A 64,925-nucleotide genomic window follows, 5' to 3' on the forward strand; every position below is an offset into this window, starting at 1 on the left:
TGGTTGCCTAATTATGTATTTTGAACCCGATTAAAGATAGAAATTTGCTACAATTTCCAAACATGGGCTGAGTTCAGGATTTTTTTATTGTAAATGGATAAACCCAAAAACTAACTAAATTTCACAACCTCATTGAATTTTTTTTTAATTATTGGCGATTTATTTCTACCAGATAGGTCATTCGTGAAAATTGTGTTGAATCTAAATAGGAAACTTTTACCGCCCTTTCCACACCTTCTCGAACAGTTACTTCGTTCGCCGCACTCAATGGAGATTTCTCATTCAGCCTCTGGCTGGACAACATCTCCAAGCTTCCGCTTTGGTTCCGCTGCACCGCATCCATTCCCGGAGGCTATTTATACAAACAAGTGTTAAAATTCATTCAATTCCTCCTAATCATACATTTTATCACATCAAATTCAAATTAATCTCTTCTCGACGGTTCTTCCGCCTGGTCTTGAGACATCGCTCAGACGTGGCGCGTTCTCCGCAAGGACACTCTGGACCTGGAGGAAAAAATGTGAACGAAATAAGTAGGTAAGCCGGAGCCGGCTGAAAGTTTTTCGGCTTGAGAAGAACTCCGATCTGACGATGGGTAGCGAAGGAAAGTTCTGATTTGAATTTCAACTTTTGCGCTACTTTGGAACAAATTTCGGCACATGGCCATCAGCTTCAGCAGGAGCAGAAGGACAGCACTCCGACGCTGGGGGGTGCGTTTCATTTTTCGCTTATTATTTTTGTTTTGACGAACCACAATCATCGTGGGGCAACGAGCAACAGTTTAATGGAGAGTGTGCAACAGTGTTTCAGGGTCTTACTTAGAGGGACCCAGTCTGTGCTTGTGAGCTGATGTGAGCTCCATCTTTCTTCCATAAACGCAGTGAAACAGCATGAAAACTAGCCAAAGGGTTGCAACCAATTAAGAATTAAGAGATAAAAGTGTGTCTATTTTGTTAGCTCGTGTAGTTTGTACCCTCGAGAGATGAAACAATTTACGCTGTTGAGGAAACAAACTGTCATGGATGTGGTAGAGAGACAGAATAAAAAACTACCCACCAGCTACAAAAGTTAGGTTGTCCAGTAAGGGTATGCAACATTTGGTATGAACCTGGAGTATCTGATCACTCTTGTGTCAAATTGATTTCAACAACAAATTGATTAAAAACAATCACATTTCCAATAGCAGTTTTTTTTTGCGACACCAACCGAAAAACATGAATAACTAGTATTGATATCAACTTAAAGCAGATATTGTTTCCTAATAAAAAAAATCCTATAACGCGTACCTTTCTTGTAGCAACGTAAAGCGATTGGAACATTTTAACACGTACCCTCTGGGAGGTACAGTAGAATGTTGGCAAATTTGCATTTGAAAAATGATATTTGATGGATTTTGGCATGTGTTGCTCAAGGACTTGAAGGCTCTGGATGAATCGCATTCTCACGACTCTCAATTAAACACTTGAACATCGCAATGTTCCGCACCCGTTGCTGCCAATTTCAAGAGCCCTCGCATCTTCATCCGTCAAGTATGCAGAACCTTATTTGCTATCAACCGGCCGACGGCGCGTCGTCCCGTTCTGTGTGCCATGTTTTGTTTACATACAAACAGCGTCGTCTGGTTTCATAACATCGAAATTATTAACATGACCGTTGATCCTATATCAACAGAAAGAGCCACTTAATTACAGAGTTCACCAGGGCCAGTGCATAGTGATCGGAGGTCGGGGTGGCGATGATCCGATGATGGGTTTCAACGAGCCGCACGTGGCCAAGTGTACGAATATCCGATCACGTGGAAAAGGCGGCCGTTATTTCATTAGAGGCGAAAAAAGTGCACCGACCCAGACACAAATATCGAAAAAGTGAAACATACACCTTCTCCGAGCATGCAGCTTCTTGACTGGTTATGTTATTATGTTTCAGCTCGGTGATGTGCCACGTGCCGCTCTCGATCCCATCACCACAAGGCCGAACAAGGCAACAAGGCAGGAAACATGCTCGCAGTGCTGCTTTTTTCGATTCCTATGCAGGATGTTTCTACCCCACAGACGGCCGCCGACGTTCAACGAGATTCGCCAACATGGTGGGGTGGCTGGAGAAAATAATAATCACTAAACATCAAAATTCAATAAGAGAAGCGCTCGTGTTGTATCATCATCAGATTGGTCCGAAGTGGTTTGCCCAAAAAATCGAGCAACGAACAAAAACAAGCGAAAATAGTGGGCTGGGAACTAAAAAAGTAATTTGGTTTTTGCCGCTCAAATTGTGATGTGAAACCTTTCCGTACTTTAATGTTTAGAATGGGTCAAATTCTATTTGTTTTGTATGCAAAATTCAACGATTGTTTAGAGTTTAATTTATTTGTTTTTTGCCTTTCTCGTATACTAAGTATACGTAATTGCCTTTCTCGTATATTAAGTATACGTAAAAGCTATACGATCACTCCAAAACCAAACTTTTGATAGAAGACACATATACCAATCGACTCAGCTCGACGAATTGAGGTGATGTCTATTTGTATGTATGTGTGTATGTGTGTGTATGAGTTATGGCCAAAATACTTATTTTTTTTATGCCAGAACACGCTAAAAAACACTTACTCGTAATTTTTATACTTTTTTTGCCCGAGAAAGTCACCAGCCCCGCTAGGTGGATTAATCAGGGTTTTTTCTTCAATAATTAATCAAATGCATGTCAATATTTAAATAGTACTGAAGTTTATTCGCACGAGAATAACGGTCGAGTAGCTAACCTACTACCATCGGAAATTTCTCCAGTAATTCTTCCGGAATATCCAGCAAATAGGGTAACGGTACCAATAGTGGAGGTATTAGTAGATCCACAAAAGATTTTTTTTTTCAAATTGATATTTATGGGAAATTTACAGCTTTAATATCTTAGTCAACAGATAAACTAATAAATTTGCTGACAAAAATGAGACAGATGTCATTTAACATCAACAATTATCAAATACTGCTTTCACCACTATAGGTACACTGTTCCTTTAGTGGCGGTAAAAATTAATTTTGGTTCCCATAGTAGTGCTATCCATTGTTTTGTTATAAGACTCGCCACTATTGGTACAGTTGCACCACTATAGGTGCAAAAGAGTCAATTTTGTTAAGGAAAGTCATTGTTTTCAATAGTTTTTCAAGCGAAATATTAAGATAAGTTGCATTTAACAGAATTTTTAAAACACGACGCATCAACTGAAACCATCGTAAAGTGTATAAATATTATGAATCTCATTAAATCCCCACTACCTGCACTATTGGTGCTACCTCCACTAAGGGTACGGTTACCCTATCCCTTCCACAAATTTCAAGAATTTCCTTGGGAGTTTACAAACGAATTGTTAACAGAAGTGACAACGACATTTTTTTCCGCTCGCCCTAGAGAAGTAGAAGCATCGCGGTCTTGGAGCTCTGAGCAAAAAGAGTTTTTTTTTTTCAAAAGTGAAACGTCTTCCTTCAAAGTTTGCTGAAAATAGCTGCTTATTTCGGTCAGTGCGTCTGACACATTCGCGATTCTCTCCATTTGTCGGAGTAGATATAGAGAAAATAAGCGCATAGGAGCTTTTTTTGTAAGGGCCGATTTACGTTAAGACCAGCGGAGTCGAATTGGGGTTCCGTCCATTTTGTTGCGGGTTGCTCTCCGGGCGTAGCCAGAGGGAGGCAGGTGGCTAAATGGTGGAAAGATTGAACGGGTACTGAAATGAATTTCCTTAAACACATGCTTTTTACGATCCAATCATATTCAGAAATAGGTGATTGAAATTCAGAAGATTCTCAAAAACTTATCAGGGTATCCAGGATTCATTATATATGAAAGTTCAAAACAACTCGAAACATGTCTGGCTCAAGAAGTCTCCTTGAAATGTTTGTATTCTGATTGAAATTACTTTATTCAGTTGTGAAACTCAATAATAACATTTATACATTTATATATTTATACTATTCAATATTGTGGATTTTTTTAATTACATTACCAGATTCTTTTGGGGGTCTTTATATTTTTTCACCATTCCGAAAATGTATAGTTTTTAAAATCATAAACCACTCTTCGGAATATTTTTTTTGTGATCCTCGTCTTTATGGCATTATAAATTCACTCTAGGATGCCAAAATCTGGAATTTTCTTTGGAAATGAAAGATTAGTTTTAGATTTTAATAATGTTTCTTTAAAACTCAGTGTTCTCTACCAAACACAATATTTCAATGCTTTTATAAAACCACACTCAGCCACGCTTAGCCAAAACGACTAAGCCAGGGTGTAACAGATATTCCAAAAAGAAAAGACGTTGGTACCAATGAAAATAATTTCTATCTATGCTCATTGCATTGGTACCGTACGGCCCAGAACCACCCAAGACGACAGTCCGTGAAGTGATTGTGAGTTTTTTTATGTTGCGGAAAACCCAATAGCTAGCCGACCATAAGATTACCGATAGTCTCTTCTGTCCTCAGCTGGTCAAGTGCGTCGCACGTTACTCGTTGTTGTACTAAATGTTCTAAATCAACCGCGTCACAGCGTCGGGCGCGTCGGGTTTGAACTTTTTAAAATGAATCAAAACGTGGTATTTATCTGTTCATCAGATCCGAAGGTCCGTACATAATTTATAATCCAACCTAATTTTAAATCTTATCTAGTGATTTTCTCAAGACTTTCTAGGTGTTCACTAAGAAGTCCATAAACCGCCTTTTTTATTTTATCTACTTTGTCGTTTCCTCCTTTTCTCCTTAAGGATTTCATATACTTGATGTGATATGTTTCTACCAGAAATCCTTTTAGAAGCTGCCACGGGAACCGTATAAATTCCTCCGGAAAGTTATCCACAAATGCCTCTGAAAATCGTTCGAAAATCCTTTTCATGTAGGGTATTCAATCATGGAACATATATTTATCGAAGATCACCATTTAGCTAAAGACAACATATCAATTCTCAGACACATCCAAAATCCTTGGAAACTTGACGTAGCAGAAAGCTTAGAAATTTACAAACAAAAACAATTAAACTTACTAAACAAAGATCAAGGAAACGGATTCACCTGGCTCTTTAAATTACTACCCACAAGACGACGACGAACCGATCCAAGTGACATGCCTTAATTGTACCCACATAATTCATACGTTTTGTACCTGTACTCCATATTTAAAGTTAGAAATCAATGTTTTTCTTCAGTCGATAACAAAACACTGAAGAAGTTTTCAAGTAGAAAACGAAATACGTATCTGTGATACATTAGTGATTATAGTGGAAGTAAATGGAAGTTTAAAATGTCTCAAATTCTCTTACAAAAAGCTCGGACCTTCCGTGTTTACGGAAGGCCTTGAAGGCATCAGATTGCTCAGAATACAACTTAGTACATTCATCATCCCATCCAGGAGTGGCTGGTCTTCTGATGACAGATGCACTTGGAATGCGTCGATTCTGAGCTTCTAGTGCGCTTTTTTTGAATCAACTCAATAAGGAATCGATATTCATCCAAAGGTGAAAGAGTATCAGTTGAGTCAATACCAATTTTTACCGCCGATGCAAATTTTTGCCAGTCAATGTTCTTCGTGAGATCGAAAGGAACATTAACTGGCTCAGATTGTTGATAGCCACTCTTAATTGTGGTGACTATCGGCATATGGTCACTACCATGGGGATCTTGAATTACCTTCCACGTGCAATCTAATGGTAGTGAATTTGAACATAAAGACAGATCGATACGGCTTTGTTGACCATTTGGTCCTATTCGAGTTACTTCACCAGTGTTCAAAATATTCAAATTGAAATCGTCACACAAATCATAGAAAATAGGCGCTCTATAATCGTCATACGTTTCGCCCCATCCAATCAGACAATCTGCACAGTAATGGACTACCCGTATTTTCAAATAATTTCTTGTACAATTTGTTGTCAGAAAAACAAATGAACTTCACACTCGGCACTCTGACAACTTCCAGAAATAGCTACATGGGCCTTCCCCAAGGTTCGTGTTTAAGTCCCTTGCTTTATAATTTCTATGTTAAAGATATTGACAATTGTTTGGAAGGACAATGCACGCTCAGACAACTTGCAGATGATGCCGTGGTCTCTCTAAGAGGTCCATGTGCAGCTGTCTTGCAAGGACCATTGCAAAGTACCCTGGATAATCTGACTGTTTGGGCCAGACATTTAGGGATCGAGTTTTCACCGCAAAAAACTCAGTTGGTTGTGTTTACTAAGAAGCGGTATCCTGCTCAACTGAAACTCAAGCTGTTGAATGATGACATCAACCAATCTTTATCTTCTAAATACCTTGGGGTCGTGTTTGATTCCAAATGTACCTGGAAACTCTACATTGAGTATTTGATACAAAAATGCCGAAAAAGGATCCATTTTCTACGTTCTATCTCCGGAACATGGTGGGGTGCTCACCCGGAAGACCTCATCAAACTCTATAGAACGACTATTCTCTCTGTTTTAGAGTATGGCTCCTTCTGCTTCCTCTCAGCAGCTGATTGCCACCTGATCAAATTGGAACGAATTCAGTATCGTTGTTTGCGTATTGCCCTTGGCTGTATGCATTCAACGCATAACATGAGCCTGGAGGTGCTTGCTGGAGTCATTCCTTTAAAGCACCGTTACTGGGAGCTCTCACTAAGAATATTCATCTAATGTGGAACAAGTAACACACTTGTTCTAGATAATTTTGATAATATGCTTGAACTAACTTGTCGTTCAAGATTCCTGAGAGTTTATCTCAACTACATATCATCAGATCTTTGTCTTCCGTGTTATAATCCCCCTCGAGTTCACTTCACCAAAGACAGTTCCTCAATTGTATACGATCTGTCCATGAAGCACGCTATTCAAGAAATACCAGATCATCATCGACAAATGTCTATTCCCTCCCTTTTTTCTCTCAAAAATATGAACATGTCAATTGCAACAAAAGGTATTTCACTGATGGTTCTCGCATAACGGATCCACTGGCTTCGGTGTTTTCAATGTAACTTCAACCACCTTCCGAAAACTTCAGGAACCGTGTTCGGTTTATGTTGCTGAGCTGGCAGCAATTAACTTCGCTTTGGGGATAATGTCCAATCAGCCCGTAGACCATTGTTTCATCTTCTCGGATAGTATTAGTTCTATCGAGGCACTCCGATCGATGAAACCTACTAAGCACGCATCTTACTTTCTTACAAACATAAGAGAGCAGATGCGTGTTTTGGTCGAAAGATCAATCAAGATTATCTTTGTTTGGGTCCCATCTCACTGCCCAATCTACGGCAATGAGAAGGCAGACTCGGCGCATAGGGCGGTGGGCGCACAGGAAGGTGAGGTTTTTGATAGACAATTTTCGAGCAACGAGTTTTTCCCATTAGTCCGTGAGAGTACTCTTCAGAGTTGACAAAGAAATTGGACGGACAACGAACTTGGACGGTGGCTATTTTCCATAGTTCCAAAAGTTTTTGGGCGAGCGTGGTTCAAAGGTGAGGACTTAAGGCTTCATTCACGTGATGTCGAGACAATGTCCAATCACTATTCACTAAACGCACATCTGTACTGAATAAACCTTGTCGATACTTACTTACTTACGGATCCTGTACACTTCCGGTGGTGCAAAGGGCCGACTTGAAAGATCTCCATCCTGAGCGTTGCCCGGTTATCGCTTTATCGCCCGGTTATCGCCTGTTGCCAGGTTAGATTTCGGTCGACTTCTTTTATTTCTTTATTGAGGCTTCGCCGCCATGAGCCTCTGGGTCTGCCTCTGCTGCGATGTCCCGCTGGGTTCCAGTCTAATGCTTGTTTACAGATTTCGTTTCCGCCCCTACGTAGAGTGTGGCCGACCCAGCCCCACTTCCGATCCCGAATTTCTGTTGCTATCGGCCTCTGGTGACAACGACGATGGAGCTCATTGTTTGAGATCCAGTTGTGAGGCCACCAGGCCCGAATTATATACCGCAGGCATCTGTTAATGAACACCTGCAGCCGTTGAGTGTTCTCCACTGATACACACCATGTTTCGCTAGCGTATAACAGCACAGATTTCACGTTAGAGTTGAAAATTCGTATTTTGGTGCGTTCACTTATCTGCCTGTTTTTCCAGATATTTCTTAAACTCGCAAAGGCAGCCCTTGCTTTCTTGATCCGTGCGCCTATGTCGATCTTGGTACCGCCGTCCGACGCCATTTGGCTACCAAGATATTGGAAGCTTTCAACATTCTCCACTGGTTGCCCGGCTACTGTGAAACTGGAAGGAGTCGCCGTGTTTACATCCAACGATTTGGTTTTGTTGACGTTGATGACTAAACCTGCCGAAGAGGAGCGCTCGGCAAGGTCGTTGAGCTTACTCTGCATATCAGAGCGCCGTTGCGCGAGGAGTGCAACGTCATCAGCCAATTCGAAGTCGTTTAGATGCTCCATGGTTATAGGCTGCCATAACAGCCCGCGGTTTGGTTCACGGTCAATCGCACCTACCAGAATCTCATCGATTACGATGAGGAACAGTAACGGTGATAGGATACATCCTTGCCTCACACCAGCTACGACCCGGATAGGGTCGGACAGGACCCCATTGTGCAGCACTCTACACGAAAAGGCCTCGTACTGTGCTTCGATGAGGCCGATGATTTTCTCAGGAACTCCCTTGCGTCTCAGGGCGCCCCACATATTCTCGTGATTGAGACGGTCGAAAGCTTTTTCGTAGTCAATGAATACCAAGTAAAGGGACTCTTGGAATTCGTTGACCTGCTCCAGAATGATGCGGAGCGTGACAATATGGTCCACACAGGATCTTCCGGCACGGAATCCGGCTTGCTGCCGCCGGAGAGTCGCATCGATCTTCTCCTGAATCCGGGCTAGGATAATTTTGCACAGAACTTTGAGAACGGTACACAGCAACATAATGCCTCGCCAGTTATCGCATACAGTCAGGTCACCCTTTTGGGCACCTTTACTAAGATACCTTGCATCCAGTCGACCGGGAAAGTTGCGGTGTCCCAGATATTATGAAATAAACGATGCAGTAGTTGAGCGGATGTCATGGGGTCAGCTTTGAGCATCTCGGCTGATATGCGGTCGACCCCTGGGGCTTTATTCGATTTCATGCTTTGGATGGCTGTTTGAATCTCTAGCAGTGATGGAGCTTCGGTATTGACGCGTGTTATACGTCGGATCCTAGGCAGACCATGCCGAGGTGGTGATGGCCTGGCTGGCACTTGAAATTCGAAGTGCTCGAACCAGCGTTTCAGCTGGTCAGTTGGGTCGGTCAATAACTGATCATTCGCGTCTTTCACAGGCATCGTTGCATTCATCTTCGCCCCGCTTAAGCGTCGTGAGATATCGTAGAGGAGGCGAATGTCCCCGGTTGCGGCGGCTCTCTCCTTCGTCGGCCAGAGAGTCTGCCCACGCTCGCTTGTCCCGTCGACATGAGCGTTTTACTTCCTTCTCAAGAGCCGCGTATCGTTGGCGGGCTAGAACTTTGGCTCCTCTGGTTTTTGATCGCTCTATCGCGGCTTTGGCTTCTCTTCGCTCCTCTATCTTCCTCCAGGTCTCATCGGTGATCCATTGTTTTCTCTGGGTGCGTAGCTCGCCCAGATTGTTCTCGCTGGTGGCGATGAAGGCATTCTTGATGGCGGTCCATTGGTCTTCCACGCTGCCACCTTCCGGAATATCTGCAGCACGCGTCTCCAGTTCTTCAACGAAGGACCGTTTCACCGTGGCATCTTCCAGTCGGCGTGTGTTGAATCGTCGTCCAACTCTGTCCTCCTGCCGACGAATCCGCGCAATGCGCAGGCGTATTTCGCCGATGAGGAGGTGATGATCAGACGCGATATCGGCACTACGTTTATTCCGTACATCAAGAAGGCTCCGTTTCCATTTTCGGCTGATGCAGATGTGGTCGATTTGATTTTCTGTAAAGCCGTCACGGGAGACCCACGTGACCTTGTGAACCGGTCGATGAGGGAAGAGCGATCCCCGATCACCATGTCGTTATTACCACAAAATTCTGCGAACAGCTCTCCGTTTTCGCTCATTTCTCCGAGACCATGGCGTCCCATAATGCGCTCATGGTTCGAGTTGTCGGATCCGATCTTCGCATTGAAGTCGCCCAAACAGATCTTGATATCACCTTCGGAATTCTATCTACGACGGCATTGAGTTGACTGTAAAGTTCTCTTTGTCTTGCAGATCGGCAGCATCGGTTGGCGCATAACATTGGATTATAGTAAGGTTTCGGACCCGTGTTCTAAATCTGGCAACGATTATCCTTTCACTTATAGGTTCCCACTTCATAAGCGCAGAGTGTGCCTGAGCGCTTAGTAGGAAGCCAACTCCGCGTTGCCGGGGAGCGTGTTCACCTCGTAAACCAGAGTATAGCAGAACTTGTCCCGACGGCGTTCTGTGTTCTCCAAAGTTTGGCCAACGGACTTCACTCAGTCCCAGGATCTCAAGCTTCATGCGGCGTGCCTCATTGGCAAGTTGTGCCAATTTACCCTGCTGGGCTAGTGTTAAAACGTTCCATGTTCCTATTCGTGTCCGTTGTTTCACGCTAAGAGTCGTCGCTGTAAAATCAGTCCGTATTCTTTCATTATCGGATTCTCGAACAAATTGATGTTTCGGGAACAGTAGGTTGTTGGCCCAAGGTTCCCTATCCACCGGGATGGGGCTGCCATCTTAGGTATAGCTTCCGGGGAATAGCATTTCATACTCAGCCGCTGGATGCCAGAACAGACGCTGTTGGAGCCGCACCTCCTTGGTGGACAGACGCTCGATCAGTCGGGTCAAATTTGTTTAAAGTCCTACCCAACACCAGGACTAGGCTAGTGCGCTTTGAGCGGCACACGGTCGCTTTGATAGGGCCTGCTTGGGGACACATGCAGCTTTTTATAGAAGTTCAACAGAGCCCACTGTCGAACCCCACCACATCCTAGGCAGACCCCACAGGACGCACCCTCTCACTCTAGCTGATGTCAGAAGGACAACAGTGCCCAGGCTGCACTACCAGCTAAGTACGCAACCCTTAGCTGGCGGTCAATTGTCATCGGAAGACCCGTGGAAGCGTGAGTATTGGAACTTGTGAGGACCAGAGCTATGTTAGGCGCCCCTTCCCGGATGTCAACTCACCATTTCGCAGCCCAAACCTTGTCGATAGCAATGTATGTATATGCGGAGCCGGTTATGATGACATTGATCACGTAGTTTGGTTCTGCTCGGAAAATGACGCCTCCAGAGAGTAATCATGGGATACCCTTGCGACCCGAGGTAAAAAACCCTTCAAAGATGTACGAGGTGTTTTGGGAGATCGTGATGTTGTCTATATGCCGTTTATAGTTTTCTTTGTACTTCTGATATCAAATTATGATATTCTGTATAACAAGACAAAATTTTCAAAACGACTTATCTGCTTTTGTAAACAAAGATTCAAACGACGATTTGACGAATCTGATAGCTCTCCCACGCAAACCAACACCATCAACAGGTAACGGAATCCTTCACCTACCTATTGATGGTGTTGGTTTGCGTGGGAGAGCTATCAGATTCGTCAAATCGTCGTTTGAATCTTTGTTTACAAAAGCAGATAAGTCGTTTTGAAAATTTTGTCTTGATATCTCTGTCTTTCTGTTCCGTAGAGCTCCATAGCTCTTGCCATCTGGAAGGTGCTCTCAGTCGAACCATTCCTCAAGCACGACGACCCGCCACGTAGTCCCTAACGCCAAATGCCCGGATGAGAAGCTGAAATTGTTTGATCCCAAATCCTAAGCCCCGTCCATCATTAAAAATTGCAAATTAACCTCGAGTCACCTTGAGTACGTTAGCTTCTGCCCCTCTCTTACTAACTGAAAAATGAAATGATATTGTTTGTATATATCACAAAGAATGAAAATCATCCATTTAAACTTCTTTATCAATTAATGGCAAACACAGCTCTATACTGGATCTATAATGAATCCCTTAGGAAGTAATAATTGCAACAAACCTCATTTTCTCTAGGCTGGAAATCACTATTATTTTCACCTACCGTCAACATCGACACTTTTAATTCATTTGCTGCTATCCAGGAAAATTACTGGAAACACGCGTTCCTCGTTGACACGCCTTTTGCGGTACCGAAGGGATGAAGCAGAACAACAACCACTTATCAATGTCATTGGTGATACGTTGAAGCTCTCAAGAGCGACTTCATCAAGTGGAGGGAAACTACCAGCAACGAGGCATCAGTGGCACACGCCACGAGTCATCCACAAACATGACACGAATCCGTTCACATACAGAATGCCCTTCAAAGACGCACTAAATCTAATAATTGTTCCGTGATTCAGGAGCAAATTAATCTTTTTGAGTAATTATGAGACACTGGACTTTACGATTGTGGTCTGCACTTTGAAACGTGTTTGTTGGATGAAATTCACGATAAAGAAATCATTTTGCGAATACATCGTTCATCTCTATCTATCTGCGAAAACTAATTAATAATCTTGTTTGGTCGTTTATTTTCCTTATGTTTTCAATCAAAGGTGATCGTAAAAATGTAAATATAGAGAAATAATTAAATCATCTAACAAGTAGGGCATTGGTGGTCCAGCTGCATGAACCCGGGTCCTACAGAACCAACATTTTTTGCATACATTTAGAGATCTAGTTCCGGCTAAATCCGGCCCTGAGTTTACTAATTCGATTAGAATTATACACAAAATTTTGCTTCAACTGCAAAAGATTAGCAATTATTTTTATATAGAAATATTGAGGCTTTTTGAATGTTGTTCCAATGTTTCAAAAGAAATTCAAATTACAATGTTTCAAGATAAGTTATCTTGTAATAATGATTTGTTACTATGTAGTTATCACCCAAATTTTTGCACGCTTCATGAAAAGTTTATTCCGATCTGTGTAAACAATTCCGCGAAAATTCGGTCGTCAATGCGACCCAGCCTGTGCGGAAAACGCTAGATAAGAGCTTTGCAAATGAAAGTCCATCACATTTCGCAAATGATGTTTTTCGCATCCCCATCGCCTTCAGCCATCGGAATTCGACGCTCGTCTACCATGTGGCGTTCGAACCTGACGGCTACTGGAATTATACGATTCCCGAAAACGCAAAATGCAACATCCCCGCCAACGTAAGCTGCTGTTGGCAGCATCTTCTGTCGTTTGCCGTCGCCATCGCGAACAAACGTCCAATCATTCAATTAAACTTATTAATTTATCGCCCAGAGTGCAAACGATTCCCCGTGGTCATCTGTCTCCTATGCACGTCCTTTCGGAATGATGCACCTAGTCAATTCGAGATGGGTCTGACTGCGTTGAGAACTTTTTGCCAATTTTGAGAGAATAGCCCCGCGCACTTTTGGATGTGGTCATTATTTGACAGATGTCGGTTACCAACGAAATTTGAAACTACATAAATCATTCGTAAACGGTGGCCTTTTGTTGGGACGTATGGTTTGAGAAGAAGATAATGATTTTTTTTCTTAGCTTTGGTGGATTTGACGATTGCCAGCGGTGCACAAGTGGGAATAATCAAAGCCATAATGATGATATTTTAGAGTGCATTCCACACCACTGATTTGAGTTCTTATTAAGGACGGCGTTAATATCTTTCTGAGTTCAGTTTTACATGAATAAGGCAACTCTGATGGTATAATGAGCAATCAGAGTGGCCTGTTTAGTGAATACTGATTTTACCTGATGAACATAAATTCGTACCACACTCATTCATTACTTCTTGTGGTTTACAATCTACCAGCAAAATCGATTAATCCTACTCACCTTCTAACATAGCGTGCACCACCCAAAAAATAGAGAAAATTGATTACTACTAAATCAAGTAAAATGAGCTCTTTCATATGATATGTTAACTACCGTTGGTAGCCGCTTGTTGGGTATTGAGGAAACTTGAAATACAACTTTTTAATAGGGATTCTAACGCATTGAAAAGTTCCCAAATTTTTTTTAGCAAAATTTATTTGAATAGTAAAAATAAATTTTGTTTAAAACATTTGGGAACTTTTCAATGTGTTAGAAAATGTAAAACTAAAACATGTAATATGCTGTGACTATCACTTTAGGGGTTTCCCTGTTGATCCCCATCGATCATGAGAGTGCAGTCCGAGAAGCTTCGGACCAGCGGAAAACAGCAAGTGTGATGCGGAGAACGTGAAACAGTGCTCTTAGTTTAAGAATGGAAACCAAATAGAGTATGGTCTAGAGCATGGTATGAAAAGTATTTTCATTCAAATGCGTTGATATTTGAGACATTTGTTTTTATTTAGTTAGTGCCCTCACCTTGGTAGCTTTTCACCTTGCTCAGGGAACTTCGTAACACAATAAGAAAATAACATTTCAATCTTTTCGCTCACAATCACCAGGAAGTTACATAACACCGCCCGAACTGCTCCGATGACGACAAAGATAAGGAAATGGGGCAGTGTCGACGGTGAGGACGAATGGTAAACGTCCACAGAAGTGATTATTGGTTATTATTGCCATTTTACCATTTTGGGACCCCTGAAGGCTCTCTACTACGGCTGCTGTTGCTTCTATCCAGTGCTGGTTCGGTCACCACCGGTCGAACACTGGTAGCTGAAGATAGCGGAGTATAAAAAAGAAACAGCCCCATATAACGGGCCAATTCATTAGCAGCGTGGTTTAATAAGACGAAATTGAGCCATGCAACCCACCCCCAGGGTAGGCAGAGGGATTGAGAATGATTTGTGAGGTGGGTTATATGTTTTGCGCCTGATGCCAACGAAATGATTTTTTTTTCTTTTTTACCAAATACCGTATTTGCGCGTTTGACCCATCGTCATATGCTCATACGGTTTCACACTTTTTCATGATGGAAAGGTAGTGATTTTTTAAATGAAGAATTTGCCGTTCTCCTTGCAACAGTTCTGGATATTGCTTCAGATTTTAAATACAATTAACGTCGCTTAGAATCTAAATATTTGATTTAAATCATCCACCGTTGGATTCAAATCAAGAAGTGGTGCGCTGCACATCGCAAAGCAAAAGCACAACTGCGCAATAAAGTTCGTTTTTGAGGCAAATCGAACTGCACTACACTCTACTTTTCATCTTTCAGCGACTGGCCTCTGAGTATGTTGAAAGAGGACTTCCAAGCCCCTTGAAAGAAGAATTTCGAGACTCTTGAAACAAAAGTTTTGCGTCTCTTCCGCTTCCGGGCCTCTTGGAAGGAGGCTTCCGAATCATTTGAAAGGGGTCTTTCGAGCCTCTGGAAAGGAGGCTTCCGGGCCTCTTGAAAGAAGGCTTCCAGGCTCCCGGGCCTCTTGGAAGGAGGCTTCCGGGCGTCTTGGAAGGAGGCTTCCGGGCCTCTTGGAAGGAGGCTTCCGGGCCTCTTGAAAGGAGGCTTCCGAGCCTCTTGAAAGGAGGCTTTCGAGCCTCTTGAAAGGAGGCTTCCGGGCCTCTTGAAAGGAGGCTTCCGGGCCTCTTGAAAGGAGGCTTCCGGGCCTCTTAAAAGGAGGCTTCCGGGCCTCTTGAAAGGAGGCTTCCAAGCCTCTTAAAAAAAAGGGTTTCGGGCCTCTTGAAAGGAGGCTTTCGGGCCTCTTGAAAGGAGGCTTCCGAGTCTCTTGAAAGGACGTTTCTGGGCCTCTTGAAAGGAGGCCTGGGCCTCTTGAAAGGAGGCTTCTGGGCCTCTTGAAAGGAGGCTTCCTGAGCCTCTTGAAAGGAGGCTTCGGGCCTCTTGAAAGGAGGCTTCCGGGCCTCTTGAAGGGAGGCTTCCGGGCCTCTTGAAAGGAGCCTTCCTGGCTCCTTGAAAGGAGGCTTACGTGCCTTTGAAAGGAGGCTTACGGGCCTTTTGATAGGCGGCTTCCAGGCCTTTTGAAAGGAGGCTTACGGGCCTCTTGAAAGGAGGCCTGGGCCTCTTGAAAGGAGGCTTCTGGCCTCTTGAAAGGAGGCTTCTGGGCCTCTTGAAAGGAGGCTTTCTGGCCTCTTGAAAGGAGGCTTCCTGGCCTCTTGAAAGGAGGCTTCCTGGCCTCTTGAAAGGAGGCTTCCTGGCCTCTTGAAAGGAGGCTTCCTGGCCTCTTGAAAGGAGGCTTCCTGGCCTCTTGAAAGGAGGCTTCCTGGCCTCTTGAAAGGAGGCTTCTGGGCCTCTTGAAAGGAGGCTTCCGGGCCTCTTGAAAGGAGGCTTCCGGGCCTCTTGAAAGGAGGCTTCCGGGCCTCTTGAAAGGAGGCTTCCGGGCCTCTTGAAAGGAGGCTTCCGGGTCTCTTGAAAGGAGGCTTCCGGGCCTCTTGAAAGGATGGCTTTTGGCTTCTTGAAAGGAGGCTTCCGGGCCTCTTGAAAGGAGGCTTCCGGGCCTCTTGAAAGGAGGCTTCCGGGCCTCTTGAAAGGAGGCTTCCGGGCCTCTTGAAAGGAGGCTTCCGGGCCTCTTGAAAGGAGGCTTCCGGGCCTCTTGAAAGGAGGCTTCCGGGCCTCGTGAAAGCAGGCTTCCGGGTCTCTTGAAAGGAGGCTTCCGGGTCTTGCGTATATTTTAAGCACCGTTCCGAAATTTATACTTTCCGAAATTCTTCCAGGTATTCCTTCGCAAATTCTATACCATCGGCTTCCATAATTCTGCTGGAAATTACTTTAGAAATTTGGTCGGAATTCCTACGAAAATCTCTTCGGTTATATCTACGGAAATTGCTTTAGGAACATCTTCCCGAGTTCCCCTAACAGAATTCCTCAGGAAATTTGTTTATGATTACTTCAGCTCTGTGGAAATTGGGTTAGGATTTTTTTCAGAAATTACTTCAGCTATTATTTAAGGAATTTTAAATAAATTCTTCCAGTATTCTTATCAATATTACTAGCAGACCCGACGAGCTTCGTTTCGCCTAAAATTGATTTATTTTTTGATAAGTTATCGAGTTATACAGAAAATTCTGTTTCATTTGTATGGCAGCCTTCCTTTCCAAAGCGGGGAGGGGTCTCGAACAATCTTAAGAACCTTCCCCGGTCCCAAAAACCTCTGCATACAAATTTTTTTTCGTTTTTTTTATTTCCTTCGGGCATTCCTCCGGAAATTTAATTAGAGGTTCCTTGAGACCATAAAATATTCTTTTACGATTTTTTGCGGGAGTCAATTCTGAAATTCTTTTAGGATCATTCGGAAATGACTTGAAGAGTACTTTCGTAAATTTCATTTACATTTCTTTGAAATTTCATTAAGAAACTTTTCCGATTTTTTTTTAATTTTTCCTATCTCATACTTTAATAAATTATCGGAAAAATTAAAAATTAAATTCGGGAATAGTTCCTGCAGCAATTTTTGAAGAAATTTCATATGGTTTTACTAAAAATTTCCGAAGGATTTCTTGGTGAAAAGTTCTAAACAGATATAAAGGAATTTTTGAAAAAAAATTGAAATTTTCTTAGAATTGCTTCTATGAATTTTCAAAAGAATGACTTGAGGAATCTCCAAAGGAATTACTGGATTCATCTCCGAATGTATTTTCAGAGAATTCACTGGAAAAATCCCTAGACTTAATTCCGGAAAAAATACTTGGGGGTATGTCAATGTAACCGATTGCTAAATAGTCTGAGGGTAGTTTGATCTCACCGATCAAATCCAATGAAAATCAATCAATTAGTCTGAGGGAGCTACTAAACTTTGGTGGTTTTAGCGCCACTCTTTTTTTCCAAAAGCTGCTGCAATGCATTCAAATGACCGCAAATAGGCATAAATTGATGAAAATAGTAAAATGTATCCCCCCAAAGTGATACTTTGACCTCTCTTATGTGTTTTTCTCATTTTTCTAATGCGCGAGAAAGGCACCACCAACGCTAGGTGGATTAACCTGGGTTTATTCAAATACATTTTCCTGGCTGTAGTTAAAATCATCTTTTTTCATTCCCAATCTGTTGTTACCACTGTTTACAAATAATCTTATTCATATTTTGCTGATGCTCTATTAGCATAATACATTCTTCAAGTGTTAGTTGAAACACAAAAGTGTAAGCGCTGAACGAGTTCTACATATAGGTAAGCGGACGACCATATGGAACGGAGGGTGCGCTTCGCTCGGCTAACAAAACAATCACTTTTCGCTCTTGGTATTCCATCCACCCTCTGGGCCAAAACCGTGAATCAACAGTCGACAGTCTGATGGCATTATTTTCTGCTTTTGATATCGAGGGCGATTTGTTTAATTTGTCAGCTTAGGCAGTTGCTGTCATGTCATGTTGTCCCCCGCCTCCGTTCCATCCCCTTGCAAAGCCGGTCCTTTTGAAAAGGAGTTCATTGTCACCGACACCCAGGTTCTGTGCCCAGATCCACTGATCTGGTTTTGATCTTTTTGCGGCTTCGATGCTATTCGCCCGCTTCATTTCATGAAATCGTAATTGAGGCAGAAGCGCTCAGCACCAGCAAATGGAAGGAGCTTTTCCAATCGAAGTTGGAAGTTTCGAATTTGCATGAAATTAAATTCATGATACGAATTTATTAAAACCACACTCCGCGGCGCCTCCCGTGTCTGTGCCGACCGCGTTCCGCCAGCTCTGTTCAGTTCAGTTGGCTGCGCGCCGGTGTACATTACAGGACTTGATTGGTTCGTCGTTTCCGTTTTCTTATTATCTGTGCGCACCCAATCTGATGCTGGAGAGCTACTACCAGCCAACATCGAGAACCGTTTGCTCTGGCTCCAACTCTGCTCGGCGGATAATTCATTGCATTATTTACTGGAACAGGAGAAAATGTAATAAAAATTGCGTTCCCCGTCGGACCCTACCCCCGATGGAGATCGGCTTCGTCATTACCCTCGGATTTGCGTACAACTCTCTAACCGTTCAGAACCTCTGCAAATCCACAATCCAGCTGCCGCTGCTTTAAAAATTCCTTTATTCCTTTCTACATAGAAGGGCCAAGCAAATCCGAGTAGATGGGAATATTCAATGACAATATGTTTTGTCATTTTGTAGATTATTTGAATCAATTACAATAAGTATTAACATTTGGAATTGATTTTTTTTTTCAATTGGACGGAAGCGTAGAACACGTACCTATTTTATTTCTGCTGAATCTTGTCTGTTGATTATAAAAATCACAATAATATGACCAGAGTCAATATGCAGCTTTAAATTGCCATGCAGAAAATAAAGATGACTTTTAGACATCGATGTTGTTCCTATCTCGGGTTCTGCTCGCGAGTCAGGCAAGCGAAAAGCGATGAAAAAATGTGCATTCTGCAGTTGTTACCGCACTAAATCCACGTCCGCGTAATGTTTTCGAAGGTTGGGGCAATTTTCCTCTCCACTCGCCTTCCTTTTCTTCTCCCACGCGCCTAACACAACCCCAAGGGGAGGCAGAACCGCACTGGTCGGCAGATCAGGGCAGCAAAACAACTGAGCCCGGCAGCGGATGTTACACAGGAGGCAAGCTTAAAAAGCAGTGCATTTCATAAATTATTTAAAAATGGTGGTGGAGATGGAAGTTTAAATTTATTTTTCCACCGCTTCGAGCGAAAATCGTTGGTGTGTTCTCTTTCCCTCCTGGACAGGGCTGAGCCGGGTTGGGCTTCAGCAGTTGCTGCTGTTGTGGATGCTGCCACTCGACTATCTCCCCATATTGCATGAGGTCTCACTGTTCTGAACGAGAAGATGTTTTGATTTCGTTTGCTGGGAAGAGCGAAGATAAACGGGGACATAAAGAGTAATTCGATGTTCGGTAAAGTTGTTGGAGACTGATGTTTAGCGCACCTGACTGACTTCGGACATTTGTTACAGGAATTTAACTGTCCTTCAACATGTGATTCGTAGAGCAATGAAATGTTAGACGATCTCTGTCCGCCGTTGCATGAATTTGCCCTTCTTTGTGGTTGTGACTTTGACGCTGTAAAGTCGGAGTTTCTGGAGTAAGTTTTTTTCGCTGTAAAATCGGAGTCGATTGGCATCAAATCGTTGGTGGAACCGATGTAAATATGGCTATCTCAGCGTTCCACAATACTGTGTGTGATACGGTCAGAAGGCATACTTCTTCTTCTTCTTATTGGCATTACATCCCCACACTGGGGGACAGAGCCGCCTCGCAGCTTAGTGTTCATTAAGCACTTCCACAGTTATTAACTGCGAGGTTTCTAAGCCAGGTTACCATTTTTGCATTCGTATATCATGAGGCTAGCACGATGATACTTTTATGCCCAGGGAAGTCGAGACAATTTCCAATCCGAAAATTTCCTAGACCGGCACCGGGAATCGAACCCAGCCGAACCCGCAGTTATTCAGGCAATAGCAGTGATCGCTTTGGCATGTTTGTCCTACTATTGTCAAAGGTTTTTTAAGACCTTCAATCCTTTTTGATTCCATTCCCGAACAGACTCATATTCCGAAGACTCGTTTGTATTTTGAGATATTTCTGAAACATTTCATTTCATTTTTAGGTGCTGTTCGGCATTTCAAGCAAAGTTTGACTGAAAAAAAATGTTATAGTCAGGATCATTAAAGTACGACAATCAAGCACTCGCCTGAAGGCTATCTTTTTATTTCAAATGAATTCTCATTTCAAATATTTCATTCATCTGCTTTAAATGCAAAATGTGTTCAAGTGGACGAAAATGTGTTCAAGTGGACGTACACGAATAAAAATGGTTTATCCTTCAAAGTTGACCTGAAGATTCTTTGCACTAAAAAAAAGTCGTCGAGTATAAGAATAGATCATATTAGGAATATTTTGGCGATAATAGAAGAGAATCTCTCGAAGCTGTCGTTGTCCATAAACTGAAAAAAATGCGGATACAACCTGAAAATGATAAAAATGAAAAATGAAAAACAGGCAGATAAGTGAACGCACCAAAATACGAATTTTCAACTCTAACGTGAAATCTGTGCTGTTATACGCCAGCGAAACATGGTGTGTATCAGTGGAGAACACTCAACGGCTGCAGGTGTTCATTAACAGATGCCTGCGGTATATAATTCGGGCCTGGTGGCCTCACAACTGGATCTCAAACAACGAGCTCCATCGTCGTTGTCACCAGAGGCCGATAGCAACAGAAATTCGGGATCGGAAGTGGGGCTGGGTCGGCCACACTCTACGTAGGGGCGGAAACGAAATCTGTAAGCAAGCATTAGACTGGAACCCAGCGGGACATCGCAGCAGAGGCAGACCCAGAGGCTCATGGCGGCGAAGCCTCAATAAAGAAATAAAAGAAGTCGACCGAAATCTAACCTGGCAACAGGTTAAAGCGATAGCCGGGCATCGCTCAGGATGGAGATCTTTCAAGTCGGCCCTTTGCACCACCGGAGGTGTACAGGATCCATAAGTAAGTAAGTAACCTGAAAAAGTTTTTTAAAAAATTATGGAAAAGTAGCACATAGCGGAGCTCATCAGGACACTGCAGATCTTTCTCTTGAGCCAGAGCAGATGCTGATACTTATGACATGGCGAACGTTTTGTAGAAGGGGTTAACGCTTTTCGAACTGAACAAAAACTTTATCAGGTTTTCAACAATTCTTTTGTCATTTGAGGACAAAATAGCAAGCATCCCTGATGTCGAATGTATATTTTCAAAATCATATTTTACGACAAAATTTAAACTACGATTTTGAATTAGTTTCGAGTGTTTTTATTCTCTACTGCAGAAATAGTAAGCGTTCTATTGAGCTCTATTGATCCATCAAAGGGCCCTGGTCCGGATAAACTGCCGCCAAGCTTTATTCATAAGTGCTCCGATGTGCTGGGACTTCCAGTTTGTCTTCTGTTCAACTTGTCTCTAACGCAGGGCATCTTCCCAGATGCGTGGAAGCTATCCGCAGTTACTCCAATACACAAAACGGGTAGCATTCATAATGTTGAAAATTACCGTCCCATATCAATATTATGCTGTCTGGCGAAGACGTTGGAGCTTCTCATCCATGAAAGGCTGTATTCGGCTGCCGTCCCTATCATTTCTGAATATCAGCATGGATTCGTAAAAAAAAGTTCAACAGTGACGAATCTCATGACATACACCAGCCTACACCTATAAAACAAGTTCAGATCGATAAAGCATATTCATATGATGCGATAATACCTTTGATCTCCTCCAAAACAAGAAAAGCATAATTGTAAAAATTGATTTTGCTCACAACTAGTGCTTCTTTCCTATTATGGATTGATCCATTTTGAGGATTATAACAAATTTTATTGTGGTTTTCACAGCTGTTCTAAGGAGCAGGAAGTAAAACCTTCTGCTTGATATATATAGTCAACCCGCAAGCCTTTTACTTATTTAAAAAAAAACAGTTTTTCTTATGTATGGCGAACCTATGAAGCGGAACCATCCCGTTGTCTTTTGTCGTTTTGTTGAAGCTGTAAAAAAGTTGAAATTTTCCATTTTACTGCAGTTATTGAAACCTATTCTTGATACTTGATGGGCTACAGCTCTTCTATGAACCTACGCCGAATGGAGTATCCTTCTGAACTGGACTCGATCCTGGGCCAATCGCTTCCAGTCGCCTTACACATTGAGCGCCCTTAGGTCCTATTCAACTGCAAAAAGCCATCGTGTACGCGGCCTTCCACGAAGCCTGCGGCCTCTTCCGGATTCTATACTTAATATTAGTTTCGCTTGATGTTCTTCCGGCATACGAACAACGTGTCCAGCCCACCATAGTCTGCTGTGTTGTATAAGATTAATAATATCCAGCCCTTTATACACCTGGTACAAATCACGATTCATTCGATGCCGCCAGATACCGTTCTCCTGTTTTTCGCCGAATATTGTCCGCTGCACCTTACGCTCAAACAGTCCGAAAGCTCTCCGATCAGCCTCCCTTAACGTCCATGTTTCATGGCCGTATAAAGCCACCGGAAGAATCAGAGTAGTATACAGCGCGAGTTTTGTTTTCGTTTGCAGACTACGGGACTTAAGCTGGTTACGAAGTCCGTAATAAGCCCTATTTGCAGCTGCAATACGCCTTTTCACCTCGCGGGTAACATCATTATCGCACGTCACTAATGTTCCAAGATACACAAATTCTTCCACCACTTCAAATTTTTCACCATCCAGCACCATTTCACTACCACCAACCACTAATGAACCCACGTTGATTGCCAGCGACCATGTACTTCGTTTTGCTGGTATTGATCGTGAGTCCAATCCTCGCTGTCTCCCTCTTAAAAGGCGCAAAAGCCTCTTCCACGGCACGGCGATCAATCCCGATAATATCGATATCGTCCGCAAATCCCAGGAGCATATGCGATTTTGTGATAATGGTACCGCTTCTTTGCACGCCAGCTCTCCTAATCGCTCCCTCGAGCGCTATATTGAACAGTAGATTCGAGAGTGCATCACCCTGCTTTAATCCATCTAAGGTGACAAATGACGTCGATATTTCATCTGCAGCCCTTACACTTGATTTCGATCCGTCCAACGTTATATGAATCAGCCTCAGGCAGTTCAAGCATAATTTGCCATAATTCATTCCGTTTCACTGAATCGTACGCCGCCTTGAAATCAATAAATAGATGATGTGTCTGCAAGTTGTACTCCCGGAATTTATCAAGGATGTGTCTCAGGGTAAACATCTGATCCGTCGTTGATCGGCCCTCACGAGAACCTGCTTGGTATTCGCCGACGAAAGACTCTTCAAGCGGTCTCAATCTGTTGAACAGAATACGGGACATAGTTTTGTACGCCGAATTAAGGAGGGTTATTCCTCGGTAATTGGCGCACTCCAGTATGTGGCCAAGTATAAGTCCAACCAGCTAGCAGGGAAATTCTCGTCTTCCCATATTTTCGACATAAAGCTGCTCACTGCCATGTTTGAGAAGTTCTGGTTCTTCCCCACAGCCTTATTGTTTTCAGCTCTTTAATAGCTTTTTTAACCTCATCTAGTGTAGACGATTCCACAGCTTGTCCATCGTCGCTAATGTTTATTCTGTTCACCGATGCATCGTCACTTCCACTATTCAACAAAGTCTCGAAGTGTTACTTCCACCTGGCAGCCAATTCGGTTTTATCTGTCAGCAAATTCTCTTGTTGGTCGTTGCACATGACGGGAGATGGCACTGTGTTTTTCCCCAAGCCAATGACAGACTCATAAAACCTCCGCATATCATACTGCTCAATTTTTTCCTTCACCTCGCTATTCACTTGTTCTTCATACTCTTTCTTCTTACTGCGGTGGGTTCGTTCTTCGGTTGCTCTTGCTTCCTAGTACCGATCTCTATTCAATCGGGTACCCGACACCAACAACCGGCTTCTGGCAATGTTCTTCTCGTCTGTCACTCTCTGATACTCCACATCAAACCAACTCTTCTTGGGTCGCCTCTGCTGTTGTGCTCACCGCTCCATAGATCGTTGATGTTGTCGCTAACGTTGATTGCACTTATCCGTTCGTCGAGCTTCTGGTGGTACTCAGCCGACAATTGCTGGATATTGTATACAATCGTTCGATGTGATCTTTCGTTCGATACAGTTGACAACCGTTATCGAATGTTACTAACAACGAGGTAGTGCTCGGACCTCTGATTGTCCGCACATCGATAACATTTGAGAAATAACGCTCATCCACCAGAACATGGTCTATCTGGTTGCAATTTTCACCATTTGGCTGTCCCCAGGTGTGCTTTCGGATATTCTTTCGTGCAAAGTAGGTGCTACTGATGGCCATCCCTCTGGCAGCAGCTAAATTTACTAGCCGTAGGCCGTTGTCATTGGTAGCGGTGTGAAGGCTCTCCCTACCAATTATGGGACGGAAAAAGTCCTCTCTACCGACCTAAGCGTTAGCGTCTTCGATAAAATTTTTCACGTCATGCTTTGGGCACTCTCCATAGCCTTTATCAAAACATTCATAAAACGTGTCCTTCACGTCGTCGGATTTATCGTTTGTCGGTGCGTAAACGTTGATTAGGCTGTAGGGGAAGTGGGGGTAGCACGCCCATAGGGGTTAAAACGCGCCACCCCTGAATAAGGTTAAATATCCCCATTTTGATTATTTTCAATAGTCTATACGATAAAGCAATGAAAAATATAGCCATTGGATACATATATTTCATGTTTTTCTCTAGTTATACATGAAAAACTCGAAAAAACGATTTTTGCGTGTTTTGATGCAATTGTAGCTCGGTGGAATTTAGTCTTATACATTGATAAATTAATAATTGAGCCATGAGCCATGCTGCTTACTCGTGTTCTTTATGTTCCACACGAAATCGTCGTCAAAAATGGTTTTAAAACGATTTTATGGGCCTTCAAACTTCTGAGGTCGGTGTGGGGCATTATACCCATGCTCGTTTTGTATGACCGAAACAGCTGAAACATTCGGTTAATTGCCTTAATGTAGGCAATTAAAATGAAAATCAGTACGATAATCACATGCGCGTTTTAACCCATCCACTGGCGCATCTCACCCCGCATGGTTTCAAAATCATTTTTTTTCGGGTGCTTTTTAAAAATCAAATTTCTGTGCAATAAAATGGACAATTAGATATCTGTTATCGGTAGTCAGTCGCAGATATGCTGTTCTTCAGTATGCGCTGATGAAAACTGGCTGAAATGGTGGTTTTCATTGATAAAAATGGCATTTTCCTTAACGTGGGCGTCCTACCCCCAGTTCCCCTAATTGAAGAATTTGCCCCGTATCCTCAACACACAGATTCGTTCGCTAATGGGTTTCCACCGCATCACTCGCTACCACTGCTTGTCCAAAACTACGAAACCAACTCCATGCTCTGCTTTTCCGCCATCGCTGTGATAGATGTTATACTTAAATGAAGTGTTGGTCTTGGGGTTCACGGCTCGGAATTCACGTAGCTTCTTCAGTTCACGAGCCAGAAGGATCACTTGTCCAGGTTCATTTAGGGTCCTGACACTCCAGGAACCGAGTTTCCAATCATAGTCCTTATTTCGTTGCCGGGTCGGTTGCCAAAAATAACGTTCTCTTTTTCTTCTATCTCCATTTTTCATGGTATTTGTGAGGCTTCAGTAAGCTACCTTACCGGAATCGCGTTACCTACATCGCGATGATGGGGCGGCCACCTTAGGTATAGCTGACGCGATACAGCATTTCGTTAATCAGCCGCTGGGTACCAGGCAGATGCTGTTTCAGCCGCACCTCCTGGTGAACAGACGTTCGAGGCGTACCTTCTCACTCTAGCTGATGTCAGAAGGACAACAGTGCCCAGGCTGCACTACCAGCTAAGTACACAACCCGTAGCTGGCGGTCTTTTGTCATCGGATGAGTCGTGGAAGCGTTAGATAGGAACTTGTTGGGACCAGAGCTCTGTTGGGCGCTCATTCCTTGATGTCAACCCACCATTTTGCAGCCCAGAGGTGAGCTTGCATTCATCTCTTTGATCAATACTCTTTGACAAACCTTTGCCATAACATACCAACTTCCAAATCCATTAAAATCCGCAAGAGTCCGCACTAGTGCAGACGTATGTATTGTATATACGGCTGGTGCCGCGGGCAAATGCATTATCACTTCCTTTCCTTTCCCTCCATTGATCTGGATTCTGATGTGGCAGGCGCCAGTATTGCCAATCAAATGAAATCACAATGCATGTTGAAGACAAATGTTAATCCCAAGCAATCAACTGTTGGTTCCCTGTTCAAATACAGCTGATCTGGCTATAACGGAGTAGCACCTACGAGCGATCAATCAAGGTCAAGCTCAACCTCCTTCCTTGATGCTTTCTTTTTTCATCTATCTTCTGTCTGTAGGCTTCTTCTTTCTTCTACATTCTGTTCCTTTTTTCAGCTCGCTTCATATGTTCACTTAATTGAACTATTTATTTTGTGGAAGAAAGGCACCTCTTCCCCTCTCCCCAATGACACTTCCAATCCCTTTAATCTTCCCAAAAAATAATACATATTTAATTATTTATTTTTAATTTATTATTAATACATATTCAAATATACCGATTTCGACGGCCAAGGAGTTCAGAATTTACATAAAATTGTTAAATAACTTGGCTGCGCATATGCACAGCACACTAAATATATAGCCTTTACTTATACTAGTAGAATGGGGCAAGAGTGCGCGTGGGGTAAAAGTACGTTTTAGATTTTTTGAAGTAATGAAAAAAGATAAACTAGCAGCACTGTATCAGTTTGACAGGTATTCTGGCCAACTATTATCATGTGTAATTGTGAACGATTTTATTGAACAACAAGGGAAATATGGGAGTTAGATAATTTTTTGGCCACTTTGCTAAAAATAATTGTGTTTACGCAACTAAAGATTGGACTCGGAAAAAATGAGACACACAAAAATGATTACCAAAAATTCATTTTAAATCGAATACTTCTCAAATTTTCAGGAGTTAAATAACTATATATTAGCTATGTTTTGCCATTATTTATTTATTGAATTTCCTCCCCCAAGCTGAATGCTCGAACATTTCTCTTAACACTACTCATGAGATCTTGGGCGAGACTTTGCCCATCTTCTATACACAATTTCTCCCAATTTTTCTTCAAAGCTTCATCGGTTTTGAATGTTTTTCCGCTTTTCTTCAATTTCTTCTTCATTATCGCCCAAAACTTTTCGATCGGACGAAGTTCTGGAGTATTTGGCGGGTTCGCCTCTTTCGGGACCACATTAACGCCCTTCGCTTTGTACCAATCCATTACAGGCTTGGCGTAATGGCACGAAGCGAGATCCGGCCAGAACAGCGTGGGACCACGGTGAGAGCGGAGGAAGGGCAGCAAGCGCTTTTGCAAGCATTCTTCTCGATAAATCTGCCCGTTTACGGTGCCGGTTGTAACGAACGGCTTGCTGTACCGTCCGCACTCGCAGATCGCCTGCCACAACAGGTACTTCTTTGCGAATTTGTCCATTTTTCTCTTCCGGAACTTTTCCGGAACCTCCATGCGGGACGTACCGACAAAAAACTCGAGGCCGGGGATTTGTAGTTTTTTGTATATAAATAAAAAACGAGTCAAGTACGAGACACTGAAGACGACCACACAGTTGTGGTCGAAATACGTATCTGCAAAGATATCGAAATAATTGGTGGAGTTAAATGGAGAGTGCTTAACTCGTCTTAGACAGTTAAAAAACAATGATTTTTCGTATGAAAGTGCACATTTCTAGGACCTCCTCCCCCTTCAAGAGTTACGTAATCTTTAAACATTCCCTAATATATGTTCATTAAACATCAATTAAAGGTTATTAACTCTAATTTGTGTTAATATATTCCTTAAGCACATGATTGGATAAGTGCGTACTCTTACCCCACCTGATGCGCACTCTTACCCCACCGGTGGGGTAAGAGTGCGTTTTTTACTTGTCTTGCAATAAGGGTTCTACTAAAACGAATCTCAACAATTTCAATATTTTTTCCGCTGGGTAACATATAGGAAGAGTATATGAATTATCGACATTGATTTGATATGCAGAAGCTTGTTTCATAAGGGCCACATGATCGACTGAAAACTAAGTGCGTACTCTTGCCCCACTCTACTCTATACAAGAAAGGGAGAAAGAACCTACGTGTCTTGGAGGGACTCAAACCCCCAACCTACTACTCTCTGGGGGTATACCCCGTTAGGCATAAGTACGTTAGGCATAAAGACGTTAGGCATAAGTACGTTAGGCATAATGGACGTTAGGCATTACGGACGACAGGCATAATGTACGTTTGGCATAATGAACGTTAGGCATAAAATGACCCAAAGAACAACCTATGACATAAAGAAGGCAGAATTATGCCAAACGTCCAATAGGCCTAACGTACATTCTGCCTATCGTCCGTTATGCCTAACGTCCATTATGCCTAACGTACTTATGCCTAACGTCGCGGACCCCTCTCTGGATAGGTATGATAGCCCAGAGTCAAGATAATCAGAATCCGAGTACCATCCTCCACCGCAAATTGAATATCTTTCGATATTTGGAAAATCAAGAATTGTACGAGATCGTTAGTAGACTTTTTTTAAATGGGGAAGGGTCATTTGGACGAAACCCATTTGGCCGAAAGCCATTTGGACGAATGCTACTAGGCCGAAAGTACGAATATACCATTTGGCCGAACAGACCATTAGACCGAAAGTCATTTGGCCGAAAGGGTTGTTTGGTCTAAAGGGTTGTTTGGCCGAAAGGGTTGTTTGGACGAAAGGGTCATTTGGCCGAAAATGTTATTTGGCCGAATGGGTGATTTGCCCGGATGGGTGATTTGGCCGAAAGGGTCATTTTGCCGAAAGGATCATTTGGCCGAAAGAGTCGTTTGGCCGAAAAGGTCATTTGGACAAAAGGGCCGTTTGGCCGAAAGGTTCGTTTGGCCGAATGAGTCGTTTGGCCAAATGGGTCATTTGGCCGAAAGGGTCATTTGGCCGAAAGGAGACGGAGGCGGAAGTGAGACTGAGACTTCTCACTCCTCGTTTCATACTTCTCACTGTTAAAAAAGAGAAGCGCAAAGTATGTAGTGAGACGTCTCTTTTCTCATTCCTAAATTCTCACTTTTCAATAAATTATTCGGCTAAATGACCTATTCGACCAAATGACCCATTCGTCCAAACAACCCTTTCGGCCAAACGACTCTTTCGGCAAAATGACCCTTCCGGCCAAATGACCCTTTCGGTCAAACAACCCATTCGGCCTAACGACCCTTTCGGCCAAACGACCCTTTCGACCAAATGACCCTTTCGGCCTAATGACCCTTTGGGCCTAATGAATCATTCAAGCAAACAACCCTTTCGGCCAAACGACCCTTTCGGCCAAATGTCCCTTTCGGCCAGATGGGTTTCGGCAAAATGGTTTGTTCGGCCCAGTGACATTCGACCAAATGGCTTTCGGCCTAATGACCCATTCAACCAAAAGACCCTTTCGGCCAAACGACCTTTTCGACCAAATGTCCCTTTCGGCCAGATGGGTTTCGGCCTAATGGGTTGTTCGGCCTAGTGGCATTCGACCAAATGGCTTTCGGCCGAATGGGTTTCGGCCAAATGACCCTTCCCCCAAAAAAATACTGAACACTGAAGACTTCGCAAATTGATGTTGCGCAAGCACCTGAAAAATGTTCAACAATCTCATCGGGACGTCGGAATACAACTCAGAATCGCACAGTCAACTCAACGGTGCGTCGTGTGATTAAGCATTACTACGAATACGAGTTACTGGCAATACGAAGGCCTTACTACCCCCTGGCCGGATCTAGCTTCGTGCCACGATTTAAATATTGTCCCGGATCGCTACGAACCCACTTTCGGGATCTTTTTCCTACCCAAGGACATAAACCTTCCTACAACGCACTGAAGCAGGCACTACGGAAGCATCCCTGAAGGAGACATGAAGAAAAAGTGGTGTTTCGTAAAAACGAAGCTGCAGCCAGATGTTGTACAGAACCTAATGAGTGGTGCTAAGGGACCATCCACAAAGTACGTCACGCTCTTAGGGGGGAGGGGGGTTCCGAGCAGCGTGACGACTCATACAAAAATTTTAGAGTTTTAATACAAAAAGTGTGACGAAGGGGGGAAGTGGGTGTTGAAAATCGCCATTTTTTGCGTGACGTACTTTAAGGATCTTCCCTAAGCATAAGTGAAAGAAAAATGTGGCAAGCTTTCTAATGGGTTATATTTTATTGTCCGAAAGTTTGATAAGGATCGGTCAGCTAGGCAGTTTTCTACAGCATTTTATTTCGTGATGCAATTCGATATGGGACACCCTTTATGTAGTTTAGGAAAGTTCACAGTTGAAAATTGTGGAAGTGCATAGCAAGTACAAGCTGCAAAGATCTACAAAATACAGCAAATTTTAAAAAATAAGTCAATTACATGCATATAACTATAAAAATCTTTTTACACTCGTGGAATCATGTCTACTATACTTATTCACAACGAGAATTTTGTTGGCAAACAGCGGGAAGCCTCTTCCCTGGCACGCGTCAAGCTACGGAAACGTGCCGATTATGATAACCAAACCAAAGTGCCGCACCTCAGCGGGTGATGAGAAACGAACGACGACGATTTCATGCGGCGCTTCGTTTAAACGGCTTAATCACGAAATGTTTGCCTTGTTCTTCCAGTGTTTTGGCTTTTAAAATTGAATCTCATGCACGAATCAAGTTTAATTATTCCTTAAACGTATGACCACGCTAAATTTGACAACGATTTTGTATTTAGAGGTAATTCCTGGTACATCATTTGGACATCGCAAAATTTATGAGCGCTGCTAAATCTCTTCCACGAATCGCCAACCTTCGGAAAATGGACAACATTTATCAAAAAATGCACCAGTGACTGATGCATTTCCTTCAAACCGTTCGTCATCGTTCTCTGCCAAATCTCTCCCAATAATACCCCGCAGTTCGGACGACTCCGTCGGTTCTGGTTGGTATGCGACGAGGACGACGACGCGATGCAATGCAATTTATTCTCAATTTGAAACCCTTCTCGTAAATCATCGTTCACTCGAAGCATTATCGAATTTGAACCCATCAAACGAAAATTGAAACCATCACGCAAAGCCTATCCGCGCGAATGTTCGCCCAGTGCTGCTCGACCTGAGCATCCACACCGGTTTCATTGTGACGCGGAGACCACCTGTCTCTACGTTTTCTTCATCGAGCTGCTTTTCGGACATGGAAAAAACGAACGAGATCGCGAGTAGTTCCTTACTTCTACGGCAATAAATCTATTCCGTCTGCTGACTGGAGCGAACCGCGAAAGAATGATTTTAGGAAATGATTTTTGATTGGAAATTTCTGTAACTGTCGGATTGGTTATTATCCGAGATAAATTGATATCCAGGAACGATGAGTCTGAGACGGGATGAAAAAAGTGGTCAAGTGTGAGCGATTGATACAAAGTCACACGCGATATGGTGAATGGTTCGGTTCGGATTCTTTTCTGTTCGAGAAGAATATCTTTCCGTGTTTCATCTTACGATTTTATTAACACTGCTAGGAGGATCAATGGTCAAACTTCGTCACGGACCGTGGCACGTATGTTCTCGATTTGGACCCACAAAACAGAGATGATGGGAGAAGCAGTTAAGGACTCACCTTTACCACCGATTTCAGCTTGATTGAACCAATTTAGTTGTCTATCAGGAATAATTTATTTATTTTTATGAACGCGAAGAAATGTTGGTCCCATTCGAACCGTAGTGAGATCTCGCGTGAATTTGAGTAAGATGAAACTTGTGCGTGAAGAACATTTCTAATTAGGGTAGGTATGATCCGTATGTTTTGGATTGAATTATATTTAATAAGAGTTTAAATTGAATATTGGATTATGAAAGAGGTTAATTTCATTGATTGAATGTAATTAATTTCTTAGTTTGACCTAAATAATTCGAACTGAATTTGAAATTTGATCTTCGAAAACGTATACCGATTTTCAAAGAAGTATTTCTAAAATAATCTTAAAACTTGCTACCTCTAAGCGATCTCCTATTGTCAACGAAATCCAACGATTAAAAAAATCTATGGAATTTTGCATTATTATTATTTTTTTCACTTTGTGTGAATACCTCGAAGAATCTTTTACTTTTAAAATACCCTGCAGAAATTAAACGATTTTTCCGAACATTTGAAAAAAACTTTGAGATATTCAAGAAAAGGCAGTAATTAATCTACACATTCCCAGATAAAAATGAAAGGAATTCCCGAGGAAGCTTATCGGTTTTATCTGAAATTCTCATATTTTTTCGCCGAATAATTAAAAAATCTCAAAATCTTCTTTGGATTGACTTCGAGTCAAGCACGGCACGAGACAATGAAAACAGCCTCACTTAACCGTCTAAGACGAATTAAGTACTCTCCATTTAATTCCACCAATAATTTTCGATATCTTTGCAGATACGTATTTCGACCAACTGTTTGGTCGAAATACGTATCTGCAAAGATATCGAAAATAATTGGTGGAATTAAATGGAGAGTACTTAACTCGTCTTAGACGGTTGAATACATTCCACTAAATAAGCTTGAAATATTTTTGAAAACAGCCTCACTGTTGAGTTCTCAATACGTATCTGTATCCAATGGGATAGTACTAACTCATCTTATGACAAGTGAAGACATTCCACTAAAAGCTTTAAATATTTCTTAATAAAGAAGCCATAAATGATTTTCTCACATCTGAGGTCTCTACATTAACGTATCAGAGGAATATTACATTATAGAATTATGAAGGTTCCACCCTATTTAAGTCGTCACTTAACCTCCGAATATTCGGTCAATATGACGATGGTGCTAACTGGAGGAGAGCGGGTCCCACCGATTCCGATGATGATAATGATTATAACTGGTAAAACAGCGAAAAAGATTATAATTTGAAGCGAAGATTTAGTTTTAATAATAATCATATTTAATTCGGGGCAACGGGCGGTGAAAATGATACGCGACTATAATTTATTGACATACAAATTGCTCTCACGATGGATCCATGCTGCTCCACGGAGAAGTAAGTCCGTCCTCCAGGGGAGGCCGCGCTGCCAAAAACACGGAACCCAGGAATGCGATTTGCGTGTTTGGCGCTTTCGTTCGATCACGCCCTGTATGAATCCCTTTGCACCGGGGCATGGTGGCTCAAGTACACGCGTTAATTTCTGGAATTTAACCGGCTGATCACTTGACAGCATAATAGCTCTTTTCTGCAACAATTTCAGTAATTTGAGCTCAACTGTCCGCTTCCTGCAACATTCCTAGAAACGCTCCATTCACCAGAGGAACTAAACAATTTCCACCTCTTGTGCTGAATGGCAGCGGACGTCAAAGGCCGAAGACGCCGATGACCAGCAGTTACTTTGGACCAATTCTTGGTAATTGTATCCGGCCCTATTGAACCTAGGCCATTCGCGACCGTTGCAATTTCGTCATACGCAGTCCGTGTTTCCTTCAAAAACATCCGTTTCCCCCAGAGGGCTCCAAATGAAGGGTAAAACTATTCAGCCAGCACGCGTCTCTGTGGATGTCGTCGCCGATTTGGAGTGGAACTTGCGTTGTCATGTCAATGACAATCTTAACCGCAAAGGACCGCATCGGAAACAGGGACAGATTGGTGAGCTGCGTTTTCCAGCAGACCCATGAAAGAGAGCTGTCTGTCTCTTGGAATTGACACATGTCGATTGTTGAAATGCTGGGGCACGCGTATGTGTCTTCGTTTTGTAACTGATTTTGCTTGAAGCTAAATTTCAGCGCAAAACGCACTGGTTGGATGGAGTGTATGACGTAAAACGAAATTATTGACACGACTCTACAAGATTATCGCCAAGTCCCAACCCACAATTTCACATCACAAGCAGGTTGTTTCACCGAATGCTATTAATGCCAAATGCTTTATCAATTCGAATTTAATTATAATATGGAAATCGTTTTGATTTATTAACATTAAAGACTACTGTTAAAATTGGACAAAGTAAAATTAATCAAACAAATACCATTTTTGTGCATTAGTAAAGATATGGAATGCAATTTTCATATATCATTTTCTCAGACTAAGGCCGGAGTAGCGTGTGCAGTGTATAAAAGTATCCTCCACTCAGCTCGGTCCATGGCTGCACGTCGCCAGCCACGCAGTCTTCGGAGCGTCCGCAAATCGATCGATCCACTTTGTTCTCTATGCATCTCGCCATCTTGTGCCCGTCGGATCTCTGTAAAGAACCATTTTCACCGGATTACTGTCCGACCTTCTGGTTACGTGCCCGGCGCAACAAGGTCGTCCGAATTTCGCGATGTGGTGGATCTCCCAACAGCCGAAGCAACTCGTAGTTCATTCGCCTCCTCATTGTACCGCCCGCCTTCTGCACCCCACCATAGATGGTACGCAGCACTTTCCTTTCGAAACCTCCAAGTGCGCGTAATGCATGCAGAGATCAGTTATCAAAAGATAGTCCATTATTTTATATTTAATCATTATTTACGATTTAAAATTTGACTCAAGAAACCCAGTATGGAAAATCCGAGGAGTTTTGAGCTTCATCTTTAGAAAAGAATGAATCATTCCGAATTTTTATATTGGACGCAGAATGATCGCGCGATCAACGAAGAATTTGGTTCTGCCTTGTGCGGGAGAGCACATAACACCCAGGTTTTTTACGCGTTTTTTGCGAGGATTTTTTATATGATTTTTTTAGTACGTCAACTGAAGACCCCAAAAAAAAATTCAGTCTCTATGTTGATCTGAGGTGTGAGTAGTGGGTTGAACGACGGACGGACGCAGTATCAAATTGAGTACAATATGATTAATCTGAGGCGTTCATAGTAGATTGAGCTTTCGTCTGAAGGCATATTCTTCACTGCTTTTCTTTTCTTCTGTTCAAGGGAAATAACTAGAAAAGTATTTTTGTAAAAATGTAGTGTCTTGAACAAGAAAATCATCCCGGAAAAGCTTGTTAGTCGTCGACTAACCACGACTCCTCACTACCCTGTCTTTTTGAATGGAAAACATAATTATATGAGTGGGAACAAACGTTTTGCAGAAAACCAATTTCAATTCAATATGGGTATTGCCGGAATGGTCTCGATGAGTAGAAACCGGAAATCGATGTTTTGCACGCCATTTTGGAATTCAAGATGGCCGGTTTACGGTTTGATAAAACAACCGAAAACGCTTTCAATACCAACGGCCGGAAACCATTCCGATAATTCCTCAGTCAGTTCCTCCAGAAATTCCTACAAAATTCCTCAAAGGTATTCTTCCAGGGCCCTCCTTAGCCGTGCGGTAAGCCGCGCGGCTACAAAGCAAGACCATGCTGAGGGTGGCTGGGTTCGATTCCCGGTGCCGGTCTAGGCAATTTTCGGATTGGAAATTGTCTCGACTTCCCTGGGCATAAAAGTATCATCGTGCTTAGCCTCATGATATACGAATGCAAAAATGGTAACCTGGCTTAGAAACCTCGCAGTTAATAACTGTGGAAGTGCTTAATGAACACTAAGCTGCGAGAAAGCACTTTCCCAGTGTGGGGATGTAATGCCAATAAGAAGAAGAAGATTCTTCCAGAAGTTTCTTAATGGGATTCCTCCGGAAGTTACTCAAAGGAATCCCTTCGGAAGTTTATCAGAGGAATTTCTCCAGAAGATCCTCAAAGGTAAGCTGACTATACGTATCGTATTCAACGGGAACGTTTTTTAGATCTTATTATGCTGTACCGTCATAATCTAAAAAATAATCAGTTTGTCCCGTTTCTGCCTTTCTCGTATACTAAGTATACGTAAAGGCTATATGATAACTCCAAAACCAAACTTTTGCTAGAAGGCTCGGAAACCCATAGTGTTAATCGACTCAGCTCGACGAATTGAGGTGATGCCTGTTTGTGTGAATGTATGTATGTGTGTGTTTATATGTGTATGTGTACAAAATTTTGTAGACACACTTTTTGGAACTTAGCATTGGCCGAATTACTCGCTATGGGATCAGAAGTTATGGCCAAAATACTAGTTTCTATGCGCAAAACACGCTAAAAAACACTGGAAAGGCACCAACACCTGTGACGACCTAATCGCCACATTAATGTTTCAATACCAGGCGACAATAATATTCACTATACAGAGAACTCACTGTATATTTTGAACTCCCTGGCCAGCGTATTGAAACATTAAAGAATAAACACAACTCGGGTGTTTGCAAAGTGTGCAAACTTAAAAAAAATTAAAGAATGCTGAGGCCAAGTAAACTAAGCCTCAACACGGTGAGAGAATGAGAGTGTAGGAGAAAATGGTCAAATCCAATGTAGGTTAGCAGTAAGTTAAGTTTGAAGTGAATAAAGAGTCTTGGGTCAACCGTGTAACGTAAAAGGTGTATAACTTAAATACCCGAAAAACCAGTGGTCGCGACCAGGGCGGTCGTTCACACCGCTAGGTGGATTGATCAGAGTTTTTCACTGATTCTTTTAAAGAGCTCCAAAATATTGTTCAAACAAATTCAATATTTTAGGCAGAAATCAAAAACCAAATAGGTACACACACAAGATTCCCGAGATGTGAGGCTACTTTTAGCATCATTTAACCTTCCGCAACTCGCTTCAACATTCATAACACGAGAACTCGCGTGTTGTAAAAAGTACAACAGTCCTAAAATCCGTTATAATGAAGCCAATTCAAATGATATCAACGTGTTTTTTTCGGGAAAATAATAAAGGGGATATATTCTCTCATTGAGGACATTTTTTAAGTCCAATGGATCTTCTGCTGGTCCTCCGGAAGATCCGGAACCAACGGAACACCGGTGAAAATAGTCCATCTTCACAATAAATGGCGCAATGTTTCTTATAAGAATTCTAAAAACTCTAAAAACTCTGAAAAAAATCTAAATCCATCTATAATCCCATGCGGCCCTATGAGTCAAGAAAAAAAAATGATTTAGAATTCTCCCACTGAGCGGCGCTAGTGTACATGAAAATATCAGTTTGGTTCGATATCTCGAGATCTATGGGATTTAGGAAATTTCCGTCTTCTACAAAGTTGTTCAAGGATTGGAAACCAATATGTTGAGAAACTGTTAAGTTCAGAATTCAGCCGTAAGGCGGCGCTAGTGTATATGAGTTATTAGTTTGGTTAGATATCTCGGGATCTGTGGGAATTAGAAAGTTGCCGTCTTCTACAAAGTTGTTCGAGGATTTTAATCCAATATGTTGAGAAGCTAATTAGTTTGAAATTCATCCGCAATGTCGCGCTACTGTATATGAGAGATCAGTTTGGTTTGATATCTCAGGATCTATTGGTTTTGGAAAGTTGCCATTTTCTATAAAGTTGTTCGAGCATTGGAAACTAATATGTTGAGAAAATGTTAAGTTCAGAATTAAGTCATAAGGCGACGCTAGTGTATATGAGAGATCAGTTTAGTTCGATATTTTGGGATCTGTGAAACTTAGAAAATTGCCTTCTTCAACAAAATTGTTCGAGGACTGGAAACCAATATGTTGGAAACCAGAATAATTTAAAATTCATCCGCAAAGAGGTGCTACTGCATATGAGATATCAGTTTTTCGATATCTTGGGATCTGGGGGATTTAGAAAATTGCCGTTTCTACAAATTTGTTCAGGGATTGGAAACCAATATGTTGAAATATTGTGAGGTTTAAAATTCATCCGTAGAGTAGTGATAGTACGTGTGAGACCACCAGTTTGATTATACAACCCCGGATCTGTTATATTAGAGAGTGGCCGTCTTCTTCACAGCTGCTCGTGGATGAAAACCATTATTCTGAAAAACTGTTAAGTTTGGATTACATCCGCTGGGTGGTGATATATGGATCAACCAGTTTTGTTAGATGTCGCAGGATATTTAAAAGTGCCGTCATTTACAGTTATTTGGGATTTGAAAACCAATGTGTTCAGAAAAGTGTGTCATATAACTACCGTTTCTGCCTCATACACAGGATGCCTTGGGTTCGATCTCAGGCCCATTTCATTCGCCTACTTTGTATCTTTTTGTATACTTCTCATGTTACAGCAATCGCTAGAACACGAAATGGATTTCCGTAGCGTTTCCATTTCAATCCTGTACCTTCAACTTGACTAGTCAGACAGTAACTGTTAGTATTGGAAATGCAGGAAAAACTTATTTCTTACATCCAATTAGAATTCCGTATTTTGCGTTCCTATCACATCCCAACAAAGCTTTTTAGCTGAAATAGCTTCTTTTTGGCCAAATAAGACCAATATCTCTCGAATTTCTAATGTGGTTATTATCATCAATGACTACTATTTAGGTATTATTATGATAGAATTCATTTTTCATTTGTTTGCGTAGTACATATATTTTTGGGCTATTATTATACCTTTGGCGAAGGTGGAAAACTCTATACAATATTTGATGGTAAAGAGCATTGACTAACTTCCTGGTCATTATCAGAAATGGTTTAGAAGAAAATCGTTGGTCTAGGACGAACTGTACAAAACGACCATTCACAGACGTTCCAGATTTGCGGAAAGGCCGTCTGGTAGCCACCTGCGGCCGTTGCAGAGTAAGAACTGTGAATTAACACTAAGACCACTATCAAAAATGTCTTGCGCTACTCTAGGACGGAAATTATTCCGAAGGCCGCCTGGTGGCCACGTGCAATAATAGCTGATTAAGACTTTGAAATATCTTCAAGATCACCGTCAGAAAAGGTTTAGAAAAAAATGAGCTGCTCTAGCAAAAACTTTCCAAACCCATCATTCCTACGGTCGTTCCGGATTATCCCGAAGGCCACCTGCGGTCATAGCAGAGTAATGACTGAGAATTTCATCCAAAATCACCGTCAGAAATGGTTTAGAAAAATTGTGATGCTCTAGGACGAATCTCACAAAATTACCATTTTTACGGATGTTCCGATTTTTCCGGAAGGTCGCCTGGTGGCCACCTACGGTTATAGTAGAGTAAGAACTGTGGAATATCTCCAAAATCACCATCAGAAATGGTTTACAAAAAATTGCGCTGCTCTAGGATAAACTTTTCAAAATTACCATTTTTACGGACGTTCCGGATTATAAGGAAGGCCGTCCGATGGCCACCTACGGTTATAGCAGAATAAGAACTGTGGAATTTCTCTAAAATCACCATCAGAAATGGTTTAGAAAAAAAATGCGCTGCTCTAGGACAAACTTCACAAAATGACCATTTTTACGGACGTTCCGGATTTTCCGGAAGGCCGCCTGGTGGCCACCTGCGGTCATAGCAGTGTGAGAAATGTGTTTCAGCTTATACATGCCCATCATAAATGATTTAGAAAAAAATGCGCTGCTCGCGGATGAACTTTCCAGAATGACCATTTTTCCGGATTATAAGGAAGGACGTTCCGGATTATAAGGAAGGCCGTCTGATGGCCACCTATGGTTATAGCAGAATAAGAACTGTGGAATATCTCCAAAATCACCATCAGAAATGGTTTAGAAAAAATTGCGCTGCTCTAGGACGAACTTCACAAAATGACCATTTTTACGGACGTTCCGGATTTTCCGGAAGGCCGCCTGGTGGCCATCTGCGGTCATAGCAGTGTGAGAAATGTGTTTTAGCTCAAACATCCCCATCAGAAATGGTTTAGAAAAAAATGCGCTGCTCTCGGACGAACTTTCCAAAATGACCATTTTTACGAACGTTCCGGGTTTTCCGGAAGGCCGCCTGGTGGCCACCTACGGTCATAGGTGAGTGAGAACTGCGAATTAACTCCAAGGTTATTATCAGAAATGATATAGAAAAATCGCGTTACTTTAGGATGAATTGTTAATGAAATAAATAAATAATTCATTACTGGTCACTTTTCCCAGTGCACCTGAGCCTTTTATTTAGCTATATTTACCCGAGCCTTCTATCGAATCACTTTTATTATCTTCTCAATTGATGGAGCATTAATTTTTAGGAATACATGGTGGTTTGGTGCAAATTGGTCATCTGACTGAAAATATATCTCATTTTACTCAATGTGTTGTACTTTTTACAACAGTGCGAGTCCCGGAAGGTTAAACAATTTTGATCAAAAAGGACTGTTAATTGATTAGATTTGACATTTATTCACATGCGCCAGCCATATTGAGATTCTTGTTATTCTTATCCACAGATTCTCCCTCACTCATATTCATAAAAAAAGGGTTTAGCGCGGGAAATAAATAATCGCACCCTTATACCATAGATATAATAATCAAGATGTTGGGGTCAGAGCAAATTAGTACTCATTTTGTGGTTCCAGTGTACTAAGATTTCGGTACCCAGCGGTACCCGGTATGACTAAGCAATCCTTTGATGAAAATTTGAATTTGTTCTAATTGTTCGCCGTCGCCATGGGTATCATCGTGTTTGTTTGTTTATGATTTTCCTGTGGAATTGGGTGATGTCGACAAATATCATTCATCCGAATATAAGTTTCTTGTATTCACTAATTATTCTCTCATTTTAGGTAATAATCGGGGATAATTCGAAGGATCAAAACATACAAAAAAATCAAGTGATGTTATGCTCGACTAGCCCCGTGGCTATACCCTCTCAGGGTCGGCGACTTGCTGGAAGAGGACTCAACAACACTCATATGTGCGAAGTGAAACGTCACGAAATAGAAGACCACTCACAGACCAGTATACTACAGGGCTGACGTTGGTTGTTCCGCTTGGCATTCGTGGCAGGTTCTTTCGCCTCGGTTTATCAGTCGGTTTACGTGCCCGCTGGCGGATAGGGTTCCCGGTAAGCGGGCGCGAAATCACACAACCTTACCTTCTCCTCAGTAACACGCGTGCTTGCCCACCCTCCGCGTCTGATCCTGCGAATTGATTTCTGGGTCTCGCTAGTCACCGGCACGGATATCCTTTGTCCGTCACTTGATGCCCGTTATGTATGCCGAAAGGTAATCAGGGGTTGCTATTGCCCGACGATGAACGCTTAACGCATCAGTTCGGATCCCAGCCAGCGGGCCCAAAACCACACAACCTGACTGGGTCTCAACCTCGAAAACGGGCGTCCAGCGGTCATGTGACGTGTGACCTAGCGAAATTGGCGAATGGTACTCGCTGGTCACTGGCGAATCGTGTGCAGTAATTCTTAATCTGGAACAACACTCTACTCCCGGCTACGAGGGTGTCAACGAACTTCAATTTTCACGTGGTAACGTCCCGGAATTTGTTACGGCAATTTTTATCTTCAACGGACACCAGTAGCTTGGTGAATGGACTAATTCCCACTCTCCGGCTACTGTCTTTTTTCCGCATCCCCAGTTCTCTTCATCCTTTGACAGTAATTATTATCCCTCCATTGCTTAAGGCTTCCGTGTTGTCGTATCTCACTTTTTGTATCATATTGTAGTGTTATACAATTCAAATTAAAATTTAAAATAACATTCTCTTTATAATACAAGATTTTTTTTCAGTTGATGAAGAATATTAGCTAAAAATGTGAATACCTAATTAATCAATTACAATATATGTGTATCTTATTACCTAAACCAATCCGAGTTGTATCCAGCTTGTGACGGTCGTTAGCCGTAACAGTGATGAGGCTCGACTATTCCTGTTTCTAAATAATCGTGTATTTTGGTCGTTCACAAGTTGCCACGAACAAACTTACGAACAATTCGCCTTGTCCGTAGGCACAAATCATACGTATCACACTTAAAAGAAATCGCAGAGAAGCAAAATTCACCGAAATCTGCGAAATGATTTAAGTGTGATTAGATAAATAAACGAGCTTGAAATCGCCAATCTCTACCCACCTGGTCCTTTCCTTCAGAAAAGGACATCCGTGTTTACTCTTCAGCGAATTTGAGTTCTGTGGATTAGCTAGTCACTGAAATACGCTGCAATTATCCGACCTTTTTTATCTCATCCGTAGTAGCATTTTTCAACAATCCAAGGGACGTTTATGCCACCAGTTTCGACAAATAATAAGTGGGCGCTAAACCTGACCAGTTCTTAACGTCAATTACGCATTGGATACTACTCCTAGGAGAGGCAAGTTAGTTTCAGTGTGCGATTTTGACTAATTTGCGACTTATTTCGATTGCCCTGAGCTATTTGTCCAATACTTGCTTCGCTATGACTCAATGAATTATTGGCAGTGACTGATTTTCTACCCGCCGCTGTCACATCCAGGCGCTATAGTATATGCGCAAAACAGCCAGCATGAGTTAACCACCAGAAATTTGTATGGCGAAAGACATCTAACACGGGTTTTCTTGAAACTAGAAACTTTTCATGAAAAAATATTTGGTACCGGTTAAGTAGGAAGGTGTCAGCTACTACGCCTACCAAATATTTTTTCGACTAAGGTGCTTCATTTGGAGAAATCGAACCTTAGATGCCTTTCGCCATACTGATTTCAGAAAGTTAACTCCTAGTGTGCCGCTTCAAGCACGCTCAAAGCAGGCGATTCATTTTTGTCTTACATGTTCTCAATGCCCTAGCGTGTTACTTGTTGTCGCTATTTGAGAAAATTAAACAACTACTGATTGACTAAGCAACAAACGCAACAACATTGCAATTGAACGAATTAAAATCGAATCTCAATGGCAGCCTATATGTAGGTAATGGATTTCGGAGATATTTCTGAAAAACGCTCGAATATATCTTGTACTTCCAAAGAAGTCATGCAGAACCACATACTTATGTGATTATGTGGAAGGAAATGGAATACATCGTATCGAATGTATGGTATAGTCATCATCATGTTGGAACCAGACATCATGCACGCGTACAAAAAAGGATGAGATTGAACAACGACTGCTACGCGTACATAAAATTTAGCGCACGCGAGGGTCACGAAGCTTGTGTACCTCACATTAACATTGGTGGATTAAATATGTAAGCAGAGTATCGTTAGAAAAAAAAATCAGGTTCCATAACAAGCTGTATCAACACTTTTTAAATTGAGGAGTGCAACAATATTCATACGCCCACAAAATCTCAAAACAATCAATAGATTTGAAGTATCAGTCAGTATTCAGACAATCAAACATGCTAAGATCCAAATAATAAACATATTCCTTTTGTCCGTCCCGGAGATGCTCCGGATTGAAACATCATTGCCCAAAGGCAAAGTATCGAGGTGCGCTATACCAGCATCGGAGAAGAGCCACTTGTATATGCATGTGCAGAGAGATTGCCGAGAAATTTTCAGAATATGGGCCGTTTGTAACGGATTGGAGCAAGAATTGTTTGATAAGGAGGATCTCAAATAGGATGGAGAACCAGACGAGCTGCGATGCATGTACACAAAAAATAAGTGTTATCTGTTAGTGTGCGACAGGTTAGGAGGTTTCCAATACTTCAACCGATATTATTTTTTGCGACAACTTTCGGTAGGAATTTTGACAAATCCGTAGCTTTGGATCGTTCGTCTGTGAATCGAAAAACTACTGAAGAATCAGTAGGACTACCGAGAAATCGGCAAGCCACCATCATTCGGTTTACATTATTGAAAAAATTGTTACGTAATCCTCTACGGTCGAAAATACTGGCATATTGGATGCACCAATAATAGAACAATAATGTAGCTAAAAAATAAAAATGTATAATTAAATCCGGGACAGTTGCAACAATATTAGTTATTAAATTTTTCCTGATCCATTTCCACGACAGTTGATTTTCATTTTCTTCAATAGGGCACTGCACGGACTACTTTGTCTCTTTCTCGCTGCAAAGAAGTTAGAAAACAACAAGGCCAGTAAACGTCAAAATTTATTAGGGACGAAAGAGAAAGAGATGTTTTCGTGCAGTGCCCTATTGTTGGATGAAAAATCAAAACAAATAACGGAAGTGTTACCTAGACGACAGTGATAAATCTTGTTCTAAAGGCCGTTCACAAATTACGAACAACGTTCTGAAATGACATTTCTGGGTACCGAGGATCGTTCAAAGTCTATGAAACTGGAACCATGAAAAAATCGGCAGTTTCATATTGATTGTTGCTTATACCATAGATATAATAATCAAGATGTTGGGGTCAGAGCAAATTAGTACTCATTTTGTGGTTCCAGTGTACTAAGATTTCGGTACCCAGCGGTACCCGGTATGACTAAGCAATCCTTTGATGAAAATTTGAATTTGTTCTAATTGTTCGCCGTCGCCATGGGTATCATCGTGTTTGTTTGTTTATGATTTTCCTGTGGAATTGGGTGATGTCGACAAATATCATTCATCCGAATATAAGTTTCTTGTATTCACTAATTATTCTCTCATTTTAGGTAATAATCGGGGATAATTCGAAGGATCAAAACATACAAAAAAATCAAGTGATGTTATGCTCGACTAGCCCCGTGGCTATACCCTCTCAGGGTCGGCGACTTGCTGGAAGAGGACTCAACAACACTCATATGTGCGAAGTGAAACGTCACGAAATAGAAGACCACTCACAGACCAGTATACTACAGGGCTGACGTTGGTTGTTCCGCTTGGCATTCGTGGCAGATTCTTTTGCCTCGGTTTACGTGCCCGCTGGCGAATAGGGTTCCCGGTAAGCGGGCGCGAAATCACATAACCTTACCTTCTCCTCAGTAACACGCGTGCTTGCCCACCCGCCGCGTCTGATCCTGCGAATTGGTTTCTGGGTCTCGCTAGTCACCGGCACGGGTATCCTTTGTCCGTCACTTGGTGCTCGTTATGTATGCCGAAAGGTAGTCAGGGGTTGCTATTGCCCGACGACGAACGCTTAACGCATCAGTTCGGATTCCAGCCAGCGGGCCCAAAACCACACAACCTGACTGGGTCCTAACCTCGAAAACGGGCGTCCAGCGGTCAGTTGACGTGTGACTTAGCGAAATGGGCGAATGGTACTCGCTGGTCACTGGCGAATCGTGTGCAGTAATTCTCAAACTGGAACAACACTCCACTCCCGGCTACGAGGGTGTCAGCGAACTTCAATTTTCACGCGGTAACGTCCCGCAATTTGTTACGGCAATTTTTGTCTTCAACGGACACCAGTAGCTTGGTGAATGGACTAATTCCGACTCCCGGCTACTGTCTTTTTTCCGCATCCCCAGTTCTCTCCATACTTTGACAGTAATTATTATCCTTTCATTGCTTAAGGCTTCCGTGTTGTCGTATCTCACTTTTTGTATCATATTGTAGTGTTATACAATTCAAATTAAAATTTAAAATAATATTTTCTATTTTTCTATTTTACAATAAGATTTTTTTCCAATTGATGAAGAATATTAGCTAAAAATCTGAATACCTAGTTAATCAATTACAATATATGTGTATCTTATTATCTAAACCAATCGGAGTTGTATCCACCTTGTGACGAACGTTAACCGTAACAGTGATAAGGCTCGACTATTCCTGTTTCTAAATAATCGTGTATTTTAGTCGTTCACAATTTGCTACGAACAAACTTACGAACAATTCGCCTTGTCCGTAGGCACAAATCATACGTATCACACTTAAAAGAAATCGCAGAGAAGCAAAATTCACCGAAATCTGCGAAATGATTTAAGTGTGATTAGATAAATGAACGGGCTTGAATTCGCCAATCTCTACCCACTTGGTCCTTTCCTTCAGAAACGGACATCCGTGTTTACCCTTCAGCGAATTTGAGGTCTGTGGATTGGCTAGTCACTGAAATACGCTGCAATTATCCGACATTTTTTATCTCATCTGTAGTGGCATTTTTCAATTACCAATCCAATGGACGTTGATGCCACCAGTTTCGACAAATAATAAGTGGGCGCTAAACCTGACCAGTTCCTAACATCAATTACGCATTGGATGCTACTCCTAGGAGGGTCAAGTTAGTTTCAGTGTGCGATTTCGACTAATTTACGACTTATTTCGATTGCCCTAAGCTATTTGTCTAATACTCGCTTCGCTATGACTCAATGAATTATTGGCAGTGACTGATTTTCTACCCGCCGCTGTCACATCCAGGCGCTATAGTATATGCGCAAAACAGCCAGCATGAGTTAACCACCAGAAATTTGTATGGCGAAAGACATCTAACACGGGTTTTCTTGAAACTAGAAACTTTTCATGAAAAATATTTGGTACCGGTTAAGTAGGAAGGTGTCAGCTACTACGCCTACCAAATATTTTTTCGACTAAGGTGCTTCATTTGGAGAAATCGAACCTTAGATGCCTTTCGCCATACTGATTTCAGAAAGTTAACTCCTAGTGTGCCGCTTCAGGCACGCTCAAAGCAGGCGATTCATTTTTGTCTTACATGTTCTCCATGCCCTAGCGTGTTACTTGTTGTCGCTATTTGAGAAAATTAAACAACTAATGATTGACTAAGCAACAAACGCAACAACATTGCAATTGAACGAATTAAAATCGAATCTCAATAGCAGCCTATATGTAGGTAATGGATTTCGGAGATATTTCTGAAAAACGCTCGAATATATCTTGAACTTCCAAAGAAGTCATGCAGAACCACATACATATGTGATTTTTCGATATATCGGTAGTAATCGGAAGGAAATGGAATAAATCGTATCGAATGTATGGTGTAGTCATCATCATGTTGGAACCAGACATCATGCACGCGTACAAAAAAGGATGAGATTGAACAACGACTGCTACGCGTACATAAAATTTAGCGCACGCGAGTGTCACGAAGCTTGTGTACCTCACATTAACATTGGTGGATTAAATATGTAAGCAGAGTATAGTTAGAAAAAAAAAATTCAGGTTCCATAACAAGCTGTATCAACACTTTTTAAATTGAGGAGTGCAACAATATTCATACGCCCACAAAATCTCAAAACAATCAATAGATTTGAAGTATCAGTCAGTATTCAGACAATAAAACATGCTAAGATCCAAATAATAAACATATTCCTTATGTCCGTCCCGGAGATGCTCCAGATTGAAACATCATTGCCCAAAGGCAAAGTATCAAGGTGCGCCACTTGTATATGCATGTGCTGAGAGATTGCCGAGAAATTTTCAGAATGTGGGCCGTTTGTAATGGATTGGAGCAGGAATTGTTTGATAAGGAGGATCTCAAATAGCATGGAGAGCCAGACGAGCTGCGATGCATGTACACTAAAAATAAGTGTTATCTGCGACAGGTTAGGAGGTTTCCAATACTTCAACCGATATTAGGATTTTTTGCGATAACTTTCGGTAGGAATTTTGACAAATCCGTAGTCTTGGATCGTTCGTCTGTGAATCGAAAAACTACTGAAGAATCAGTAGGACTACCGAGAAACCGGCAAGCCACCATCATTCGGTTTACATGATTGAGAAAATTGTTACGTAATCCTCTAGTCGAAAATACTGGCATATGGGATGCTCCGATGATAGAACAATAATGTAGCTAAAAAATAAAAATGTATAATTAAATCCGGGACAGTTGTAAAAATATTAGTTATTAAGTTTTTCCTGATCCATTTCCACGACAATTGATTTTCATTTTCTTCAATAGGGCACTGCATGGACTGCTTTGTCTCTTTCTCGCTGCAAAGAAATTAGAAAACAACAAGGCCAGTAAACGTCAAAATTTATAAGGAACGAAAGAGAAAGAGATGTTTCCGTGCAGTGCCCTATTGTTGGATGAAAAATCACAACAAATAACGAAAGTGTTACCTAGACGACAGTGCTAAATCTTGTTCTAAAGGCCGTTCATAAATTACGAACAACGTTCTGAAATGACATTTCTGGGTACCGAGGATCGTTCAAAGTCTATGAAACTGGAACCATGAAAAAATCGGCAGTTTCATATTGATTGTTGCTTATACTCTTTTCTCATCTATCTTTAAAAAAAATCCTAAAATTATTTTTTCTTATCCCTCTAATGACCAGACCGGCTCTAGACAGGGTACTACTAATTTTTGTTATTTTAATTTGTTCGGGATTGGAAAAGTTTTTGATATTGGTCAGTAATAAAATCTTTAATGCATGTTTAAGAGTAGATTAAAGTAAAATGTCAAAATTTCACATTTTTTCAAAAATATTTTGAGAAATGCCTTTGTGTTTTTTCTCGCGTCTCTTTGAAGAGTGAAATATTTGTAGTTTAGTATTTTACCACAATCAACCTAATGCGTGCGTTTGTCCCGTTTTTTCACCGAAATGATCTGATCAACCTACTCAAAGGTGTTCTTTCGGAAGCTCCACAATGGAATTCCTTCCGATGTTTCTCAAAGGAATTCCTTCCGAAGGTCCTCAAAGGAATTCGTTCGAAAGTTCCCCAAAGGAATTCCTACAGAAGATCTTCAAAATAATTCATCTGAAAGTACCTCAAAGGGACTTTTCCGGAAGTTGCCAAAGGAATTCCTTGGGAAGTTCCTCAAGGAATTCCTTGGAAAGTTTCACAAAGGAATATATTCGGAAGCTCTTCAAAGGAAGTCCTACAGAAGCTCCTCAAAGTAATTCCTTCAGAAGTTCCTCAAAGAAAGTTCCTCTATGGAATTTTTCGAAAAGTTCCACAAAGGAATTTCTTAGGAAGTTCCTCAAAGGAAATCCTTCAGACGTTCCACAAAGGAATTTCTTCGAAAGTTCCTCCAGAAGTTTCTCAGAGGAATTACTCCAAAAAAATTTCAAAGCAATTCTTCCGGAAGTTTCTTAAAAGGGATTTTTTTGAAAGTTTTTCAAAAAAATTTCTTCGAAAGTTCATCAAAGAAATATCTCCTTAAGATCCTCAAAGGGATTCCTCCGAAAGTTCATCAAAGGAATTCTTTCCGAAGTTCCGCAAAGGATATTCTTCCGAAATTCCTCAAAAGAATTTCTCTGGAAGTTCCTCAAAAGAATCCCTCCGGAAGTTCCTCAAATGAATTCCTGCAGGTATCCTCAAAGAAATTCCTCCAGAAGTTCTGCAAAGGAATTCCTCCATAAGTTCCTCAGAAGAATTCTTCCGGAAGTTCCTAAAAGGAATTCTTTGGAAAGTTCCTTAAAGGATTTCCTCCGGAAGTTCCTCAAACGAATTCTCCAGAAATTCCTCAAAGGTATTCTTCTGGAAGTTCCTAAAAGGAATTTTTCCGGAATTTCCTTAAAGGAATTCCTCCAGGTTTTCCTGCTTATTGGCGTTAGATACCCCACAGGGACATTGCCGACTCGCACTGTTCATTCAGCACTTCTACAGTTATCAACTGCGAGGTTTCTAAACCGAGTTACCATTTTTGCATTCGTATATCATGAGACTAATACGATGATTTTTTAATGCCTAGAGAAGCTCCTTAAAGGGATTCCTTCGTAAAGTTCTTTAAAAAAAATCTCCGGAAGTTCCTCAAACGAAATTCTTCCGGAAGCTTATCAAAGGAATTCCTCTAGAAGTTCCTCAAAGGAATTGCTCCATAAGTTCCTAAAAAGGATTCCTCCATAATTTCCTCAGAAGGTTCCTCAAAAGGATTGCTTCGGAAGTTCCGCAAAAAAAATCCTTCCTAAGTTTTTCAAAGTAATTCCTCTGGAAGTTCCTCAAAGGAATTCCTTCCGAAGCTCCTCAAAGGAATTCCTCCGGAAGTTCCTCAAAGGAATTGCTCCATAAGTTCCTAAAAAGAATTTCTCCATTAGTTCCTCAAAGGAATTCCTTCGAAAGTTCTTCAAAAGAATTCCTCCGAAAGTATCTCAAAGTAATTCCACCTCGAAGCGATTTTTCCGGAAGTTCCTCAAAGGAATTCCTTCCGAAGCTCCTCAAAATAATTCCTTTCCAAGTTCCTCAAAGTAATTCCTCTGGAAGTTCCTCAAAGGAATTCCTCCGGAAGTTCCCCAAAGAATTCCTCCGCAAGTTCCTCAAAGGAATTTCTCCGAAAGTTTCTCACACGGATTCTCCGAAAGTTCCTGAAAGGTATTCCTCAGCAAGTTATACTAAAGAATTTCTCCGGAAGCTCTTAAGGGGAATTCTTCTGAAATTTCCTAAAAGGAATTACTCCAGAAGTTCTTCAAAGGAATTCCTCTGGAAGTTCCTCAAAGGAATTACTCCAGAACTTCCTCAAAGGAATTCCTCCGGAAGTTCCTCAGAGAAATTCATCCAGAAGCGCCTCAAAGGAATTGACCTTTCCCGTCAAAAATTTTTATTTGCTCGATCCATTCATTGGCTTATTTAAGGTCAACTTGCCCAAAGAACCCATCTTTTTTTATGCCTCTAAGTATTTTTAAAATTCAAAACAAAAATCGAAAAAGTGCTGTTCTTTAAGATTGACCCCATTTTGAACGAACATCGGGTGAATTTGTCAGGCCGGTTCACGCGTGCAGCCCTTTTTCGGTTTTTGTTTTCGATTTTGAAAATACTTAAAGGTTTCAAAAAACATAGGTTCTTTGGGAAAGTTGACCTTAAATAACCCAAAGAATCGACTGAGACAATAAAACGGGATACAGTTTTTGACGGGAAAAGTCAATTCCTCCGGAAGATTCTCAAAGGAATTCCTCTGGAAGAATCCTCAAAGGTTAGGGGGGTCCCGTGGCTACGCATTCGGCTTATAAGCGGATGGTCATGGGTTTGATTCCCAGCCCAGCATTTATCCAAAAGTACCTTAAGAAATTCCGCCGGAAGCTTCTCCAGACATTTTTTAAAAATCCTTCAGGGGCTCCTCCAGAATTTCTTTGAATATTCCTCCTTTCCCCAAAAACCAAGAAATTTAAAAAAAGTTTCTAATAAATATAAAATTTCCTTTAATAATGAATAATTTCCATAAGCGCAAGGAAATTTTTCAGAAATCGAAAGTTATCTTAGTTAAAACGGCTACTCAGTCTCAATTTAGTGAAACGAGTATGTTATTTACCCGAATCTATGACAAGAGGTCGAAGGACAAAAGGCCGAAAGACAGAAGATTGCCTGACAAAAGGTTGAATGGACAAAAGATTGACGGGACAAAAGGTCGGATGGACAAAAGGTCGAAAGGACAAAAATTCGAAAGGACAATAGGTCGAAATTACAAAATTGGTTAAAATTGAAAAGCCATAGTATTAAGAACAATACAAGCAAATTTATTATGTAGGTACCGTCATCGGGGGTGACAATTGGTCAAATAGTGGTCATATTAGGCCATGTTTTCAATAAATTAGAATGTCTTGATAATGGAAGTTATGTATCTGGGCACGAGGAAATTGTAATATAAAATACCTTTTTTAGCGATTTAGATAGCCGACCTACAGACTGTTCGTGAGAACGATGACCCAATCTCGACATGAACTCACAACCTCTTATTTCTACACAAAGCCCTACCACCAATATGCAATATGCATATGCACAATCATGATTATAAACCGTTCGGGTCGCGTGCGGTCCTGGAACACTCAGGCAGGCTCGTTCACGCTTTATACCAAGAGAAAGATTTTTTCGTTAATGTTGTACAAAATACAGTTACAAAATACAAAATATGTGTTTGAGTGTTAATTAAAATGATTCGTACGGTTGAATCACCGAATAATATGCAATTTAAACTGTTATGTACAGCTTAAGGCCAGTCTTAGTGTACGTACATGCTTCAGCGTTTATTTCTTGATTAGAACCAATAACAACATCACGTTAAATTAAAACCAATAACATCCCTATGTAATACATGATGAGGAGTGAAAAATGAATTTGACACACATTGCTACAAGCGACTGACAATCTTCTGAATCTCCACGATCGACATCGGAATGTATATGAAGTCGCGTTGATTAGCTGCGAAGTAATTCATTATACGACACTGATTCAAAGATACCAAAACCAACGTGTTTCGCTCAAACATGCACTCGAAGCGACACGGGTTACAAGAGCACGATCTAACAAATACTAATTATTCAGCTTCATCGTCTCGAGAACCAATAAAAATCTTACAATGTTCGCCCTGGCTACTGCATATTCACTATAAATTGGTTAATGAACTGCCATGAAATAAAGAAGGAGAAATCTCTGAGGAATGTAATAAGCTAGAATTTTCTTCAAAAACATGTTTTCAAGCTTGTTGTCGTATATTTAGTCTTTTTCATGTGTACAGAATTATAGATTTTTAAATTTTGGACTTCCGCACTTTTGTCCTTTCGACCTTTTGTCCCGTCGAGCTTCCCGAGCAGCACAAGTCAGACAAAAATGGTTGCAGCAACTTTATTGTGACCGAATTCGGTCCCATATAAGTTACAGTAACCTATGTGGAACTTCTGTGCTGCTAGGGTTTTCTCCCGTCAACCTTTTGTCCTTTCGACCTTTTGTCTCTTCGACCTTTTGTCCGTTGACCTTATGACCTTCGACCTTTTGTCTTTCGACATTCTGTCCCAAAGCCATTTACCCAATAATCCAAGCTAAGATGTACCTGAAGCAAGCAAAATCCAAATTTACAGAGCAATCCCATCCATACTAGCTTTATCAGAACGCATCAGAAAAATTCTCAACAAAGACTATTCCAACATAACATTGACATCAAAACAGCATCGCACTATCAAAGATCTCCACACGAAAGTCAAACATCCTACAAACAGAGAAGAAATTAGTAACGTACCTAATTTACAAAATTCCATGCATAAATTGTAACAATTGTTAATAGAGGTATGACTAGGGTGGGTGTACCAATTGTCGCCATTCATAAAAACAACTATTGAGGCATTCCACGGGGGCATGTCAGTCGATCCTGAGCGACCATTTCGAAAATATTTGAAACTCTGCACAGTTTTTCAATTTCATCTAAATCGTCATTTTTCGATATCAAATCTTCATATTGAGTCACGACTAACTTTTCAAAAGGGTGTATGTGAAAATGGTTCAAAAATATTTAAAAAGCTGCACAGCAAAAACGGAATGTTCGATTGTTATGATTTTTTCAGCAAAGTTAGACAACTAAATGGTGATTCTTAAGAAAATGTGCACAGTAAAAAAAAAATTTTTTGCCTTTAAAAATATCATTTTTGTCACAAAAACTCAAATATCTCAAAACCCTATCTTTTTTCGAACGTAATTTTTTTAGGGAAAACGGTCCATTATATTAGCTATCTACCATAAAAATTTGGTGATGGTAAACTAATAAACAAAAAAGTTATGACATTTCAAACATTTCACAATTTTCACATTTAGTAAAAAAAAATTTTTTTCTCTGTAAGTTATTTCGAGAATTGCAGTTTGATGCAGATTTTATTGTTAAGGGACGTGATTTAAACAAGTTGTTTTCATGATATTTTGATTTAATTATTCATAGCATCTATAAGAAACTTAGACACGATCCAGTGTTGTGATCAAAAGTATTGATAGTGTCATAATTTTCATTGCACGTGACTGGCGAAAAATTCTTTCAATAGTGTTGAAGAAGAAGAAAAATGAAGTTATTAAGAAATGTTATTTTTAAGACAAAAGCTGCAAAATCAAAGATTTATATACACGTGTACGTCTATAGTTTACCTGCAAAAAATATACCTCTTAGAGAATAGACTTTATGATCGGGAGGAAACGGGTATCTTCAACAACAACAAATGCATGATAGATACATACCATGACAATGCTCACGAAAAAGCAAAAAAATTACTACTACTAAGGTTGTTAAAGATCTTATAGTAATTTTTTTCTTCAGTCAAGCAAATGACACCAAACTAGTCAGTAAAAACTTAAAAGTGATTTTGTTTATTGAAATATTACGAACAACATGAGTAGCCGCTTTCTCAACTGTTGTAGGCCGTTTGATGGAAAAAAGTGTTCAAAAGAGTTACGAAATCTCACCGAAAGCACCATAGATAAACTGAAAGCGACTGGTTATGCTCCAATGTCCACATTGAATACAAATTTACGCATTTGCACGTCCTGCCGTCTAAACGTTGACAAAAGAGCAATCTGTATATCATCGGTTGAGCAGAGCGCAGGAAGTTCGAAAACGACAGCAACTGAGGAATTGCCAGATGTATTAAGTGCTGAGAGCCTTGCCACCGTACCATCAGCGAAATCTGTTTCAACAAATCAATCGGAAGATGAGTGTATCCAAAAGGTCAACATCGAACGCTTTAACGAGGGCATAGCTGGGATAAAAGTGACTCCGATTAAATGGAGTAAGATGGACTACGTTTATTACCCGGAGAAAAATACCGTGAAATAAACGAAGCTGTACGAAGAAACCTCTTCAAATTAGGACCTGATGATGTGGAAAATACAGACTACGATGAGGTAATTATAAATATGAAGGAAAGGTTCTCGAATGCAGCCACGACAAGGAAAGAAAAATTATTGATTTTGTCGATGCTGCCAAGTTCGTGGTCTATTCAGGATGCCATTGATGAGTTCAAAACCAATAGAAATACAGTAAAAGAGGCAAAACAATTGAAGAATAACTGTCTTTCAACCAAAATACTAGGTCTAGTACTGCATTAACAGACGAGACAAAAGAAATAGTAGTTCAATATTTTGAAGATGATGAAGTAAGTCGAGCTATGCCTGGTCAAAAGATTATGTATCAGTAAAAAGATGGAAAGCGTCAAGCAATCCAAAAACGATTAATGATGACGACTTTGAAAGAAGCGTACACACGCTTCAAGGAAATTCACGATAATATTAAAATAGGTTTTTCCTCATTTGCAAGCCTTCGGCCAAGGCAATGTAAGCTTCTTTCCAATTCAGGAACACATAATGTGTGTGTGTGCACAACCCATGAGAATATTAATCTTATTTTACATAGTTTGAAAAGAATCAATTTAACAAAGGATATTAAAATGTTAACTGGTAGTCTTTTGTGTGAAAATACAACATCAAATTGCTATCTACGATCTTGTTCGGATTGTCCAGATTCTTCATCATTGGAAAATACTTTATTCGCTGAGTTTGAAGAAAAATATATTGATCAGTTATCATTTGAGCAATGGGTGACCACGGATAGGTGTGACATAGAAACTATTGTAAAACCTGTAGATGAGTTTGTGTCATATTTTTGCTTGAAATTAGAAAGTTTAATCCCTCACGATTTCATTAAAACAGAACAATCCAGCTTTTAAAAAAATACGAAAAATACATTACGAAATAATGAATTTTTAGTCATTTGGGATTTTTCTGAAATTTACAGCTTTGTATTGCAAGATGAAGTGCAGTCCCATCACTGGATCGTACAACAAGCTATAATTCATCTATTCGTTATTTTTAATTTAATTCGTTATTGAAAGTACGCAAATTGAACACTTTAGTTTTATTATAATTTCTGAAGATTTAAGACACGATTCAGTATCTGTAAACTTGTTCATTGCTTTTACGCGTTGATAAGCATAAAGAAGTCAAAAAGATATATTTCATGTCTGATGGAGCAGCGTCGCAGTACAAAAATCGTAAGAATTTTTCGAGCCTATGTCAATTTAAATCAATGTACGGAATTGATGCAGAATGGCATTTTTTTGCTACATCACATGGCAAAGGTCCTTGTGATGCTATTGGAGGAACAATAAAGCGCATGGCCACAAGAGCAAGTTTAGCCAAAGAACGTGAGCATCCAATTAAAACTGCGAAAAAACTTTTTGATTGGGCAAATCGTAGAAAAGAAAAAGATTTAACCAAATTATCATTTTGTTTTACTACTACTGAAGAGTACGAAATAAAGGCTTCAGAGCTCAGCGAGCAATTTAATAACGCGAAAACGATCCAAGGAACCCAAAATTTCACTGTTTCATTCCATTGTCGGAAAATAAAATTAAAGCAAAACTATACTCAAACTGTGCTTTGAATTTGAATAAATAAATAAAAAATAAGTATTAATAAACTGTTTTCATGATATCATAACCCATACCAAAATTCAAACCCAAAACTCTTAGAGTTTCTATAACAACATTGTGTAACTGCCACATTCAATTTAATACTTAGGATAATATTAATTCATTTTTATTTATTTATACATATAATATTTATACATATAATATACATAATATCGATGAATACATAAATATGGAATATCATACAAACAACTTGTTTAACTCACGCAAGGCCCTTAACAATAAAATCAGCATCAAACTGCGATTCTTGAAAAAAAAAATACACGGAAATTTTTTTTTGTTTACTATATGTGAAAATTGTGAAATGTTTGAAATGTCATAACTTTTTGCCTTTCTCGTATACTAAGTATACGGTAAAGGCTATATGATCGCTCCAAAAACAAACTTTTTATAGAAGGCCCGGAGACCCATAGTGTTATATACCAATCGACTCAGTTCGACGGATCGAGGTGATGTCTGTGTGTGTGTGTGTGTGTGTGTGTGTGTGTGTGTGTGTGTGCGCAAAACTACTCAAAAAATGTCACTCATTTATCGGGCACTTATCCTCAACCGATTTGCTCGCAACAAATTGCATTCGACGCAAAATCCTGTCCCATTGTTTCCTATTTGAAATTGGCCAGATCGAACTATGGGATCAAAAGTTATGGCCAAAATATAAATCCTAACGAAAAAATCGCGTAAAAAATGTCACTCATTTTTTAGGCACTTATTCTCAACCGATTTGCTCGCAACAAGTTGCATTCGACGCAGAATCCTGTCCCATTGTTTCCTATTTGAAATTGGCCAGATCGAACTATGGGATCGAAAGTTATGCCCAAAATATAAATCCATGCGAAAAAATCGCGTAAAAAATGTCACTTATTTATCGGACACTTATCCTCAACCGATTTGCTCGCAACAAGTTGCATTCGACGCAGATTCCTGTCCCATTATTTCCTATTTAAAATTGGTCAGATCGGACTATGGAATCAGAAGTTATGGCCAAAATACAAATTCATACGAAAAAATCGCGTTAAAAATGTCACTCATTTTCGGGCACTTATCCTCAACCGATTTGCTTGCAACAAGTTGAATTCGATTCAGAATCCTGTCCCATTGTTTCTTATTTGAAATTGGACAGATTGAACTATGGGATCGGAAGTTATGGCCAAAATACAAATTTATACGTTAAATTCGCGTAAAAATGTCACTCATTTTTCGGGCACTTATCCTCAACCGATTTGCTCGCAACAAATTGCATTCCACGCAGAACCCTTTCCCATTGTTTCCTATTGAAAGTTGGGCAGGTAGGACTATGGGATTGGAAGTTATGGCCAAAATACAAATTTATACGTAAAAATCGCGTAAAAAATGTCACTCATGTTTCGGGCACTTATCCTCAACCGATTTGCTCGCAACAAATTGCATTCGACGCAGAATCCTTTCCCATTGTTTCCTATCAAAAATTGACCAGGTCGGACTATGGGATCGGAAGTTATGGCCAAACCACCTTTTTGCCTTTCTCGTATACTAAGTATACGGTAAAGGCTATATGATCGCTCCAAAAACAAACTTTTTATAGAAGGCCCGGAGACCCATAGTGTTATATACCAATCGACTCAGTTCGACGAATCGAGGTGATGTCTGTGTGTGTGTGTGTGTGTGTGTGTGTGTGTGTGTGTGTGTGTGTGTGTGCGCAAAACTACTCAAAAAATGTCACTCATTTTTCGGGCACTTATCCTCAACCGATTTGCTCGCAACAAATTGCATTCGACGCAGAATCCTGTCCCATTGTTTCCTATTTGAAATTGGCCAGATCGGACTATGGGATCGAAAGTTATGGCCAAAATACAAATTCATACGAAAATATCGCGTAAAAAATGTCACTCATTTTTCGGGCACTTAGCCTCAACCGATTTGCTCGCAACAAATTGCATTCGACGCAGAATCCTGTCCCATTGTTTCCTATTTGAAATTGGCCAGATCGAACTATGGGATCGAAAGTTATGGCCAAAATACAAATTTATACGAAAATATCGCGTAAAAAATGTCACTCATTTTTCGGGCACTTATCCTCAACCGATTTGCTCGCAACAAGTTGCATTCGACGAAGAATCCTGTCCCATTGTGTCCTATATGAAATTGGTCTTATCGGACTATGGGATCAGAAGTTATGGCCAAAATACAAATTCATACGAAAATATCGCGTAAAAATGTCACTCATTTTTCGGGCACTTAGCCTCAACCGATTTGCTCGCAACAAATTGCATTCGACGCAGAATCCTGTCCCATTGTTTCCTATTTGAAATTGGCCAGATCGAACTATGGGATCGAAAGTTATGGCCAAAATACAAATTTATACGTAAAAATCGCGTAAAAAATGTCACTCATTTTCCGGGCACTTATCCTCAATCGATTTGCTCACAACAAGTTGCATTCGACGCAAAATCCTGTCCCATTGTGTCCTATTCGAAATTGGTCAGATCGGACTATGGGATCAGAAGTTATGGCCAAAATACAAATTCATACGAAAATATCGCGTAAAAAATGTCACTCATTTTTCGGGCACTTAGCCTCAACCGATTTGCTCGCAACAAATTGCATTCGACGCAGAATCCTGTCCCATTGTTTCCTATTTGAAATTGGCCAGATCGAACTATGGGATCGAAAGTTATGGCCAAAATACAAATTCATACGAAAAAATCGCGTAAAAAATGTCACTCATTTTCCGGGCACTTATCCTCAATCGATTTGCTCACAACAAGTTGCATTCGACGCAGAATCCTGTCCCGTTGTTTCCTATTGAAAATTGGCCATATCGGACTATGGGATCGAAAATTATACCATTTTTGCCTTCCTCGTATACTAAGTATACGGTAAAAACTATATGATCGCTCCAAAAACAAACTTTTTATAGAAGGCCCGGAGACCCATAGTGTTATATACCAATCGACTCAGTTCGACGAATCGAGGTGATGTCTGTGTGTGTGTGTGTGTGTGTGTGTGTGTGTGTGTGTGTGTGTATGTGTGTGTGCGCAAAACTACTCAAAAAATGTCACTCATTTTTCGGGCACTTATCCTCAACCGATTTGCTCGCAACAGGTTGCATTCGACGCAGAATCCTGTCCCATTGTTTCCTATTTGAAATTGGCCAGATCGGACTATGGGATCGAAAGTTATGGCCAAAATACAAATTCATTCGAAAAAATCGCATGTCACTCATTTTTCGGGCATTTATCCTCAACCGATTTACTCGCATCAAGTTGCATTCGACGCAGAATCCTGTCCCATTGTTTCCTATTTGAAATTGGCCAGATCAGACTATGGGATCGAAAGTTATGGCCAAAATACAAATTCATACGAAAAAATCGCGTAAAAAATGTAACTCATTTTTCGGGCACTTATCCTCAACCGATTTGCTCGCAACAAAATACATTCGACGCAGAATCCTGTCCCATTGTTTCCTATTTGAAATTGGCCCGATCGGACTATGGGATCAAAAGTTATGGCCAAAACACAAAATCATACGAAAAAATCGTGTAAAAAATGTCACTCATTTTTCGGGCACTTATCCTCAACCGATTTGCTCGCAACAAGTTGCATTCGACGCAGAATCCTGTTCCATTATTTTCTATTTGAAATTGGCCCGATCGGACTATGGGATCAAAAGTTATGGCCAAAACACAAAATCATACGAAAAAATCGTGTAAAAAATGTCACTCATTTTTCGGGCACTTATCCTCAACCGATTTGCTCGCAATAAGTTGCATTCGACGCAGAATCCTGTCCCATTGTTTCCTAATCGAAATTGGCCAGATCGGACTATGGGATCGAGAGTTATGGCCAAAATACCTTTTTTTATAAAAATCACAAAAAATGTCACCTATTTTTCGGACACCTAACCTTAATCGATTCACACGAAATAAGTTGCATTCGACGCAGAATCCTGTCCCAGTGTTTCCTATTGAAAATTGGCTAGATCGGACTATGGGATCGGAGGTTATGGCCGAAACGCCATTTTAGCCTTTTTATACGAAAAGGCTGTATGTTCGCTCCAAAAACCAAACTTTTACAGAAGGCCTGGAGACCCATAGTGTTATATACCAATCGGTTCAGCTCGACGAACTGAGATGATGTCTCTGTCTCTCCCACTTCATACGGGAGTTTGGCAGAAAGACGGTCATGAGATTTATATCATAACAAATATTGCCCTCCGCTCGCGTGATGGGAATGACATTTTCGTTTTCTTTTTGTGTAGTCGGAGCTTCAGTTCAACTAACATCCAAAAGTGATATCCTTAAAATATATGACTGGGTGAAATAAAACAGGGTTATGTACGTCAAAAAGATTGGAAAAGGAAACAAAAATGTCGAAATTCTTATTAGCATATTGTAGATCAAGCTGAAAACCGAACCTAGGTCCCGCGAAATCGCATTTTCTCGCATTTCCGGATGTTGCAACTGCATCGCGAGTAGTGCGCAACTGTGCCATAGTCGGGCACCACTCGCGATGCAGTTGCGACATCCGGAAATGGGACAAAATATGATTTTCGGTTTTCAACTGGATCTACAATATCTTTGCCATAAATAATCTGATTTTCATAGAACGGACAAAGAAATTTGTCTTTTTTACTCCTAGCCACTAGCTCATCTTTTTTCAAGCACACACATTTTACGAAGGTCGAGAAAGGCACCATCACCGCTAGGTGGATTAATCTGGGTTTTTAATAGAAAAATCAGAAAAGAAAAATGTCACCTATTTTTCGGACACCTAACCTTGATCGATTTACACGCAACAAGTTGCATTCGACGCAGATTCCTGTCCCATTGTTTCCTATTGAAAATTGGCCAGATCGAAATATGGGATCGGAAGCTATGGCCGAAACACCATTTTTGCCTTTTGTTTACAAAGTATACAAAAAGGCTAAATGTTCGCTCCAAAACCAAACTTTTACAGAAGACCTGGAGACCCATAGTGTTATATACCAATCGACTCAGCTCGATGAACTGAGATGATGTCTATGTGTGTGTATGTATGTGTGCGCGCGGACCAAAAGTGCGAAAAGTTTAGTTCACTTTTTTGGTAATTATCCACTTGCAACAAATTGCATTCGACGCGGGGTCCTGTCGCTTTGTTTTCTGTTGAAAATTTATAAGATCGGACTATGGGCACAAAAATTATGGCCAACATGCTTTATAGTATAAAAAAGCGCGTAAGAGGTCTAGCTCATTTTTAATGCACTTACCCTCAATCGAAGCACTCACAACAAATTGCATTGGACGCGGAATCCTATTCTATTATTTTCTATTGAAAATTGGCCAGCTTGGACCTTAGAAAATATGGCCAAAATACTTTTTGCCTTTCTTGTGCTACAAAGTTGTACCGAAAGGCTATTATTTCTCTCCGAAACGAACCATCGGATGCTTCCACACTGATACACTTCCCTCCCTCTTCATACGGGAGTTTGGCAGAAGGACGGTCATGAGATTTATATCATAACAAATATTGCCCTCCACTCGCTCGATGGGAATGACATTTCCGTTTTCTTTTGTGTAGTCAGAGCTTCAGTTTAACAAACATCCAAATGTGATATACTTAAAATATATAAGTGGGTAAAATAAAACAGGGGTATGTACATCAAAAAGATTGGAAAAGGAAAAAAAATGTCGAAATTCTTATTAGCATATTGTAGATCAAGTTGAAAACCGAACCGAGATCTCGCGTTCTCAACTGGATCTACAATATATCTTTGCTTGAAATAATCCGATTTTCAAGTTTTTCCGGCCTAGAAGTTTTTCTTTTTTACTCTTAGCTACTAGCTCATCTACTTTCAAGCAAACACATTTTACGAAGGTCGAGAAAGGCACCATCACCGCTAGGTGGATTAATCTGGGTTTTTGTTTATTAGTTTACCATCACCAAATTTTTATGGTAGATAGCTAATATAATGGACCGTTTTCCCTAAAAAAATTACGTTCGAAAAAAGATAGGGTTTTGAGATATTTGAGTTTTTGTGACAAAAATGATATTTTTAAAGGCAAAAAAAATTTTTTTTACTGTGCACATTTTCTTAAGAATCACCATTTAGTTGTCTAACTTTGCTGAAAAAATCATAACAATCGAACATTCCGTTTTTGCTGTGCAGCTTTTTAAATATTTTTGAACCATTTTCACATACACCCTTTTGAAAAGTTAGTCGTGACTCAATATGAAGATTTGATATCGAAAAATGACGATTTAGATGAAATTGAAAAACTGTGCAAAGTTTCAACTCAATAGAAAATCATGAATTAAAAATTTTCTTAAATTTTGATGCTGTTGCTTGGAATCGCTCTTTTAAAAAATAAGTAAAAGGCTGTGGATGGTCTCTTTTATATCAACCGAAAGATTATTTCCTGCTCCTTAAAACAGCTGCGAAAACCATAATAAAATTTGTTATAATCCTCAAAATTGATTAATCCATAATAGGAACGCATGCACCATTTCTGCACTATTCTTAATGTTGGTTCCTTATTTGGCAAATCCCCCTGTTTCTTATGGGATTGGCCAAATTGAGACCACTAGTGCGACAATTGGTGCAAAGGACGACAAAAATAAGGCAAAATCATTTTTTACAATTATGCTTTGCTTGTTTTGAAGGAGATCAAAGGTGTTATCGTATCATATGAATATGTTTTATTGATATGAACTTGGTTTGCAGTGATTTGATTGGTCATTTGCCAAATAAAGCACTAGTGCGACAACTGGTGCTATAGCCACGACTGGTACATCTAGCCTAGAGTTAATCTACACAAACGACTGTTAGGACACAAATCGAATGTAGACAAACTAGAAAAATTCATGAAGGAAAAAGATACTAATACTGATAAAACAGCTAGAAATCTAACCAAAACGATAAAAGACAACAGTTCTAATCCAACACTGTGTGGAACAAGATCGCAGGTTCGATTTAGACAACATCAAATTCGTTTTTTGAGAGTGTATTCAGCAAGGTATCTCCAGTTTTTCGTCGAGATTGCTTTGCCCATATTCCTTCGCACAACATCAACCTTCCCGTAACACAGTTCTCTACATAGATGAAGTGTTGTTAGCCATTGAAGAGCTTGACTCTAATAAAGGGTCAGGTACGGACGGATTTCCTCCCCTGTTCATGAAAAAGTGCTCCATTGAACTAGCACATGATAGCTTCAATTCAAGGAGCATGTGGGGATAATGACTGCCAGAGCTTTGTCAACTCTAGGGTTCATTTGCCGTCACGCCTCCGATTTCACTGACGTATACGCATTGAAATCGCTTTATTGCACATTGGTACGAAGCGTTTTAGAGTATGCTACTCCAGTATGGACTCCGCACCATGTCTCATACATGTTTTCCATCGAACGCGTCCAGAAAAAGTTTATAAGATTTGCACTGCGACTGCCTCCCTGGAATAATCGAAACAATCTTCCTGCGTATTCTTAACGGTGCCAATTGATAGGCTCTGAATCACTATCCACCAGACGGACAAAATTGCAACGATTATTCATCTTCGACGTCATCGAAGATCCTTGGGCAGATACCGTTTAACGTTCCCCCCAGACGGTTCCGGAACTCAAACTTACTGGCCGTCCCGTATCACCGTACGCATTATGGATACAATAATCCGCTAGACTCCTGCATTCGATCATTCAACTCTGTTTCAGATGTTTACGATTTTAATATCTCCAAAAATGTTTTTAAAAGCCGGATGTACAGAACTGTTTAGTTATTAGTTAAATTAGGAGATAAGTACAGTCTGTACGATGTAGTATCGAAGACGGTGATAAATATAAATAAATAAATAAATAACGACGGACGTTAGCTTGCGGATGATCCTTGATAAATTCCGGAAGTGCAGACTTATCATCTGTTCATTAGGGGGATTCACTTAACGTCGTAGGTTGCTGTGTATCTGTTTATGGAAATGTTTCATAGGTGATTTGGAATATGTCCCTTGTGATTGAGTGTGAAACATTTCTATAATCAGATACGCAGCAACTTACGCCGTTAAGTGTATACCCCTATTGATTTAGAAGCAACGTACGGATCAGTGAAATGAAATGAGCTGAAGCAGATAATGTCTGAATATGGGTTTGTTAACGAAGTTGGCGGGTTGTTAGCGAAGTTGCAGTAGTTGAGGCCTTTGTTCCTTTTCAGACAGCGGCCCCAAATGACCGGAACGAAATGCGATGACAGGAGCTCTCCGTCGGTGCGTATGCACGCCACGGAGGTCTGACAAGAAGAGGTCGAGTCATGGCTGTTGATGTAGGGTAAGACGGTATAATGCGCCCCACCTGGCCAAAACGCCCCCCTTTGATTTCTAGAAAACTATAACTAATTAAGGGTCAAAATCAGTTGGTACCCATAAGTATTTGTAAACCCACCATACTATGTAAATGTGGAAGTGTTTTTGTATTACACAATGAAAATAATAGCAAAATACAAAAAGTTACAGTTTTGATGTAACTTTTCATGTTTGTTTGCTCAACATTCCGGAGCGACTCTGGCATACTGTCCGCAAAACTTGCACTGGAACACTCAGTTGGGCAACAAAATAACTTTCCTCAGTGGTTATTAAGATAAAAAATTGCTTCCATCTTCAAAAATGTAACGATTTTCGAAAACATGTTTCACTGGCCAAAACGCCCCGGTGTAGGCAGGACGATATGCCCTTACCAACTGGACACAAGCGCAGCGAGCCTGCAGCAGATGCTTTCAAATTGTATGGAAAATATTAAAATGTAATTCACACCTGCTTGAATGGACCTATGTTGGTTTTTTAATGTCAAGCGCATAATAATTTGTAGCCTTTTTATTATGGGATTGATAAAATACTAATGAAGGGCTATGAAACGTCTTTGGTTGAGGTGGGGCGTATTGCCCAGGCACTTTTAAAAATTCATTTTTTCACGACTTTTCAAAAAAGCTTTGTTACGTGTTATCTGTAATATTTTTATATGACTACTCACGAGCAATGCATTTGGGACTTCCTGGACTACCAAATAACACAAAGTTTGCATAAATAGCGTTGAAAAGTAAAA

General features: G+C 40.8%; 1 protein-coding gene across 1 annotated transcript; it reads right to left on the bottom strand.

Annotated features, from left to right (window-relative positions):
• Nucleotides 1–27,265: 27,265 nt before the first annotated feature.
• Nucleotides 27,266–27,742, bottom strand: LOC134222943 (uncharacterized). Its single transcript, XM_062702088.1, has one exon. The coding sequence runs from the start codon at nt 27,740–27,742 to the stop codon at nt 27,266–27,268; it is 477 nt and encodes a 158-aa protein (XP_062558072.1).
• Between the last annotated feature and the right edge of the window lie 37,183 nt (nt 27,743–64,925).

Source organism: Armigeres subalbatus, chromosome 3 (genome assembly GCF_024139115.2).
Source record: "Armigeres subalbatus isolate Guangzhou_Male chromosome 3, GZ_Asu_2, whole genome shotgun sequence".
Taxonomy (NCBI): domain Eukaryota; kingdom Metazoa; phylum Arthropoda; class Insecta; order Diptera; family Culicidae; genus Armigeres; species Armigeres subalbatus.

Coding starts and splice junctions, on each gene's coding strand:
- LOC134222943 (XM_062702088.1), bottom strand. CDS start 27,742: ATGGACAAATTCGCAAAGAAGTACCTGTTGTGGCAGGCGATCTGCGAG.